The following is a 72,089-nucleotide window of genomic DNA, read 5'->3' as shown; positions in this document are numbered from 1 at the left end:
GATTTAGACATTCAGAGGGAGTTAGCGAGACCTGCTAGTGGGAGTAGCCTGCCCTTTGCTTTGGACACATTGACACAAGATCGATATGTTTAAAGTAGAGAAGTGCATGTTGCAATGAGGGTAGCACCCGGGACAACAGTGCCTCAGCTAGTTAATGTAATTAAACTTAGTTACCCATGGCAATATTTGAATTGTGACTACACTGAAAATAATTTTAGTTTCAGTGAGTGTACTGTTTGCTCCGTGTAAGCACACTTTAAACAAGCCCCCCCCCCCCCCCCCCCACCGCAGTAAAATGAGGATTGGTAGTGATGTTGCACTCCCATTGACTTTAATGGGAGAGACATTGGTACTCGCTGGAATCGCTCCGGAATGCCCCTTTTTAATATTCCAACTGACCATCGGGCTGCGATGCCGATTAGGCAGTCGATGCAGTTTCCCGACAGTCTGTTGATGTTTTGAGTATCGGCGCCTTAGAGAGAACAATGAAAAATTAACATTTTATAGCGTATCTCTCCTAACCCCCATAGGGAGCGTAATGTTTTGTGCTGGCTATGTTTAGGCAGATTTTAGCCATTACATACATTTAAACATTTAGCATAGGTAGGGATAAGACTAGCAAAATAATCTATTTCAAATGCTGAAATAAAGGTAAATTATCTATGAAAAATAAAAAATGTGGTAGAAATTAGGGTACATTGTCCCTTTAATGTTGTAGAAGAATGCTAAAAAGAAATGGGTTACCTTGGCTGAAGTTATTGAAGTTAGTTAATGGGGCAAGTTCCAGTGCAAATGCATGGTTAACACTGATATTGTCACGCAGATGTAGTCAGCATCCATAGTTGGGTAACCAAATCTATAGAGAAATATCAATAATAGTGTTTTAGTGTATTTCAAAGCAGAAAACAGGCCAAACAGAACAATGACAAGTAGCCATATCTATTTCTGCCATTTAAACTTTTACATCAAGATAGATTAATTAGTTATGACAAACAGACACAGGAAACGAGAAAGTTACAAGATGAAAAAACAGGCTAGAGAAAAATGCAGAGGGCAAAACAGAGTTATAAGATTAACCCTTCATTAAAAGAATGATTTTTTAATAGAAAAGTTATCGAAAATGTGTTTTCAGTTGCTAAGTAGTTTTTTTCATTGTCCAAACTGGACTTTTACACATCTTAAAGGATAGTTAAGCTTAGTTCTATTGAATTAACTCCTTTGGGTAAGAGAAATTCTTATTTGCATGTATGAGATTAACCAATTGTAATCTGAATCTATCCTGATCACTGGTAAACAACATGATCGCCATTCGTATATAGGCATCGTGGGCATACTGGGCATGTTTGCTTAAGTATTATATTGAAGCTTTTAATTTAAAAAAAAAACACAATTTTCTGGTTTTGTGAGATATACTTCGGAGCACTACGGGTTTCTATTAGAAGGAATTTTTTAATGCATCTAGACCTCTATGCAGATATGCAAATATTCCTTTAAAATGTAACCTGTGGTCATTTAAATGTGTCTTGCACATGTGCAACATAATAGAATTATTCCAAATTGTATTGCAATAGTTTTCAATATGTCATAAAGGCTGGTTCAGGGCTTTATCAAGTGCATTTAAGAGTTAAACTCAATAAAATGTTAAAAAGAGTTTTTTTAGGCTCATCGCAAAACTCATCGCAAAACACACTCACATAACCAAGAAAAAGAGGAAACATGCTATTATGATTGTGTCAAAGCGAAAACTAAACTTTTCCGCCTCAATACCCATCAAAAATATAGACAATACATTGTGATTAACCCCTTGGTTAGGAGTATGAACATTTCAAGCAGGTACTAATGAATCTTCAGCAATAGAATACCCCTTCTAGTGCACTTGGTACTGAAGTTGCCAGCCAATAATGGGCTAGATTACAAGAGGAGCTCTATTTTAATGTGCATCTGTAAAGGCGCAAAGTTGCACTTAAATAATCAGGCATTACAAGTGGCTGGTTAATGCTCCCGCAAGCTCGCAGAGGCACTTTGCACTAAGCGCAATTAACTAGAGGTCAGACCTCTGGTTAATTAAAAAAATGTGCTGCAAATGCCCCCCAAATAAAGTGTATAGTTCTTTTTTTAACTAAAAAATATAATCTTTATTTGTTTAGATAGAACTGCACAAAGCCGTTATAAGGGGTTAAAGTGAGGGGATGTGGGGTGTTAGAAAAAAATAGAACTAAAAAGTGCCTTTACATTGCGGTCTAAGGGGACTGTGTTTTCACTATTATATATATATGTATATGCTTATATACACATATAAACACATAAATATACATGTCTAACTACAGTGGGGCAAAAAAGTATTTAGTCAGCCACCAATTGTGCAAGTTCTCCCACTTAAGAAGATGAGAGAGGCCTGTAATTTTCGTCATAGGTATACCTCAACTGTGAGAGACAAAATGTGGAAACAAATCCAGACAATCACATTGTCTGATTTGGAAAGAATTTATTTGCAAATTATGGTGGAAAATAAGTATTTGGTCAATATCAAAAGTTCATCTCAATACTTTGTTATATATCCTTTGTTGGCAATGACAGAGGTCAAACGTTTTCTGTAGGTCTTCACAAGGTTGTCACACACTGTTGCTGGTATGTTGGCCCATTCCTGCATGCAGATCTCTGTCGCTGGGCAGCACGGACTTTCAACTCCCTCCAAAGGTTTTCTATGGTGTTGAGATCTGGAGACTGGCTAGGCCACTCCAGGACCTTGAAATGCTTCTTACGAAGCCACTCCTTCATTGCCCGGGTGGTGTGTTTGGGATCATTGTCATGCTGAAAGACCCAGCCACGTTTCATCTTCAATGCCCTTGCTGATGGAAGGAGATTTGCACTCAAAATCTCACAATACATGGCCCCATTCATTCTTTCATGTACACGGATCAGTCATCCTGTTCCCTTTGCAGAGAAAAAGCCCCAAAGCATGATGTTGTCACCCCCATGCTTCACTGTAGGTATGGTGTTCTTTGGTTGCAACTCAGCATTCTCTATCCTCCAAACACGACGAGTTGTGTTTCTACCAAACAGTTCTATTTTGGTTTCATCTGACCATATGACATTCTCCCAATCCGCTTCTGGATCATCCAAATGCTCTCTAGCATACTTCAGACGGGCCCGGACATGTACTGGCTTAAGCAGGGGGACACGTCTGGCACTGCAAGATCTGAGTCCCTGGCGGCGTAGTGTGTTACTGATGGTAGCCTTTGTTATGTTGGTCCCAGCTCTCTGCAGGTCATTCACTAGGTCCCCCCGTGTGGTTCTGGGATGTTTGCTCACCGTTCTTGTGATCATTTTGACCCCACGGGGTGAGATCTTGCATGGAGCCCCAGATCGAGGGAGATTATCCGTGGTCTTGTATGTCTTCCATTTTCTAATTATTGCTCCCACAGTTGATTTCTTCACACCAAGCTGCTTGCCTATTGCAGATTCAGTCTTCCCAGCCTGATTCAGGTCTACAATTTTGTTTCTGGTGTCCTTCGACAGCTCTTTGGTCTTCACCATAGTGGAGTTTGGAGTGTGACTGTTTGAGGTTGTGGACAAGTGTCTTTAATACTGATAACAAGTTGAAACAGGTGCCATTAATACAGGTAATGAGTGGAGGACAGAGGAGCCTCTTAAAGAAGAAGATACAGGTCTGTGAGAGCCAGAAATCTTGCTTGTTTGTAGGTGACCAAATACTTATTTTCCACCATCATATGCAAATAAATTCTTTCCAAATCAGACAATGTGATTGTCTGGATTTGTTTTCACATTTTGTCTCTCATAGTTGAGGTATAACTATGATGAAACTTACAGGACTCTCTCATCTTCTTAAGTGGGAGAACTTGCACAATTGGTGGCTGACTAAATATGTTTTTGCCCCACTGTATTCACGCGCTGCCCTACGCTGTATGACTTATCCCCTGTGCTGAACTAGGTTCTTTGTCATGTCTCACAGCATGAGAATGAGGCTCCCATTGGAGCCTATGGAAGTGCGCCTAACTTGTAATACCAGCGCACAAATATCGATTTTGCGAACACGCAATTTTGAACTCCACTCGTAATCTAGGACAATATGTAGTATATATAATATACCAGATATATATATTATATAGAATATGATGGATCATGCATTCCAGATGTCCATCTACCATAAGTGGAAACTGTGGTTTGGAACAAAACAACACAGAAGTTGTATAAATGGTATGAGGAGAGGAAAACACAGGAGGCAGAGCTAATTTATAGGCAACAGGGATGACCCAAAGTAGAATGCAAATATGTTCTACATAGAAAAGTCCCAAGTTATTGCTTAAACTGATTGTGGATACCAACAAATGTTACACTTGTTCACCTGAGTGATTGCATCTTTTTTCTGATTGTTATAAAAAGAGGCAAAGCATTCAGGGATTATCATTTCAGATTATTTGAAAATTGGATAAACAATGCAGTATAACAGTAAGCAAGACCAGTGAATGCTTAGTTGTATAGGTAAAGTCATTTGCAACAGGAATAGTAAGAGTCTTATGCCACTTTTGAATTTATTTGCAGTTCTAGAGACCATAAAATTGACTCTATTCAAAGGAGAACAACTAAAACGGTATACGGTCTACAAAAATCCAATTTACAAAGAAAGACTCATTGACCTAAATATGTATAGGTTAGAGGAGAGAAGGAAATATGATCTAAGCAAAAGTTTTAAGTATATTAAAGGTCTTAATAAAGTTGAAGCCTTGAACATTTTTCACAAAAAGAGCAAAAACAGGACAAGGGGCCATAATCACAAGTTGAAAGATAGAAGGTCATTTCAAGAAAGTCTAGTGAATTTCTTGTATAATATTCCCTTATGGATGGTAATGACAGACACTGTGGGGGGCTTCAAGAATGCCTTGTATAAGCACAAGGCTATCCAATGAAGTTAAGAAACATAACCTATTGTTCTTATCTGCAGCAAAATCTATGTTTGTATGTTTCTATCTGTAGCATTGTACATTTCCGTTCTATTTGGGACCCAGAACTTTAATAACTAAGGATAATAAGAAATACATTGATGAAGCATCTATAATAGTTAAAAACGCCACAGAACCATTGAGGATGCCTTTAATGAAGAGGGAGAAGGCCATTGTAGGATGACTGAGAGTTTTTCAGGATCCAAATCATATCCCTCCAGTGTAATAATGTAACAAATGAAGGTTATGCATGTCTGATCCAGATATATTTCTTAATTTTAGTATAGAGATTTTGTTCTCAGAGATGTTGAAGGACTAGTTTTACATAGACGTTCTGACATTGATTTGGAATTAGAGAACATCATTGTAATTATTATCTTAAGACATAATTATAGTACTATTTTGTAGAATTCTCTGTATAATGTGGGGGTTGATGTTAATGCATTTGATTAGTCTTTAGATGTGCAATCATTTAGCCATTAAGGGAGATGATTATTGTTTGATTAATGAACCTACACTGGCACCTGGCAGTGTAGAATCTTTATCTCTCATCTAAAGAACACATTGGAAATTAGTTTCTGTCATTAATTTTTAATTATTGATTATTTTGTAACTATTTGGCATGCATATGAACTGGGATGATTAGATTGCTTCTGTATAAATTTGTGTGTGGTGTTCAATTAAGGATATATACTGGTTTCTCAGGTTGAGTTTGTTTGATCTGGGATAGAGAGTGTCTTGGGGTATCTTTCCCTTTAAGCTATTTTGCTTGAGTCTCCAGCAAGTAGTCTTTGTAAAGACTGCCCTGGTTATACGCTCACAGACTTCTGTTGGACCCTTCAGGTCACCACCAATAACCACTGTATTGACTGACATACATTCAGATAGCCTGAATGTTACTTGTCAGTCAGACAAGTGAGTAGATGAGGACCAGAGCACGCGCTTGGCATTATCAGAGTGTCGGCAGGCTGTGGCTAGGCTATGGTGAGGTGGGACCAGAGTTGTTCCTCACAATCATCAAGGTACTATATTATAACAAGCTTAATCAAGTAATCATGAAAGATTTAAGTGTTGAAAGACAGAAGGGGCATTAAATAGTCAAAAGGTATCTCATAAATATACACAGTGGCCAAATCTGGTATTAAACATTATCTTTTTGTCATTCCCATCCTTAACCCTATATAGCTTGTAGACTCTTTTAAAGTCCTGCACTGGGAAAATAGAATGGAATAGTTTGGATTTTAGAATATTTGTATATTTGCATTTGTTAAATAGGACAAAGTGTAGACGACAATATCTTATGGCATTTAGACAATATTTATATGTCATACTTTGCAGCAATTGTGACAAATATTTCTGAATATAATGTTGTAAGTCATCACCAGTGCTATTTTTATCCAAATGTTATTTTATAGCAAACCATGAAAACAGCATTGCACCTATATAGTAAAAAATTGGAGATTTTTGCAATGAATTTATTATGAAACCAGATAATATATGATGGCATAAGATAAATATATACAAGTATATACACATATATTTGCAAAAAATCAGCCTATTTCTAAAAGCTTGCCATAGCTAACATATACCACCATCTAACTGGATACATTAGCAATATAGAATTTATCCCATTAAGGCAATTGAATATTTCAAGAACTGCCACCTCAGCTACCAGAGGCCCAGATAGAAGAGGTGTGTATTCCCAGTGGTCAACAGTTCAAGGCTCAGTAGCTTTCTCTAGGATCAAGGTGAGAAGGGAAGGTTTGTTCCAGCCAATAGCATACTCAAGACTGAATGAATGAGATTGACAGAAGGGACTGTCACTAGTGGATGGAGCTAGGTATCAGGTAAAGAGCTTGGCATACACTGCACCCCCTACAGAGGAACTTTACACCTTAGTTACCAAATGGAAGAAAAAAGATGATCTCTTACAGATCTTAGCTGATATCACAAAATAGAAAAAAATGGAAAGCGTTTGAGAGATAAATGACAATGCTAATTTCTTGTTGAATTGATAAAAGTTATAAAGTTTGCCCAATTATTAGAATAACTTATGGCATACGCTCTTATATATGTTTGTAAATTCACAAATGTGTGGATATGAACTGTGACATATTTCCCGAAAAGTAATCTATTCTCTTTGCATTTTGCTTCTTGTGGACTTGTGTTGTTGTTTGGAGTGTGTACTGTGGGTCCCTCAGCTTGCAAGCTCTATTTATACACAAGTACTGAATTCACTTTCGTTTCGCATATGAACTGACAGCCATGATAAAAAAAATGACCTTAGTAGATATCCCATGCTGTTTGGCTATATTAACAATGAACAATGATACTGATGGTAGCATCTGCAGAGGTACAAATGTTACTTTTTAGAGAAACTACTCACTACAACTATTTTGTTTATTGAAGGTAAATCTACAATAAAGGCTTTCTAGTGTGACTAAAGTTGTTTTGAGATAGAAAGGGACCATAACAGAAATACTGAAAGTGTATTGATGGACTCTTCATGACAGCACATACAGGATAGACATGAATGATCTCTTGTACTTCTGTAGCCATTCAAGATCTCAAGCAATTCTTGCAATTCCAAGAAATCACCTAATATACCTTCCTAAAGCCTAAAACTTGCACAATATATATATATAGAGGAGGAAAATAGCTGTGTGGAGGACTGAAATGCATTGAGCGATAAATAACAAGTCTGTCGTCCAAGGTAAATCACATGCCTATGTCAGAGGGGGCTGCAACGCGCAGCAAGACGCCTCCATCACCTATTCATACAGCACAGTTATAGCTGGCGGAGTTTCTAAGTACCCGATACTTGGGAATTTGCCCTGTTGGTCCTCGTGAGAAGTTGTGTCTCACAGTATACGGTATCAAACTTATTTTTATATTTTGCTTGTAAGAGGATTTGTTATAAGCTACTAGGATATTTATGGTAAATGAAATTATAAGAAAAAGGTTGTAATTGTATCAGAGGTGCTATCCCACATCGGGTGATGCAGACTTAACCCCTCTGAAGTTATTATGTGCCAAAATGAGAGTTATGGTAGAGACACAAAGTCAGTTTTAACTCAATTTAGGCAGCAAAGTATTATAAGATAGGTGAGTAATGGATCAGGCATACAATGACATTTACTTGTAACAGCAATTGATTAATACGGCAAGAGCCCAGCATACAACCTGACACCTAGTTCCCTCTTTAATAGGAAGTCCCTTGCTGCTGAGATTAGGAAGGCTGTTGAGGCTTGTGAGAAAGGAGAGTTTAGGCGTTCAGCGTAACTCCGTGCTGTGAGATGAAGCGGTAGTTCCCTGAGAGCCGAGACCGGCAATAGCTGATGACGTCACTGGGTAAGAGACAGGCAGCGTCTCTCACGCTGCAGCAGAGAACTGACAGGAAGATTCAGTAGAGCGTCAGGTACAAGGAGGTAAGACTTGGAGCCGGATTGGCTGTGATTTCACTATGGTTAGTGGAACAATAATCCAGCAAAAGGAAAGGTAATTGGGAAGGTTAAATAGGTTAGAGAGGATTTAAGGGGGCCAATAGGAAGAGGCAAAGGAGGATCTGACAGATCCCCCCCCCAAAGAACCCACAGCAAGGGTTCAAGGACTAGGGCGATCCGGATTCCGGCGATGAAATAAAGTAACACAGCGAGGTGCTGATACAGAGGAGGCAGGTTCCCAAGAATCCTCAGTATGATCATAGCCCTTCCAATGGATCAAGTATTCCAAGTGTCCTCTACGGCGTCTGGAGTCGAGAATAGACTGGACCTCGTATTCTACATCCTGGGAGATATCATGTGAGACGGCATTAGATGGTAATTGACCATTATGACATGGTTTGATCAGGGAGACATGGAAAGTGGAGTGAATCCTGTATGATTCGGGGAGTCTAAGGGTGACTGTTGCTGGGTTTCTAATAGCCAGAATTGGGAATGGACCAATGTAGAGTTTACTCAACTTCCGAGATGGGGTGTGCAAGCGAAGGTTTTTGGTAGATAACCAGACTAGCTGACCAACCTGGTACTGGGGTTGCGGTGTGTGTCGCAAATCATAGAACTTTTTATGAGATGCTTGAGCATGCTTGATGTTGTCCCGGGCAACCGCAAAGGTTTCTGAAATATCATTGACAGTATTGTTAACTGTCGGATTTGGTGATGGCAGGTAAGGTAGGTAGTCAATTCTGGGATGTATTCCATGGTTGATAAAAAACGGACTGAAACCAGTTGATGAATTAGTGGCATTATTGTAGGCAAATTCTGCCAATGCGAGATGGTCAGCCCAGGATTCCTGTCGATTGGAACAGAAACAGCGGAGATACTGTTCCAACCACTGATTCGTGCGTTCAGCTTGCCCATTGGTCTGAGGGTGATAAGAAGTAGTGAGTTTTTGAGTTATATTCAAAGTCCTACAAAGAAGTCTCCAAAAGCGGGATGTAAATTGTGATCCCCTGTCGGTTAAAATGACCAAAGGTAGGCCATGTAAGCGAACTATCTCTTTGATGAACATGTCACTTGTTTGTTGTGCGGTGGGTGTGCCAACCGCCGGTAAGAAATGGGCCATTTTTGACAGGAGATCGACTACTACAAGTATGGAGGTGTAAGAGGAAGATTTTGGAAGGTCGACGATGAAATCCATTGCAAGATGGGACCAAGGGGTCTCTGGAACTGGGTAAGGCTGTAAAAGGCCTACTGGGAAAGTATGTGATGGTTTGGTAGTGGCACAAGTGGTACAATGAGTGATGTAGTCGTGTACAGATGTGGCCATAGCTTGCCACCAGTAGTGCCGTTTAAGGAGATTCAAAGTTTTCCATTCTCCAAGGTGTCCTGTAAGAGGGGAGTCATGATGAGCATGGAGGAGAGTGGTCCTGTAGGTAGGTGGAATATAAAGTTGATCGGCATGGAAGAGAAGACCATTAAGTTTCTTATGAAGCAGATGAATAGGTTTCGTGGGATCCTCAAGCTGAGATTTCTGGAAGGCTGGATCTGAGTTAACAATCATACCTAAGAATTTTGAGCTAGGGATGATAGAGGTTGGGTTGTCAGTCAAAGGTGGTCTAATGTCTCTTCTGGATAAAGCGTCAGCCTTGCCATTGCGGATCCCAGGGCGGTACATGATGACAAAGTCAAAGCGGGAGAAGTATAAGTTCCACCGAAGTTGTCTGGCAGACAACGTCCTGTTTTGTTGCAAATATTGCAAATTTTTGTGGTCTGTTATAATGATAATGGGGAACTTGGCACCTTCCAAGAGGTGTCTCCACTGGTCAAAAGCAGATTTTATTGCTAAGAGTTCTTTCTCCCCAACGGGATAATTTCGTTCAGCTGGAAGCATGAGCCTGGATAAATAAGCGACAGGATGCATAGAATCAGTGAGCGATTGTTTTTGTGAAAGCACTGCCCCCAGAGCGTAATCTGAAGCATCTACCTCAACTATATATTGTAATTCTGCATCAGGGAATGTAAGTATTGGTGCAGTGGTGAAGTCAGTTTTTAATTTCTCAAAAACCTTCTGACAGTCTGAAGTCCAGTGGAATGGTTGAGATTGTTTTGTTAGGTCAGTAAGAGGTCTGGCAGTATGGGCGAAGCTTTTAATAAATTTACGATAAAAATTCGCAAAGCCGAGGAATCTTTGCACCTCTTTTCTGGTTTTTGGGGTTGGCCACTGAATGATGGCTTGGATTTTAGAATCATCCATCTTAATGCCTTTATTAGAAATGACATAGCCTAAAAATGTGACTTGTGTGCTATTAAATTCACATTTTTCTAATTTCGCATACAATCTGTGTTCACGGAGTCGTGCTAGAACAGTTCTTACATGCGTGATATGGTCTTGTTGATTGTCAGAAAATATAAGTATATCATCTAGATATACAACGATGAAATTATCTAGTATGTCTTTAAATATATAATTTATGAAGCACTGAAATGTAGCTGGAGCATTACACAACCCGAAAGGCATGACTGTATATTCATACAGGCCATAACGAGTTCTGAAAGCTGTTAACCATTCATCTCCAGCCCTCATTCGTATGAGATTATAAGCCCCCCGTAGGTCCAGCTTTGTGAAGACCTTTGCAGTACGTAATCTCTCAATAAGCTCAGGAATGAGCGGTAAGGGGTAGCGATTTTTCTTAGTTCTCTTATTAAGCTCCCTATAATCAATGATAGGCCTAAGTGACTGGTCTTTATTCTTTACAAAAAAGATACCAGCCCCAGCTGGAGAGGTGGAGGGTCTTATAAAACCCTTTGCGAGATTTTCTTGCAAGTACAGTTTTAAATGATCTAGTTCGGGTTTAGAGAGTGGATATATGTGACCTACAGGTATGGTTGCGCCTGGCAATAAGTCGATAGGACAGTCATATGGCCTATGTGGTGGGAGTGTTTGTGCATCAACCTTATTGAAAACATCTTGAAAATCAAAATAATCGTCAGGTATTGTGATGGTGGTTGAAAGTAAAATGTTATTAATAGGGTAGCATGTCTGTAAACAATATGAAGAAGATAGATTAACAGTCATTTGTTCCCAATCAAAAACAGGTTTATGTATTTGTAACCAGGTGAGCCCAAGGATAATAGGAAAAAGGGGACTTGGTATAACGTCAAAGCTAATTGACTCCCTGTGACCAGTGTTAGAGTGCATAAGTAGAGGTATGGTTTCTAAAGTTATGGGACCTGTTGAAAGAGATGAGCCATCCACCAAATTAATAGAGACAGGAGACTGTTTTGCTTGTGTAGGTATTTTATTACTATTTACAAGATCAAAATCTATATAGTTCCCTGATGCACCAGTATCGATAACTGCGTCAATCCTTATAGTGTGTTGATCCCACTGTAAGGTAAGAGGTATGGATATATGAGGTGGTGTTAACTTTGTAAATGATAGAGTTAGAGTATTAGTGGTATTCTTACCTAATTTCGTCTTCTTTAACAGAGGACAGGCATTCACATCATGCTCTGGGGCAGCGCAGTACATGCACAACCTATGTGCTCTTCTTCTTCCTTTTTCCTCTGTTGAGAGGGGGCCTCTAATAAAGCCGATATCCATGGGAGTTTCAGTCTCCTTAGGAAGAGTTGAGGAAGGATTGTAGCGTCTGTAAGAAGCTGGTGGGTTGTTTGCCCTTTCTTGTTTACGTTCGCGCAACCTTCTATCAATAGTGGTACAGTGGATGAACAAATCTTCCAATCTCTCTGGGACACCAGTGCGAGACAGTTCATCCTTGATGTCCTCAGAGAGCCCAGCTCTAAATTGGTGTTTAAGTGATGGTTCATTCCACTTAGAATCAATTGCATATATTTTAAACTGTGAGATGTAATTCTCAACAGGTTGTCTGCCTTGTCGCAGGGCCCTAAGAGAGGTTTCTGCGGACTCCTGTTTAAATGGATCATCATACAGTAATGAAAAAGCTGTTAAGAATTCCTGTATGGAATTTAATATGGGATTTTGTGTTTCAAACAGGCTGTCTGCCCATGCACGAGGCTCACCCCTCAAATAAGAAATTGTTGTTAATACCTTTATTCTGTCATTATTATATGTTCTTGGTTTAAGTTCAAACAGTAAGAGACAAGCATTTCTAAACTCTTTGAATGTAGCTCTATTACCAGTAAATTTGTCTGGTAATGATACCTGAGGCTCAGGGAGTACTTCTGTATGTGCAGGTTTAGCTGTATAGAACTCTCTAAAGCAATCTTTCAGTACCTGGTTTTCAGTTTGTACCTCCCTGAGTGTTTGAGTGATAGTATCCATACGTTGTGTTAGAGAGGTGACCTGGTTTGCTAACTCATTCACATCCATAATTGCTTATAACCTCTATTTTTTCGGCTGGATTATTATATCAAACTTATTTTTATATTTTGCTTGTAAGAGGATTTGTTATAAGCTACTAGGATATTTATGGTAAATGAAATTATAAGAAAAAGGTTGTAATTGTATCAGAGGTGCTATCCCACATAGGGTGATGCAGACTTAACCCCTCTGAAGTTATTATGTGCCAAAATGAGAGTTATGGTAGAGACACAAAGTCAGTTTTAACTCAATTTAGGCAGCAAAGTATTATAAGATAGGTGAGTAATGGATCAGGCATACAATGACATTTACTTGTAACAGCAATTGATTAATACGGCAAGAGCCCAGCATACAACCTGACACCTAGTTCCCTCTTTAATAGGAAGTCCCTTGCTGCTGAGATTAGGAAGGCTGTTGAGGCTTGTGAGAAAGGAGAGTTTAGGCGTTCAGCGTAACTCCGTGCTGTGAGATGAAGCGGTAGTTCCCTGAGAGCCGAGACCGGCAATAGCTGATGACGTCACTGGGTAAGAGACAGGCAGCGTCTCTCACGCTGCAGCAGAGAACTGACAGGAAGATTCAGTAGAGCGTCAGGTACAAGGAGGTAAGACTTGGAGCCGGATTGGCTGTGATTTCACTATGGTTAGTGGAACAATAATCCAGCAAAAGGAAAGGTAATTGGGAAGGTTAAAAAGGTTAGAGAGGATTTAAGGGGGCCAATAGGAAGAGGCAAAGGAGGATCTGACATACGGATAACGCTACATCGGCGGAGAAACATCCCACTTGCTGTCCGCCATGATGCTGCTCACTGCGCTGCATGAGGAGATCACACAATTGCTACAGGCACATTTCATGAGGCTGGAGATCTCTATGGTGGAGGCTTTTAAGAATGCCTATAACTTGGAAGCCCCATACATGCCTCACACAACCACAACTATGGTACCTGATGAGCCGGTGATTTGTAAGATGGACAGCACTGCCCACGAGGCGACTTATCACAGCGGGGAAGATCCTGATGGCCATAACAGCTTGGTATCCACTGTTGAGGAAGCCTCTTGGTCCACTAACGGAACAGAGTCTGGGACCCACTTTACCCCACATCCTGACTTGGCCCCACTACAAGGGCATCACACTGTGCGCAACCAGCTTCTACGGATCTTTGGGGAGCCGGTGGATCTTGCTGCTGAGCAGGGCGACCTGAATTATGGCGACAGTATACTTATTGGAGCGACACCCTGGAAATCGGTTAGCCAGCCCTGCAGTGCAATAGATATAGAAGGATGCTCTCATGAACTGGACACTTTCCCCTTGAGACCTGTATGCTACCTGGCCTATCTCTACCACAGAGCATCCACTTTATATGCCTCAGTAGCGGGTGTGGGTAGCCTTGGGAGCAGGAGTGAAAATTTGTCTTGCCTGGCAGGAAGGTTTTTAACTTACTTTGAAGCAGGCTAATATGGATATCTAAATTGGAGCCATATTGGGTCTCTCCGATAACGTCTTACAGAGACTTGGACGATACATTATTGTTCTGACCTATATATAAAAGTACATTATTTTAGTTTGGTGAGTTATAATGGTGTTTCTTTTGACTATTAAACTTTTTGGTGGTTCCTTGAAAATACGGGATGTGAAGGCTGTGGGGGTAAGATGTTTACATATCTGTTATTTGTTCATTCACACAGTCCCACAACAGCTGAGCTATCTATTCAGACACAAGTCATCTTGCACAATAGAGGTTCAATCTTAAATTCTGTAGGTTATATAGTCTGCCACAAATATTGCTCATTTCCTACAACAAAGCTTAATTAGCCTCACAATGTCCCTACCTCTGGGTTTGTTCTTAGTTTAAGTTTACAGCTTGTGGGTTTGTCTACTATAATTTCTGTGTATGGTGTTTTGTGTATATATGTATTTCTTTGACAAACAATCAGCAATGACTTATTTATTACATAGTGCTAAACTCAATAGCTTCCCTCTTATAATAATGCTAAACTCAATCGCTTCCCTCTTATAATAATGTTCTCATTGAACAAAGTTTTATTGTGCTGTGGTATACATGAGTTAATTATAATGCACCACACTTCGTAATTTAGCCTTAAACTTGTATCTTTTTGATGGATGATGTAGTTACCACTTGCTACCACTGGAGGGGAGTAGAGATTCGCTTTTACTCTAATTATAGCATATACACGTAAGTTTGGCTTAGATCTCATCACTTGGGACTGCTTCAAAATTCATGATTCTGTATATATTGAGATACCCACTATAGATTATTTACTTCTATTCATGCAGGTCACACTCATGTAGTTATATATTTTTCTCTACTGCCTCCTATTGACTAAATGCTCTAATTTTACATAAGTCTGCTTTCAAAATCATTATCTGCAAGTTTAAAGTTATAGCTTTTCCATGTCTCTTGTTTCAAAGGCCAAGTTCACTGTGTCATTTTGTGTGTGGTTAAGTGAATTACATACTGTACTAGTTTCCTCAACGTATAATTAACTGTTTGTCTCACTAACATATACAGGGGATGCTTGTGTACTTGCTGAATACTGGAGGCTTTACAATGGAGATTATATATTGCACCTGTTTATTGGAACTTCATATTTAATGCTGCAGGGCATAGAGCCCATGTTCTGTGGCAGACCTATTCACTAATTTTAATTTATGCAACTACGCCCTGGACAGTTGGGGATTATCACCTAGCAACCAGTCGTTCCCCATAAAATGATGTACTTAGTTTAGAGATAACTGATTTGGACCTAACAGATGTTCACTGCCCCTTGCACAACCTTATTGTCTTGTAAAAACCCCAGTGAAGCGCACATGTTAATTAAAGCTATAACTGCATCAAGAATGCTCTATCTAGATATCCTGACCTTGCTGCAGTTTTGATAATATAGGGATTATATTCATTTCTATATTACAGCATATGGAGTTTAGTTTACATGGCACTAAGTAACTGTGGAGATTTAGCCATATAATTATATGTTTGTGTGATACCTTTGGCAGTCAACGTTGAAGATAGACACCACTTATTTTTGAATTATGATGTAGCATTATCTGCTTATAACCTTATTACTTCGCATGGTTAATATAGGCCCATACATGTATAGGAATATAGGCTATACTCATGAGTATATTGAGTTAAGAATTTTGACATTCTCCATTACCCCTTTAACAGCCGTAATATAGGTTTATGACTTTGTTGTTTCATATGGTCACTATGGACATATTTAGATACAGGTAAGGGTGTTAGCGACATGAGCATATTGAGCGGGATTCATGCCACCTCCCATCCCATATCTAACAAACACACCATTTGTCTATATCCTCCCTACCTTTCATGGTTATTATAGCCTATATACAGTATATATGGACCAGAATGTGTGCTAAGACCACAAGTATTTCAAGCAAAGGTCACGACACTCTTCCACCTCTCCTTCACAAATGTTTCCCTTAACAGTGAACCGCGTTGCCTAATATATATATTTCAAAGTATCCGTAAAGTTTCTTGGCGTAGGCTGGTCCTGCGTCATTCATATCAGGCATTGCCCTCTCTTGCATTGCGCCCTAAGACGTGATCTGCTATCCACACCAAATTAAAATCAGTCCAGTGTGTAGTCAGTTTATCTCTACTTTTCCCCTAGTAACTCATACGCTTATGAGACTTTATACAGGAATTAGTGTATATCTCTGTGTGATGTCATATAGGGATAGGCTGTTCTACAATGTCACAGTTTAAAGAAAAGAGGAAGTATGAAAAAAAAAAATTCTAAGCCTTTATGTAACCAATCAATAAGTTTTCATATGGAGATATGACTTTTACTGCATGCGATCTACCACACTTCAATGACCACCTCCCCCCCCCCCCATATAATATGCTTCCTAGATAAGGAGGACTAATTATACGGCTTCTCTAGCCTATGCCGCACCCCTTATGATTTTCCTAACAGTAACTCTTTACCTACAACAGTCTACCAACATTAATAACCCCTACCTATAAGATGAGTTTACAATTTTGCATCTAATAATTCACTCTTGCTATCATTTCAAATACCAATTGCTAAATTACTCTAAGCTTACAGGTCCAAGAGTGACCATTCAAATTGCTAATGTTAGCTCATGTAAAAAAGAAAAAGAGTTTCCATTTTTTTTTTATTTTCTATAAGATTATTCATATTGAGAATTTTATCTTCTATCTATATAGAAGTTGTCACATTGAAATGTACCATTTATGTTTGTTTTAATGCTATGATGTTTCATATAAGTTGTATTGTTTTCGCACAACCTCAATAAAAATTAAAAAAAAAAAAAAAGAAACACAGGGCATCAAGCTCCATACAGAAAGTGCAGGGCAAATAGCCCGGAGCGTAGCTAAGGGTTAAGGCCTGGAGGAGTGAGTGCTGCTGTGTGTGTGTATTAGTTACAATGTTGCATTGTGTTGGGAGGGGTTTACTAACCTTATAAGAAGGATGTGCAGGGATTCTACTTCCTCTTTGTTCCTGTGGACTCCCAGAAGATCTTTCAGCTTAGCAGTTTGCAGCATTTTCCAATGGAAGGCGAATCTGGAGAATGGGAAGAAATGGAGTTAGAGGACGTGGATTGGGTCGCACCATCCTTATCTGGAACTGTCACGGTGGGTCTGGGCCATGGGTCTGGGCTGTGTCTGCCCGTTTCTCCCTTGGGGGGGTAGCCCAGTGTTGTTCTCTTCTCCTGCACGGGAGAATTTAGAGGGGGATGGTGGCCCCGGTCCGGCTTATCAGCCGGTCGGGTCGGAGTGTAGGCCCCCAGGGGAGGTAGGTCCTGAGGGGCAAGTAGGAGCGCTAGGCGGTTCAGTTTTAGGGCCTAGGGGGTCCCAGGGGAGCTCCGGTTTCGGCTCCGGGGGTCCCGGTAATATACCCGGGGGTTCCGGTGGTGGCCTTAGGCAGGGGCCTGTAGTAGCAGGGCCCAGCGTGGCTTTAGGGGGTGGTGCACCTCTGGGGAGAGTGTTTTGGCGCGGGTAGTGGGAGCAGTGCGGCCTTGCCTGCGGCAGTGGTCCTCTCCGGGGAATCGGTGGCGGCGGCGGCCCTCCTGCAGTCCTTGGCGTCGGTCCTCGCGGGTGCTTCGTCGGGTCCGGCGGTACTTCAGGCCCAGGCTTCGTCGGTGCTGTGCAGGCCTCCGGTTCGTCGTCCCTCGTGGCATCTAAAATGGCCGCTGTGTCGACTTCCGGCGGCATCGCGCGTCCTTACGTCACTTCCGGTGACGTCATTTCCGCTCGCGGCAATCGCAATCCAGACAGCGAGCAGAGCGGATCGTTCCCCCCAGGCTCCGAAGGTAGGAAGGGAGCACCTCGGGGGGGGGCACGCTCTTGGGGGCAAGCTCGACAGGGCATGGCGGGCCAAAGCGAGGGGCAGAAGTGAGGAGTCATGGGGCAACTGTGAATGTGGCAGCGGGGCAGCAGGGCCCCGCGCACAAGAGCCGCGGCTGGACCCAGTAATAAGGGAGGGGATGCCAAAAGGGCACCCTCCTCGTGCTCGCGGCCTACGTTAGGAGGGGACAAAGCTAAGGTGGCCCCCGCACGTGCCGCGGCCCAAAGTAAAGGAAAGGCCCCCGCGGCCAAGACCGCAAATAAGGGGGCCATCATGGCACACAGCTCAAGGGGCGATACCGCAGTAGCGGAGCCCCAGGCGCAAGGCCTGCAGGGTATAATGACGCCCAGCAGGACCTCACCAGCACGATCAGAGCAAATAGCCACAAGGGGGGCTGTAAAAAGAGGGCATGCTAGTATTAGCGTTTGCCCTGGGGAAGGTTTAGAGAGCCCCGGGAGGGGGCAGGCGAGACATGCTAGGGGATCGAAGTCTCAGGGTCGGAGTGGAACCGTGAGATTTCAAGAGGATTCGGCTAGCGGGTTGGCCACCAGTACGGATGAATTTGAGGAAAGGGGGGATAGGGAAGAGATGGCTGGCTCTTCCTGAGGTACTCCCCTTTTGGCTTCTATTTTGCGGGTACCCAGGACATCCTCATCCGGCAGGGACATGGCGACTCAGAGTTCAGGAGCTCTCGTGCCTAGAGGAGTCAGCAGTGCTTCTGGACAAGGCCAAGCTACATCGGGTGCTTAGTCTGGTGAGATGCAACTTGGTTTACCTAGGGGGCGGTGTAATTCTTCCAGCTCTAGTGGGTCAGGTTCGGGATCTGAGATAGATGGGTCCCTGGGTTTGCACACAAAAGGGCATAGGAGGATGTATAGAATGTTGAGAAAGATGAGTAGGGGCAATCACGGGGATGGCAATGCCAGTAGTGGGGCGCAGTCATCTCAACTCTTACGGGTTGCTGGGGGGTCACCACAGGCGGTGAACAGAAAGGCAGCAGTACACGGGGATACTTATTCGTGCCAGGTACACAGTTTGCATGCACACCTTAAATATAAGACTGTGAAACGTATCCAGGACGGTAAGTATGTAAATATGTTTGAGCTGTCTACAGAGGCTTTTAAGTTTAAGGAAATGGCGGAGGATGGTACGGGCCCTAAGAAATTTAGGCGGCCTGATACCCTTGAGGAGTGGCATCGGTGTTTCCAGGTCTATGCCACTTGCTACTTGGAGAGGTTTCCCGATCAGGGGACTGCCATCTTTAAGTAAGTTGACACCATCAATGCAATACACAGAAAGTTTGCCGATGGTGCGTGGAGAGAGTACGATATGTTATATCGGAAAAAGAAGGTGGGCAACCCACTGCTTGATTTTGGTACGATGGATTTGTACCTCTGGGCGCATCTTGATGCGGAAAGGAGGACGCAAGGGGGCGCCATACCCCCGGGGGTAGGCAGACTTTGCGCTTTTGACGGCGGCAAGGGGGTGTATGCTGGCGGTATCAGGACAAAGCGTGCGAGCGGGGCACATCGTGCAAGTTCAAGCACGTCTGCAAGTTCTGCAGTGGTCAACACCCCGGAGCTAATTGCTCCAAAAAGCGAGATACCCAAACTGATCGGTTTGGGGGCAAAGGAGGCGCTGGGACTAAGGGCGGATTCACCACTTAGGGTCCAGGTCATTGGTAAGTGGCTGCGTAGGTACCCGGATAGGGCGGCTGCTCAGCTTTTGGATAGCGGATTGCGTGAGGGCTTTGTGATCCCGGTAGTTGGCCGGGTGTTGGGAGCCCGAGACAGGAAAAACCTGAAATCGGCTTCCCAATACCCTGAGGCAGTCAGGGAGAAGCTGGGCAAAGAAGTGGCCTTGGGTAGGGTTGCAGGCCCTTTCAGGGAATTGCCCCTACCAGATTTAGTTGTCTCCCCGCTAGGGGTGGTCCCCAAGAAGGAGACGGTTAAGTTCAGGCTCATACAACACCTCTCTTATCCGAAAGGGCGGTCGGTGAACGACGCTATTCCGGAGGAATTGAGCTCGGTCCGTTATCAGTCGTTTGAAGACGCTCTGGCTCTGGTTAGAGAACCGGGCCCGGGAGCATTGCATGGCGAAATTAGACATAGAATCCACGTTTAGGCTTCTCCCGATTCACCCATCATCCTTTGGGCTGATGGGGTGTTGGTTTGAAGGGGGTTATTATGTTGACCGTTGTCCGCCCATGGGCTGTTCGATATCCTGCACGTACTTCGAAGCATTCAGTACTTTCCTGCACTGGGCGGTGGTCTCGGTGGCTGGGAGTGATAGAGTTGCGCACTACTTGGATGACTTTCTCCTGGTAGGGGCAGCCAACTCGCAAGAATGTGCCTCTTTAATGAAAGTCATGAGGTTCATGATGGCCAGGTTTGGGGTTCCTCTGGCAGAGGATAAGACGAAGGGGCCGTGCACGTGCTTGACGTTCCTAGGCATCGAGATTGATTCGGTGGCAGGTGAATGTAGGTTGCCTAAAGAGAAGGTCGCCACGATGTTGGTGGCTGTACGGGCCATGGTTGCAACACAGACATGTTCGCTGCGGGAGCTGCAATCGCTCCTTGGCCTCCTTAACTTTGCGGGGAGAGTTATCCCGTGGGGTAGGGTGTTTAGCAAGCGGCTAGAGCGGTGTTTGGGCGGAGGTAGGGCTCCGGCATTGTGCATTCGCATCACGAGGGACCTCGTGGCGGATTTGCAGGTCTGGGAGAGGTTTCTCCAGGACTTTAACGGCGTCTGCATGTGGCGAGGGGATCCGATATCTAACCAAGCACTACATCTGTTCACGGACGCTGCAGGAGCATCCGTGTATGGGGCTTACTTTGAAGGGGCTTGGAGTGCGGAGCCCTGGCCGACCGAGTGGGCGACCAGAGGGCTTACACGCAATCTTTGCTTTCTGGAATTGTTTCCTATACTGGTTGCAGTGGAATCGTGGGGTCACCTGTTTAGTAACAGGGCTGTGATTTTCTGGACGGATAATCTCGGCGTGGTGTTTGCGGTTAACAGGTTTTCTGCTTCATCGCCTGTGGTCGTGCATTATTTGCGACACCTGGTGTTGAGATGTTTTCAACTGAACATTGATTTTAGGGCCCGGCATGTGCCAGGGGTGCAGAATATAGTTGCGGATGCACTGTCTCGCTTCCAGTGGGGGGTATTTAGGGCTGCGGCGCCTGCCGCAGCTCTTAACGGTCTTTCTTGCCCTCTCTTTTTGTGGCAGATGGCGAGGGACTACAGCAACTGATCCCGTTGTTGCGGGCTTCGTTGGCACCCAGCACATGGTCGGCATATGTAAGGTACTGGAGTGAATGGGTAGGTTTTTGTGACCTTCGTGAGTTCCCTTCCTGTGAGGGTGAACAGGGGTTTCTGTTGCGCTGGCTGGCGGAGCTGAGAGGTAAGCGAGCAAAAAAGGGGGCGGTGGTCGCGAGGCTATCGGCTGTGGCGTTTTTCTGCAGGCTATACGCCTTTAAAGACGAGTCGCGCTCCTTTCTTGTTAAACAGCTGTTGAGGGGGTGGGGCCGTCTGGAAGTTCCACGACGGGACACAAGGGAGCCCATTACGACAGAACAGCTGGTAAAATTACTGGACGTACTGCAAGAAGTATGTTTCTCACCTTTCGAGGCTCACCTCTTTGGGGCGGCCTTTGGCTTGGCGTTTCATGTCGCATTAAGGGTGGGTGAGTTGGTACCGCGAGCCAGAACGGCGGCAACAGGGGGGGTCATGCACAGTCATGTTAGGCTGGTGGATGACTCCGTGTTATTGTTCATTCCCAGGTCCAAAACGGACCAGGAGGGCCGGGGAGCTTGGCTTTCCCTGCCAGGGCAGCAGGGTGTTGCCTGTTGCCCTGTGCGGCTAGTGTCATCCTACCTGGAGGTACGGCCAGGAGGCTCCTCCAGGCTTCTGATACATGCTACTGGAGACCCGCTGACCAGATACCAGTTTGGAAAGGTCTTGGATAGGGCAGCGCAAAAGGCTGGTCTAGACGGGTCTCGGATTGCTCCACACTCATTTCGGGTGGGGGCAGCGACGACTGCAGCAGAGCTGGGTTGGTCCTCGGATCGGATCCGCTCATTGGGGCGGTGGAGGTCGCAGTGGTATAAGTCTTACGTTAGGCCGCTGTATGTTTGAGACCGGGGATCAAGGGTCATGTATGCAAGAGTTGGGGGGCTTGCGGGGGTGATACCAGAAGGTTATGGGCCAAGGTTGTGTGGATCTGGTCTACTGCAAGCGGGCTAACTCTTGTTTTCTTTGTTTTCAGAAATACGTCCAGGTCCTGTACGAGTGTGGATCGTCGGCCATTCATATCTGCACTGGGCCGCAATTAGAGCTGCAGCCATGCCAGGAGGACAGCAGCTAGGATTTCATTCGTCCAGGGCTGTGTTACGTTGGCTAGGGCGCAGAGGCTTGGCTTGGTCAGATCTGCCTGCATTGCTCCAGACCGCAGCGAAAAGGTGGGAGAAACCCCACATTCTGATAATTCATGCTGGCGGCAATGATGTGGGGGCCATTCCCACATTGGATCTAATCCGGGCAATGCAGTCAGACCTGAGGCAGTTCAAACTCTGGTTTCCAGGTGTGAGAATCGGGTGGTCGAATGTGATCCCTAGATTAAGATGGAGGCACATGGTGTGTCATAAGGCAGCTTTCCAGGTCAGGAAAAAGATCAATAGGGACCTGAGGAAGCAGGTAGTTGAACTTGAGGGTTTTGTGGTAGAGCACGGGAACATCTCGGCAGCCCATAAGGGTTTGTATAGGCAGGATGGGGTTCATTTAGAACCGGCAGGAGTAGATTTGTTCTTGCAGAACATCAGGCAGGAGTTACTCCTAAGAGTATAGGGTGGCGGCAAGAGTCAGGACCATTGAATATGCAGGTCAGTCTCTTGTGGCGGGTGGTCAGGATCACGGCTGCAGACTGGAAGGAGGTTTGAGTAATGGCCATTGCGGTCAGGGTGAGGTCACAGGCTCGGTATGCTTGGCCGTGCTCGGGCTGATTATTGTTGGGCCGGAAAAACCCCTAATTATGAAAGCTGCGTGAGTATCTCCGCCTTGTGGTCTGCAGCAGTGTCCCTTGGCCATTTTCTAGAAGGGGTTATCCATAGTTAGATGTAGGCCCCGATTGCCGCCACCCGTGGATAAGTTACCTGCCAGTTCCACGGCTGGTACCAATAAATGCGACCCACGGGTCTTTCACCCACAGAACTGTGTTGTGTTGTTATTTATTAGTTATTAAGTTATATTAAGTGTTAAGTTAAGTTAAGTTAAGTTACAAGCAGACACTCAGGAGATGTAGGGCATTTAATCCCTTAAGAAAGTGCAGGGCAAATAGCCCGGAGCGTATCTAAGGGTTAAGGCCTGGAGGAGTGAGTGCTGCTGTGTGTGTGTATTAGTTACAATGTTGCATTGTGTTGGGAGGGGTTTACTAACCTTATAAGAAGGATATGCAGGGATTCTACTTCCTCTTTGTTCCTGTGGACTCCCAGAAGATCTTTCCCCACCCTCCCAGCCCTGTTATGCACTGTTGTTGAATTTGTTATGCACTGTTGTTTTGCTTTGTTATCCACCTTGATGGATTCGTTATGCATTACGGATTGGCACTTGTAATGCATTATTGATTCGATGATAGGCATTACTGATTGGCACTGGTAATGCTCTATTGATTCGGTTAAAGAGATAACAGGCGGCAATCGGTTTGTCATTAGGTCTCTATTCGAGACTAGGTGTCTGAGGCCGGAAGAGGGTTACTCGAACTACTTCCCTAAGACCAAGGACGGTAATTTTGAACTCCCCAGTTATTGACATGCTGTTCGTCAAGTCAAGGCTGGACCTACAGGTTTGGAGTTAATAATGCTTGTACCCTACTCTGGCGGGTGGTCAGGATCACGGCTGCAGACTGGAAGGAGGTTTGAGTAATGGCCATTGCGGTCAGGGTGACGTCACAGGCTTGGTATGCTTGGGCGTGCTCGGGCTGATTATTGTTGGGCCGGAAAAACCCCTAATTATGAAAGCTGCGTGAGTATCTCCGCCTTGTGGTCTGCAGCAGTGTCCCTTGGCCATTTTCTAGAAGGGGTTATCCATAGCTAGATGTAGGCCCCGATTGCCGCCATCCGTGGATAAGTTACCTGCCAGTTCCACGGCTGGTACCAATAAATGCGACCCACGGGTCTTTCACCCACAGAACTGTGTTGTGTTGTTATTTATTAGTTATTAAGTTATATTAAGTGTTAAGTTAAGTTAAGTTAAGTTACAAGCAGACACTCAGGAGATGTAGGACATTTAATCCCTTAGGAGCTTGATACATATGCCCCCTAAACTACAAGCCAGGCCAAAATGCCACTTTTTATTCCACCCACCACCTAACCATGACACACCCACTATCCCACTGCCTCTATTTTTTAGCCACTGTAAAACACATTACTGTGTATTTATTTAATAATTTATCTAAGACCTGGCAAGTGCGCTCCTACTTTCTGTATATTATTGTTTTTTTTAATGCCCCCCGGGGAGTGTTACCAAGTAAAAGTGAGTGCAGTGCCCTACACACAGTTTATATATATATATATATACCGATATTTTAAACCATGGCAAAGTCCTTTTAATTCTTAAAAATGTATACATTTCCTGGTACAGGGCTAGATTACAAGTCTTGTGGCAAATCTAAACATGCTATTAGCAAAAACTCTGCTAGCGATAACGTTTTTACATTTCTCGGGATCTGCTGGTATTAAAAGTTGAAACAAAATATGTTTTTTTGCTAGCTGTAGCCCGAGAATTGCAAACATCACTAGCAGAGTATTGGCGTGCATGTGTTCTCTCATAGAAATGAATGGAGAAAAAAAGTTGAAAGAAATTACCCTACTAGCGAAACCTACATATATAGTTAACAAAAATCTAACACCCTACCATAAGCCCCTAGTCTAATAACCCCTAATCCCCCATCCCCCACATTGCCAACCCTAAACTGTTAACTCCTAAACCACCATCCACCCACATTACAAACTATCTAAATAAAACTATTAACCCTTAATCCACCATTCCCCAACATCGCAAACCCTAAATAAACTGTTAAGTCCTAAACTGCCATCCCCACAACGCAAAGTACCTAAACACAATATTAACCCCTAAACCTCCACCCCCTACATCGCAAACCCTAAATAAACTGTTAACACCTAAACCGCCATCCACCCACATTACAAACTATCTAAATAAAACTATTAACCCCTAATCCGCCACTCCCCAACATCGCAAACCCTAAATAAAACTGTTTACCCCTAAACTGTCATCCCCACAACGCAACGTACCTAAATAAACTATTAACCCCTAAACCGCCATACCCCACAATGCAAATACCGAAATAAACTATTAACCCATAAACCGCCATCCCCCACAATACAAAGTACCTAAACACAATATTAACCCCTAAACCGCCACCCCCTACATCGCAAACCCTAAATAAACTGTTAACACCTAAACCGCCAACCCCCAACAACACAAAGTACCTAAATAAACTAATAACCCCTAAACCATCTTCCCCCCACAATCAAAGTAATAAAATAAAAAAATAAACCCCCTAACCTAACACAACCTAACTTAACCCCAATTTAAATATCCCTAAATTAAATAAAAACTTTACTAACTACCTTTAAAAACTTACATTACTTAAAAAAACATTCCAAAAAATAAAAAAAACAACATTATCAAAAAAATACCTTTTTAAAAAAAAAAAAACTACCATTAAAAAAAATAAAAAACACCCTATAAAATATATATGTATATATATATATATATATATATATATATATATATATATATATATATATATATGTGTGTGTGTGTGTGTGTATATATATAACTGTTAGGGTGAATAGACTGATATAATTTAGGAAAGTTTTCCTCTGTGAAAAGCACAACTGGGCAAAAATGAGCCACTAAACTGTTGTTTGTTCCTGGCAGACTGCTTCTCTTTCTGTTAATATATATTTAAACAGAACATAGATAGATAGATAGATAGATAGATAGATAGATAGATAGATAGATAGATAGATAGATAGATCTAAGAAAATTTCAGGAAAGACCAACAAGAGCAGCTGAACTTTATTTGGGGTTAATCAGAGGCACTTTATATGATGGCAGGTGGATGCTGACTCCTATTTAACATGATTTTGAATGTGATTGCTTAATTCTGAACACAGCTACATCCCCAGTTATAAGAGGGTGTGCACACTTATGCAACCATATTATTTTATTTTTATTTCCCTTTACCTAAAATATTTCAGTTTGTTTTGCAATTGAGTTGTACAGTTTATAGGTCACATTAAAGGTGGAAAAAGTTCTGAAATGATTTATCTTTGTCTCATTTTTTTACATCACAGAAACCTGCCATTTTAACAGGGGTGTGTAGACTTTTTATATTCACTGTATATGTCTAAAGTATATGAATGTATCTCAATGTTAAAGCCCTTTGCACTTTTACCTGAGACCTCATATGTTTGAGTCCTTATAACTTTTTTGTGTAATTTTTTTTAAATAGTTTTTATCAAATACTTGTATTATGAGTGTAACTGTACTTTTAAATGTTTATGGCCCGGATTACAAGTTGTGCGGTATGGCTTTACCGCTTAAAAAATGGCCTTTGCGTACGGAATGGTCAGCTTCTTGATATTACAAGTCACGCAGTATTTCTGTACCGCAATCATTATGGCCTATACCATAACGAACCATTCCGCATTCAAAGACCTGTAGTTATGGATTTTGGGAAACAAAAAATATTAAAAAAAAATAAATAATAATAATTATTATTATTAGGTATTTATAAAGCGCCAGCAGATTACACAGCGCTAATATGTTACAAAGTACACTAACACCAATAAAATTCACTATTAACCCTTAAACTGCCATTCCCCCACATCGCAACTAATAAAATAAAGTATTAACCCCTAAACTGCTGTCTCCCCACATTGCCAACACTAAACTAAACCTATTAACCCCTAAACTGCCATCCCCCCACATTGATAACACTAAAATAAACCTATTATCCCCTAATCTGCCGTCCCCTCACATCGACAACACTAAAATAAACATATTAAACAATAATCCGCCATCCCCCCCACATTGACAACACTAAAATAAACATATTAACCCCTAAACCGCCACCCCCCCACAACGCAAACTGTTAACGTAATAACTAAGCCCTGTAACCTAACACCCTCTAACAACCCCAATTAAAATACACTTTCATAAAATACAAAAATACTAGCTACATTAAAAATTAATAAAAAATTACAAAAAATATAAAACATAAATTACGAAAAACAAACCTAACATTACCCAAAATAAAAAATATAACATTACATAAAATAAAAACCTAACACTACATTAAAAAAACTAACAAAAAAATCCTTTTTGTAATTTATGTTTTTTATTTGTTGTTAGTTTTTAATGTAGTTAGTATTTTTTTATTTTTTAAAAGTATAGGAGTGTTAGGTTAGGGGGCTTAGTTATTAGGTTAATACTTTGCGTTGTGTGGGGAAGGTGGTTTAGGGGTTAATAGGTTTATTTTAGTGTTGGCCATGTGGGGGGCAGCAGTTTAGGGGTTAATAGCTTTAATTAGTGTTGGCGATGTGGGGGGATGGTGGTTTAGAGGTTAGTACTTTTAATTAGTGTTGGCGATGTGGGGGGATAGCGTTTTAGGTTTAATAATTTTATTATTATTTAGGGTTAATGGGTTTATTTTAGTAATTCCGATGTGAGGGGATGGCGGTTTAGAGGTTAATAAGTTTATTTAGTGTTGGTGATGTGGGGGATGATGGTTTAGGGGTTAATAAGTTAATTAGTATGGGGGGGGACGGCTGTTTAGGGGTTATTGGACTAGTAGTTTATGTTAGGGTGTTAGGTTTTTTTTTTTTCCTCCATTTTTTTCTTCATTGATTTCTATGGGGGAATATGTGCACAAGCACACCATTTTAATGGCGGCGCTATGGAAATAGTGGTATGGATCCATTTTGCACGGAGTGTACGCAACGGGTTTACCGAACAACTTGTAATCTAAGTATATGCAAGGTTTGTGACACTTTTTTTGTTTTGTGAAACAGAAAACCATAGCTCTGAGGATGTACTATTCTGACGCACTTTAACTTCAATTGTACTCAAGAAATCGCACTTCAACTTGTAATACACTCGATGCACGCAGACACTTAAAACCTGCCCCTTAATAGGTTAATTTAGAAAATGTATTATTAAACAGCCAGATAGTTTTCTTATGTGCAAATTATAGTAAACTTGTTTACAACATCTGCTGTCAGGATAATTATGAGTTCCATTGTTTATTACAGACACAGGTGATCTTGTTTTATTTAAAACACTGCTAGAGGGATACTACAAAAGTGATGCAACTTTGCCTTTTATTGCAATTGTTTTATATTTCTTCAGCAAGTATAGAGATTGTGATTTCTTCTTATGCAGGGAGATGTTTGCTTTGATGCACTTCCAGATTCAAATGTCCTGACGTAGTAAAACACAGGGATTGTTTGAAATTATTGCCTGCGTTTTAAACGGGGATCAACATCAAACTTAAAGTTTAATTTTTGAGGGTGCACAGCACTATCAACATCACTGGACAGTTCTAGCATTAGTGCACAATCTGGTATTAGTCCATGGTAAAACTGATTAACAAGAGAATGTTTAGCATGGAGGAAATCCCTTTAGCGTGCCCTTTGCTTGGATATTGCGACAGTGCTAATCTGCTCTCATATACGTTATAGGGGCAGTCTACTTGAAAATTTATATTGTGTAAAAAAAAGATTGAAAATCCCATTAATACTCATTCCCAAGTTTTGCATAACCAACACTATTATATTGATATACTTTGTATTTTTGTGATTACCTTGTATCTTAGCCTCTGCAGATTGCCCCCTTATCCCAGTGCTTTTTACAGACTTGCCAATTAGTGCTGACTCATGCAAAACTCTACTGGAGTGAGCACAATGGTATCTATATGGCACACATGAACTAGCATTGTCTAGCTGTGAAAAGCTAATAAAATGCACTGAAATAAGAGGCAGCCTTCAAGGGCTTAGAAATCAGTTTCTGAACTTACCTAGGTTTAGCCTTCAACAAAGAATAACAAGAGAACAAAGCACATCTGATGATAAAAGTAAATTAGAAAGTTGTTTAAAATTGTATGCCCTATCTGAATCATGAAAGTTTAATTTTGACTTTACTGTCCCTTTAAAGTTTATGAATTGCGCTTGAGCACAGCACATAATAGCTCTAAAAAACTTAGTGAGACTTGAAACCTGAAGTATAACTCATGTAAAACATATTTAAATAAAGCATTACACTATCACTATATATAATATATTTGTGCACTAGTGATGTCGCGAACCCAAAATTTGGGTTCGCGAACAGAGAACACGAACTTCCCCAAAAGTTTGCGAACGGGCGAACCAGGCGAACCGCCATTGACTTCAATGGGCAGGCAAATTTTAAAACCCACAGGGACTCTTTCTGGCCACAATAGTGATGGAAAAGTTGTTTCAAGGGTACTAACACCTGGACTGTGGCATGCCGGAGGGGGATCCATGGCAAAACTCCCATGCAAAATTACATAGTTGATGCAGAGTCTGCTTTTAACCCATAAAGGGCCTAAATCACCTAACATTCCTAAATTGTTTGGAATAACGTGCTTTAAAACATCAGGTATGATGTTGTATCGATCAGGTAGTGTAAGGGTTACGCCCGCTTCACAGTGACAGACCAAACTCCCCGTTTAAAGGGACAGTCTACACCAGAATTTTTATTGTTTTAAAAGATAGATAATCCCTTTATTACCCATTTCCCAGTTTTGCATAACTAACACATTTATAATAATATACTTTTAACCTCTGTGATTATCTTGTATCTAAGCCTCTGCAAACTGCCCCTTTTTCAGTTCTTTTGACAGACTGGCAGTCTAGCTAATCAGTGCCTGTTCCCAGATAACTTCTCGTGCACGAGCACAGTGTTATCTATATGGAATACGTGAATTAGCACCCTCTAGTGTTGAAAAACTGTTAAAATGCAATCTGAAAGAGGTGGGCTTCAAGATCTAAGAAATTAGCATATGAACCTCCTAGGTTAAGCTTTCAACTAAGAATACCAAGAGAACAAAGCAAAATTGGTGATAAAAGTAAATTGGAAAATTGTTTAAAATGACATGCTCTATCTGAATCATGAAAGTTTATTTTGGCCTAGACTGTCCCTTTAACACACCGCAAACAACCGCAAACAGTCCATTTGCACAACCGCAAACTCCCAATTTGCACAAGGTTTGATACCAAGCTAGCCATGTCCCGTTCCTTGTCCTCACTGATGTCATTGAAGGTCTCTTCTTCCACCCAGCCACGTACAACACCAAGGGTCCCCGAAAGGTGACAACAAGCCTCCTGGGACGCCTGCTGTGTTTGGTCTTCCACCTCCTCAAAGCCACCTTCCTCCTCTGACTCCTCTTCTTCAGACTCCTCTCTCTGCGTTGCCTCTCTCTGCGTTATTATAAGGTGTATTAAGTAGTACTATTCCTATCAGTTTAATCCCTGTTACGTCCCCTATTAGGGGACGTGTATATGGCATCGATTTTAGGAACCGGGAGATGGAAAAAGATGCTTGGTCGGTCCTCCTACTTCAAATTGGGGGCACTGCGCGTGCAATGTAATGTGCCACCAGATAGGAGTGGTGTGTTAAGTAGTACTATTCCTATCAGTTTAATCCCTGTTATGTGCCTTTTTTGGTTTGGTTTTTGAAGCCACAGTGCAGCACCAGAGGCCAGAAAAATTAGGCATGTACACATGCCTGAAAAATGAGGTATTGTTGCAGCCGCTGCTGTAGCAGCGGACAGAAAAATTGATGTTTGTTTCCATGGCAGAAAGTGCCCTAAAACATTGCGGTTTGAACCCTAGTTGGTGGCGGATAAGTCTTGCAAGTCATCCAGCATTCAGAGACAAAATACAGCAGCGTGTGGACCATTTTTAGCCCAAGGCAGCTCATCTCATCAGGCCTTTTTTAGTCGAATGTATTGCCCACTGTCAGTCCCTTCAGGATCCATCCTCATTCATCTTAATAAAGGTGAGGTAATCTAGACTTTTTTGACCTAGGCGACTTCTCTTCTCAGTGACAATACCTCCTGCTGCACTGAAGGTCCTTTCTGACAGGACACTTGAAGCGGGGCAGGCCAGAAGTTCTATCGCAAGTTGGGATAGCTCAGGCCACAGGTCAAGCCTGCACACCCAGTAGTCAAGGGGTTAATCGCTCCTCAGAGTGTTGATATCTGCAGTGAAGGCGAGGTAGTCTGCTACCTGTCAGTCGAGTCATTCTCTGAGGGTGGACCCCGAAGGGCTGTGGCGATGCGTAGGGCTTAAAAAGCTCTGCATGTCCTCCATCAAATACACATCTGTGAGCATGGTCGTGGGAGGAGGATAACTTTCACCTCTTCCCCTGTTAGATTTTTTTTTTGGAACTGCTGCATCCTTTCCGACTTGTGGGAATTTTCATAACATTTCAGGCACAACAGCATGAAAGACCCCATTTGCACAAGGTTGGATGCCGAGCTACTCATGTCCCGTTCCTCATCCTCAGTGATCTCACTGAAGGTATCTTCTTCCTCCCAGCCACGTACAACACCACGGGTACCAGATAGGTGACAACGAGCACCCTGGGATGCCTGTTGTGGTTGGTCTTCCTCCACCTCCTCAAAGCCACATTCCTCCTCTGACTCCTCTTCCTCACAATCCTCTTCCAGCATTGACGCTGGTCCAGCAAGCGATGCTGATAAGGCTGTTTCTGGTGGTGATGGACACCACAACTCTTCCTCTTCCTCTTCACGCTCATCTATGGCCTGATCCAGCACTCTTCGCAGGGCACGCTCCAGGAAGAAAACAAATGGTATGATGTCACTGATGGTGCCTTCGGTGCGACTAACTAGGTTTGTCACCTCCTCAAAAGGAAGCATGAGACTACAGGCATTGCGCATGAGTGTCCAGTAATGTGAAAAAAAAATTCCCAGCTCTGCAAAGGCTGTCCTAGCACCCCGGTTATACAAATAGTCATTAACAGCTTTTTCTTGTTGGATCAGGCGGTCGAACATTAGGAGTGTTGAATTCCAATGTGTCGGGCTGTCGCAAATCAAGCGCCTCACTGGCATGTTGTTTCGCCGCTGGATATCTGAAAAGTACGCCATGGCTGTGTAGGATAGTAACACCTGAAATGGCCACACACCTTCCTGGCCTGCTTCAGGACATCCTGTAAGCCTGGGTACTTATGCACAAAGCGTTGTACGATCAGATTACACACATGTGCCATGCACGGCACATGTGTCAACTTGCCCAAATTCAATGCCGCCACCAAATTTCTTCCTTTGTCACTAACCCCTTTGCTGACCTCCAGTTGGTGTGGAGTCAGCCACTGATCCACTTGTGCATTCAGGGCAGAGAGGAGTGCTGGTCCGGTGTGACTCTCTGCATTCAGGCAAGTCAACCCCAAGACGGCATGACACTGCCATATCCGGGATGTGGAATAGTACCTGGGGAGCTGGGGGGGTGCTGTTGATGTGGAGCAAGATGCAGCAGCAGAAGAGGACTCAGCTGAGGAGGTTATTGAAGAGGATGGAGTAGGAGGAGTAGAGGAGGTGGCTGCTGGCCTGCCTGCAAGTCGTGTCGGTGTCACCAACTCCTCTGCAGAGCCACGCATTCCATGCTTGGCAGCCGTCAACAGGTTGTCAGCTGTCAGATGCCGGGCAAGGGGGTGACTTTGTGACATTGGCTTCATACGCTCAAACATGTCCTTGACAGACACCTGACTGTGGGCAGATGAGCAGGAACTGCTCAAGGCGAGACACGGAGTGGCGGATGGTTGAGAGGGGGCAAGGAGGACAGCAGTGGTTGACGTGGCTGAAGATGCTGGACCAGGAGGAGGATGGCGGCTTTGAGTTTGTGTGCTGCTTGTACTCATGTGTTGATCTCATAGGCGTTTGTGATGTGCGATCATGTGCCTTCGCAAAGCAGTTGTACCTAGGTGGGTGTTGGACTTCCCACGACTCAGTTTCTTTTGGCACAGGTTGCAAATGGCATCGCTGTTGTCAGAGGAAGACACACAAAAAAATGTCACACTGCTGAGCTCTGCAATGACGGCATTCTGGTGGTGGCAACAGCATGCGTTGATTGGCGTGCTGTCTGGCGGACCCCGGGTGCCAATGCATGCTGTCTGACTGTGCCACCAGCTCCTTGTGATGACCTCCCTCTCCTTCCAACTCGTCTCCTCCTCCTCTCTGACTCCCCATCTGAACTTTCCCCCTCTTCTTCTTCTCTTCTAGCGGGCACCCACGTGACATCAACGGACGCATCGTCATAATCAACTGCTTCACTTGTATCGGACAATTCAGCAAAGGAAGCAGCAGCGGGTACAACATCATCATCATCACACCGTACGTACATGTGTGTAATGCTGCCTGACTGAGACATATCCCTGTTATCTACATCCTCTGGCAATAATGGTTGCGCATCACTATCACTCATTTCTTCCAACTGATGTGTAAATAACTCCTCTGACAGATCAAGTGAAGCGGCTGTGGTGCTAGTGTTTGTGGTGGCGGCAGGCGGGCGAGTGGTAACTTGAGAGGTGTCCGAAGCTAAGATGGAGGAGGATGAGGATGGTGTGCCAAGGTTCCGAGCGGAAGCTGTAGAAGATTGGGTGTCCTGTGTTAGCCAGTCAACTATGTCCTCAGAAATGTTCGAGTTCGGGGTACGTGGCCTCTGAACACTGGGCATTATTCTAGGGCCAAAGGGAATCAAAGCACCACGAACATGACGGCCCCTGCGGGGTGGCCTGCCTCTGCCTGTCATTTTTTTTTCGATTGGTGGTACTATGCGTGCAAGCTACTGTGACAACAGATATGAGTGGCACTGTGCACTGGCAGCTGTTGGCAGAGTAGACGCTGTAGGCCTGATACACACGCTTGCAGACAACTTACTGCTATTCAATCTATTACAGTCAAAATTGTATTTTTTTTTTAAATGTACACTACTGTTACACCAGATATGAGTTGCACTGGGGTGACACTGTGCCCTGGCAGGCACTGAAACGCACACGTGTGAAGGAAACTGACTGCTATTATTTAACACAGTCCAAAAAGTGTTGTTTTTTTTAAATCTATACTACTGTTACACCAGATATGAGTTGCACTGGGGTGACACTGTGCCCTGGCAGGCACTGAAACGCACACGTGTGAAGGAAACTGACTGCTATTATTTAACACAGTCAAAAAAGTTTTTTTTCTTTAAATCTACACTACTGTTACACCAGATATCAGTGGCACTGGGGTGACACTGTGCCCTGGCAGGCACTGAAACGCACACGTGTGAAGGAAACTGACTGCTATTATTTAACACAGTTAAAAAAGTGTTTTTTTTTTTTTAAATCTACACTACTGTTACATCAGATATGAGTTGCACTGGGGTGTCACTGTGCCCTGGCAGGCAGGCAGGCAGGCAGGCAATGAAACGCACACGTGTGAAGGAAACTGACTGCTATTATTTAACACAGTCAAAAAGTGCTTTTTTTTTTTAAATCTACACTACTGTTACACCAGATATGAGTTACACTGGGGTGACACTGTGCCCTGGCAGGCAGGCCCTGAAACGCACACGTGTGAAGGAAACTGACTGTTATTATTTAACACAGTCAAAAAAGTTTTTTTTTTTTTTTAAATCTAAACTACTGTTACACCAGATATGAGTTGCACTGGGTTGACACTGTGCCCTGGCAGGCAGGCCCTGAAACGTACACGTGTGAAGGAAACTGACTGCTATTATTTAACACATTCAAAAAAGTGTTGTTTTTTTTAAATCTACACTACTGTGATCCCCTAATTAGGCACTCTTAACCCTTAAACCAAAAACCCCCCTTTTAAATAAAAGACTAACACAATTGCTTGGTGTTGAAAAGGCCGCAGCCAATTTATTATAAACATGTAATAGATAAATAACAATTAACCACTTGAAACCGTATTGGTTGCCAAGTAACAAACATTAGTGCTTGCACCGTAGGGGCTCAATAACTTATGAAAACTTTATCAAGTCAACATATTGCTAACCTCTCCTGAAACCACAGGAGGTACACATATTACATCTTAAAGTTCTAAACATCAAAAACACAGCCAAAAAGAACTCCCCTGCCGTAAACAAAAAACAGGGAAGGGAGGGCGGGTGCTGCTCCTGCTCCTAACAGGTCCGGAAGTAAGATGAACCTGACTTCCTGCCTCATCCAGCTTACCCTACCAAAGCTCCGCCCCCAAAACCACCAATCTACCTATCCCTGCTTTTGGCCTGTCATGGGGTCAAAAGCCCCTCCTTCCTATTCCCTACATCCGGGGCTCCCTTGACCCCATAATTAGGCACTCTTAACCCTTAAACCAAAAACCCCCCTTTTAAATAAAAGACTAACACAATCGCTTGGGGTTGAAAAGGCCGCAGCCAATTTATTATAAACATGTAATAGATAAATAACAATTAACCACTTGAAACCGTATTGGTTACCAAGTAACAAACATTAGTGCTTGCCCCGTAGGGGCTCAATAACTCTTGAAAACTTTATCAAGTCAACATATTGCTAACCTCTCCTGAAACCACAGGAGGTACCCATATTACATCTTAAAGTTCTAAACATCAAAAACACCGCCACTGGCCCGGACACTGTCCGAGCCCCGCCAAAAACCCAAGGCCTTTTCAACCCCTTCCTTCAAATTAAAATTGAAAAACTGCATACCTACATCATTAAGGTGAACCCCATCCCCTAAGAAAAAACATTTACCCGCTTCACCCTCGAACTCGACATGCCGTATAGACACCCCCCCCTTTGCCTAACAAAACTACTCAACACCCTGTTAATCTTCCTCCTAGATGTATCCAACCGCTTACTATCCCATGCTGCCTTCCACACCACCCTAGGCTCCAACTCTGACCAAACCACCAACAGCTGAGGAAATAAGTCCCATAAACGCAACAAATCCCTTTTCATCTTTGACACCAGATCTCTCTGTGCCGTGTAAAATAAATCATTACCTCCAGCATGAATTACCAAAATACCTGGAGGGCAAAACAACCTGGAATAATCAACTACTTGCAACAATACCTGATCCCACTTCAACCCCCTAACCCCAAACCACCTCATCACCACCTCCTCTGCAGGCAAACCCAGCTGGCAACCATCGTTCTTCGCTGCAGCGGCCCGTCGTGCCCAGTAGATGTAAGAGTGAATGATAAACCAACACTCCACTGGACCTAAAACAAAACACAACTTATAGGGCGCACATAAGACTTAAACCTTCCTGATGACCACCTCCCAATTCCTTGTATCATTTCATCACTCATTCCTAACATTCTCGCCTCAGTAGCAGCGCCAATACGGAATGAATGGGAACTAAATTCCCCGGCAGGGAAACCCACTAATGTCAACGCCTTCCGGAACACTGCCACGAACTGGAATTTCGACAATGACGAACCCCCAGCATGGATCAATAACGACGCATCACCAGCTGGCCTAATCTGCAAAAATTCCCTCACAGCCCCGACTGGGCAGCAAAGGCCCCCAATAAACTGCAGCCATATTAAACAGCCTCTTCCCATCTGATCGGTCTTTGACCGCCTGAGCCAGATGACAATCTGCCGCCCATCGGTGACCACATCACCCACTTGGATCCCACCCCTGTCCAATCTATTAGGAGCCACGACTTCTGAGACCCGAAAGGCTGCAAAAAAGGCTAACACAAAAGCCGAACGGAACAAAGCAACTTTGAACGAATCCGCGCAGACCGAGGGTAGAACCACTACTACCTTCTGTAGGAAAGAAAAAATTACTGGTTGCCTACTGTCCACACCCAGGGGGCCCCTACACAAACTGCGTCCAACCATCCTAACCACAAACGATTTTGTGATATCTTGGAAGCCCAATAACTGAAATAGAAAAGCCAAAGCCGCTAAACGCCTCAGAATGACTGCTTTTGAAACCCGGGACTCGCTCCAACCCCCCATCCACTCAACCAGGGCCCGGGACCACTCAACTTCCGAAAAGGAATACCCACCTGCTCCCAAGAAGAATTGCCAATCACCCCATACCTGTCCATATGCCCTCCAAGTACTCTTGGCTAAAGCCGACCTCACCAAATCATTAACCTGGGAATACCACCTTCCACAAACCCGCCGGACAGCGATCCCCTTCCACAGCAGCTTCTGGGTCCAAAGCCCGGAAACGGTCCCACTGTAAACGTGAGAGAGCATCGGCAATGTCATTAGATGCACCAGGGACATGTAAAGCCCTAAAACACACGTTCAACCTCAGACACTAAAAAACAAACAGGCGTAACAAAGAAACTACAGGAGGGGAAGAGGCCGACAAATTGTTAACAGACATGACCACCCCCATATTATCCGAGTGGAAGATCACCTTCTTGTCCCTCAACACTGGTGCCCATCATTTTAACGACACTAACAAAGGGAACAGCTCCAGGAAAACCAAATTTTTATTTAAACCAGCCTTGATCCATGCCTCGGGCCACACATCAGCACACCATCTACCACCCAAATAAGCTCCAAAACCATGGGAGCCGGAAGCATCAGTGAAAAGGTTCAACTCAGACCCCGACACTACCTTCTGAATGATAGACTTGCCATTGTACTCCTGTAGAAAAATGAGCCACACCTTCAGGTCTTCCCTGATCAAACTGGTCACTCGATTGTGATGGTAAGGCTCTGTCGCCCCGGCAGTCGCCAGGGACAACCGCCTGCAAAAAACCCGACCGACAGGGAAGATTCTGCATGCAAAATTTAGTATACCTACTATGTACTGCATCTCACGCAACGTCAGCTTATTACGACACACAGCCATCTGTAAGACTTGGACTAAATAAACTACTTTATCCCTAGGTAGGCTACACTCCATTAAATCCGAATCAATCTGTATCCCTAAGAAGCACAGGACCGACGTCGGGCCTTCTGACTTCCCGGAAGCTATCGGGATACCAAAATCCCTCGCAACATGCATAAAGGTTGACAACAGCCTGCCGCATATCTCGGACTAAGGAGGGCCGACGAATAAGAAATCGTCCAAGTAATGGACTATCGATTTCAAGCCTGATAAACGCTTGACCACCCATTCAATAAAGCAACTAAAAGACTCAAAATAGGAGCAAGAAATAGAGCATCCCATTGGTAAGCAAAGGTCAACAAAAAATACATCATCAAAGGTGCAACCCAACAAATGATGGCACTTAGGATGGACAGGTAGCAAACGGAATGCCGACTCTACGTCCACCTTTGCGCCCCCTTGCCGGCAATCCGGACCAAGCAAACCGCTGAGTCAAAAGAAGCATAGGAGACCGCTGACAATTCAGGGTCGATGCCATCATTCACGGATGATCCTTTCGGGTAGGACAAGTGGTGGATCATCCGGAAATGGCCTTGGCCTTTTTTAGGCATGACCCCTAGAGGAGAAATCCACAAATCTGACATGGGCAAATCAGTAAAAGGACCCGCCATGCGGCCCAAAGCCACCTCCTTAGCCAATTTATCAGGAAAAATTTCCGGGTGAGCCCTGGCTGATTTCAAGTTACCCAAGAAACGGTGGCCCTCCCCCGGCAAAAACGGTATCCAAAAACGCGAGCTGAAACCAGTAAGCAACAGCTTGGCCGCACCTGTCTTGCCCCGAAACTTAGCGTATTGCCTTAGCCAAGGCACCATCTTTTCTATGTTCACTGGTGACTTGGCCCTGTATAGCCATTTCACCTGGGCGTGCGCCCGCCCGCCCTCTCTTAAAACATTTGGCGTAGGAGTGCACTCCACCACACCCTGAACACTCATGTTTGTATTTACACGAGAGACCAAAACGGCATTGACTCTCGTTATATTGGAAGCACAACCCCTTCCTACCAGAGACAGCGGTATTGGCACCAGCACCACCGGCAATGGCTGCCCCCCCAACTCAAAAGGACTGCCTCGACCGTAAGGGGGTCATGATCTCAAGCCAGATACCCATACCTCTATCGTCCCAACGCATGGCGGGCCGCACAGCAAGCCGCTGGTTAAACTGTTCATCAGACCGCCACCATGCTAACCCGCCATACGTACGGTATGCAGAGGAAATCTCATCGTAATAACAAAATAGAGCCGATCCCTTCTCCAGGAACCTCTCCGTAATGACACTAGCCAAGATACAAAATGACCTGGACCAATTACTCAAGGTTTTCGGCAACCTTCGATATCTCTTTTTTTCTCTCATCCTCCTCTTTCTTACCCAAATCCCCTTTTGGGTCATCCTTAAAGTCTACAAACTGATCAACCAGGAGCAGGGAAAAGATTTCCAAAAACTCCCACTTCCAGATCTTTTCCTTAACTTCCCATTGCAAGTGTAACCCCAAAGGACTAATAGAACAAAGGCAAGGACACTGAAAAGCCTCCTCGGAGACCCTGAGTCCACCCACTACACTAACCGACCCTATGGCAGGAGTACTACCCGACGAGCCTGCCGTCAACAAAACTTTTGTCTGAGACTCTACCTCCGCTGAGGCCGGAGAGGCCCAAGCTCCCCCGGCCCCTTCACCCCCCGAAGGAATATCATTCTTCTCCACACTCGCAATCAAGTCTTTCAAACCTTGCAATAAAGTTTGCTGTTTATCTATACCCCTGCCCGGCCCAATGGGCGTCCCCGCACCCAGCACCTCACCTGCTTCGCAAGGCGCTGTCACAGGTCCTGAAGCAGAAGCCGTAGATACCACTGGAGGCGACACCTTTGGCCTGGCCGTACAATGGCAATCGTCTCTGCCAACCGAACGCCTCCTTCTTAAAGGCGACCTCCTCTTGGTATCGGCACACCGCCTCCGTTCTCTGCTCCTGCCGCGAGGGGATCTGTCCAAGCCAGCCCATGTAGGTGATGAACGTGCTTCTGCGTCACTTCTTCTTCTAGGCAGCGGCGAACAAGACCTACCCCGTCTGTAACCAGCATCCCGTGATGGAGCCGCTGACCGGCTGTTCCTATCCTCCTGAAACGACAGATTAGATGCTAGCACCACCTGCCTTCTGCAGCCTAGCCCACCTGCCGGAATCTCCCGGCCAGTGGCGGCCGAAACACCCAGCTGCCTAAAACTCTGCTGCCCCCCATGCCTGGTCAATTGCGGTGATAAACAACGTAACAGCTGTGCCAAAGTACCCAACTCTCCTACCTGGCCAGCGCCGTAACTCCAGATGATGGGCCCTCGTCCGGGTCTTCCTCCTCAAAATCGCTTAAAATGTCCTCCAAGTTGATGGAGTCACCATCGTGCTCCCTGACGCTGCCGCAACGGGTCAGCCCATCTTCAGCCACCACCGGACCACTATTAGCAATCACTGGCTCCACTACTAAGAAAAAGAAATTATTAGCACAAAAAACACAACCACCACCCCCCACACACACAACAAAAAGGAGGGGGAAAATGGGAGAAGGAGAGAGGGGGGGGGGGGAGAGAGGAAGAACAAGGAGGGGGGGGAGAGGGGGGAGGGAAGGAAAAAACAAATAAAATAGAACTCATATATTTATTTATTTTTAATATTTTTCTTTACTTTTTTTTTTTTTTTTAAATAACTTAGGTCAAGTGAATGAGGAGGCCAGGGATAGTACATACGACGCAGCTAACAGGCTAATAAAAGGCAACATTAAATGATTATGAAATAAACACCTTAAAAATAAAACTATGCCTACTGAGGAAAGGGGGGGCAAATATAATTGAACATATAAAAAACAACTATGACACCAGAGACAAACCATGGACCCCCATAAATTTTAAGAGGTGAAAAACAAAACAAGGGAAAAACAGCAACCTAAAAAACAAGAAAATAAATATTACACAAATTAATTAAAAGTATGCATTCCTTATACTGCAGCGACACCTGCTGGACAAAGAAAAAATTACCGCAAACATAAACAAAATAAACTGCATAACCATTTTTTTTTTTTTATTATTATTATTATTATTATTATAATTGAATCAAAACAAACAGGAAAAAAGGCAATGGAACAAAGGAGGATTGAACATTAAGGCGAGAGATTAATGAAACGAAGAAAAGGCTCATAACAAATAAAAACATAGACCCTAAGGCAAAACCTCAAAAAACACTAGCCTTATTTTAAATAAGAGACCTAACAAAAAAGGCATATAAAAAATACACCCCCCCTCCAACCTCACACCAAAAGCTGAACCCCCCCCCACCAAGAAAAGCGTGCGCAACCGCCACAGGCCTCCCTTCAACGAAAATGGCTACCGCCACACGCCTGGACCACTACCAAACTAACTTCCCCTCTTGAGGACTACCCCTGCTAACAAGGAGCCTTACCCTGATCCTGAACGGCCGATGCCGCCAGAGTATGATTACCAGACCCTCCTGGCTGCGCAGCATTCCCATGGCCGCCATCCGCCATCAGCAATGACGTCACAGGTCCTGTCCTCGACGCACCAACTCTCTCCAACAACTCACCACCAACCACATGGCCTGCATCCAGGCCCGACTTCGATGCTGCCTTCCTTGGCCGACCAGTTGCCCTTCGAGGACCCCCACCCTGGGCTCCACGGGACCGCCGAGCAGTTACTTCAGGGCTCAGCTGAACCGGGGCCTTGGATCTCCTCACCGGCCTTTCCTTCTGCCCAGCACCAGTGCCCGCTTCTGGAAGGGCACCAGCCTCTTTAAGTTGCTCCAGCAACCAACCCAGACCACGCTCTTTTGAAAGAGCCACCGCCGCCGCCAAAAGCTCTGTCAGGTTCTCCATACTTGTACAGTGTTAGCTGCTCCTGCTCCTAACAGGTCCGGAAGTAAGATGAACCTGACTTCCTGCCTCATCCAGCTTACCCTACCAAAGCTCCGCCCCCAAAGCTACCAAACTACCTATCCCTGCTTCTGGCCGGTCATGGGGTCAAAATCCCCTCCTTCCTATTCCCTACATCCGGGGCTGCCTTTACACCAGATATGAGTTGCTGGGGTGACACTGTGCCCTGGCAGGCATGCCCTGAAACGCAAACGTGTGGAGGAAACTGACTGCTATTTTTTAACACAGTCAAAAAAGTGTTGTTTTTTTTAAATCTACACTACTGTTACACCAGATATGAGTTGCACTGGGGTGACATTGTGCCCTGGCAGGCAGGCCCTGAAACGCACACGTGTGAAGGAAACTGACTGCTATTATTTAACACAGTCCAAAAAGTGTTGTTTTTTTTAAATCTACACTACTGTTACACCAGATATGAGTTGCACTGGGGTGACACTGTGCCCTGGCAGGCAGGCACTGAAACGCACACGTGTGAAGGAAACTGACTGCTATTATTTAACACAGTCAAAAAAGTGTTGTTTTTTTAAATCTACACTACTGTTACACCAGATATGAGTTGCACTGGGATGACATTGTGCCCTGGCAGGCAGGCCCTGAAACGCACACGTGTGGAGGAAACTGACTGCTATTATTTAACACAGTCAAAAAAGTGTTGTTTTTTTTAAATCTACACTACTGTTACACCAGATATGAGTTGCACTGGGGTGACATTGTGCCCTGGCAGGCAGGCCCTGAAACGCACACGTGTGAAGGAAACTGACTGCTATTATTTAACACAGTCCAAAAAGTTTTTTTTTTTTAAATCTACACTACTGTTACACCAGATATGAGTTGCACTGGGGTGACACTGTGCCCTGGCAGGCAGGCCCTGAAACGCACACGTGTGAAGGAAACTGACTGCTATTATTTAACACAGTCAAAAAAGTGTTTTTTTTTTTTTAAATCTACACTACTGTTACACCAGATATGAGTTGCACTGGGGTGACACTGTGCCCTGGCAGGCAGGCTCTGAAATGCACACATCTGAAGGAAACTGACTGCTATTATTTAACACAATCAAAAAGTGTTTTTTTTTTTAAATCTACACTACTGTTACACCAGATATGAGTTGCACTGGGGTGACACTGTGCCCTGGCAGGCAGGCCCTGAAACGCACACGTGTGAAGGAAACTGACTGCTATTATTTAACACAGTCAAAAAAGTGTTTTATTTTTAAATCTACACTACTGTTACACCAGATATGAGTTGCACTGGGGTGACACTGTGCCCTGGCAGGCAGGCACTGAAACACACAAACGTGTGAAGGAAACTGACTGCTATTATTTAGCACAGTCAAAATATTTTTTTTTTTTTTTTTAAATCTACATGACCCCACATTCCCAATTCCTCCATTCCTTCACTTAAATAAAAACCAACAAATTCTTTGGGGAGAAAAGGCCGCAGCTTGTTTATTAACAATTAACAAAACATTAACTTTTGTTTACTCAACCTTTAACAACCATTTTATTTCTTTTTTAATACACCAAGTGCTTGCTTTATTCACCTCTCATTTAGCCCCCACCCTTACAGGGCAGGGCGTCCACCATCACTTTATTTTCAGTTATCCATCAAGTACTAACCACTATCCATCAAGCGTAAGCCTCAATGGACCATAGCAAGCACCCCCGCCACCACTCGCCTTCAGCGAGTACCGCCACACAAAGCCAAGGCCTTTTCAATCCCCTCCTTCAGTGTAAAATTGAACAAATGCAAACCCACCTCGTTCAGGTGCACCCCATCTTTTAGGTAAAAACACTCACCTGACTCGCCCTCAAATTCAACAGGGCGGAGCCCAAAACCCCCTAGTTTTTTAACGAACCCGCTAACCATCCTGTTCACCTTCGCCTCCAGTTTCTTAACATCCCATGCTGAACGCCACACCAATCTACTTTCAGTTTCAGACCAAACTATGATTAGGCCTGGGAATAACTCCCGTAACCTCCTAAAACCCCTTTTTATCGCCTCTACCAGATCCTTTTGGGGCATACAGCCCAAATCATTCCCACCGGCGTGAACCACTAATACCTGAGGAGGACCAAACATCTAAACATCAAAAACACCGCCAAAAAGAACTCCCCTGCCGTAAACAAAAAATAGGGAAGGGAGGGCGGGAGCTGCTCCTGCTCCTAATAGGTCCGGAAGTAAGATGAACCTGACTTCCTGCCTCATCCAGCTTACCCTACCAAAGCTACCAAAGCTCCGCCCCCAAAGCTACCAATCTACCTATCCCTGCTTCTGGCCTTTCATGGGGTCAAAAGACCCTCCTTCCTATTCCCTACATCCGGGGCTGCCTTGACCCCATAATTAGGCACTCTTAACCCTTAAACCAAAAAAAACCCTTTTAAATTAAAGACTAACACAAAAAAAACATTTACCCGCTTCACCCTCGAACTCGACATGCCCATATAGACACCCCCCCCTTTGCCTAACAAATCTACTCAACACCCTGTTAATCTTCCTCCTAGATGTATCCAACCGCTTACTATCCCATGCTACTATCCACACCACCATAGGCTCCAACTCTGACCAAACCACCAACAGCTGAGGAAATAAGTCCCACAAACGCAACAAATCCCTTTTCATCTTTGACACCAGATCTCTCTGTGCCGTGTAACCTAAATCATTACCTCCAGCATGGATTACCAAAATACCTGGAGGGCGAAACAAACTGGAATAATCAACTACTTGCAACAATACCTGATCCCACTTCAACCCAATAACCCCAAACCACCTCATCACCACCTCCTCTACAGGCAAACCCAGCTGGCAACCATCGTTCTTCGCTGCAGCGGCCCGTCGTGCCCAGTAGATGTAAGAGTGGCCGATAAAACAACACTCCACTGGACCTAAAACAAAACACAACTTATATGGCTAAGTACTGGCGCACATAAGACTTAAACCTTCCTGATGACCACCTCCCAATTCCTTGCATCATTTCATCACTCATTCCTAACATTCTCGCCTCAGTAGCAGCGCCAATACGGAATGAATGGGAACTAAATTCCCCGGCAGGGAAACCCACTAATGTCAACGCCTTCCGGAACACTGCCACGAACTGGAATTTCAACAATGACGAACCCCCAGCATGGATCAATAACGGAGCATCACCAGCTGGCCTAATCTGCAAAAATTCCCTCACAGCCCCGACTGGGCAGCAAAGGCCCCCAATAAACTGCAGCCATATTAAACGGCCTCTTCCCATCTGATCGGTCTTTGACCGCCTGAGCCAGATGACAATCTGCCGCCCATCGGTGACCACATCACCCACTTGGATCCCACCCCTGTCCAATCTATTAGGAGCCACGACTTCTGAGACCCGAAAGGCTGCGAAAAAGGCTAACACAAAAGCCGAACGGAACAAAGCAACTTTGAACGAATCCGCACAGACCGAGGGTAGAATCCTTACTACCTTCTGTAGGAAAGAAAAAATTACTGGTCACCTACTGTCCACACCCAGGGGGCCCCTACACAAACTGCGTCCAACCATCCTAACCACAAACGATTTTGTGATATCCTGGAAGCCCAATAACTGAAATAGAAAAGCCAAAGCCGCTAAACGCCTCAGAACGACTGCTTTTGAAACCCGGGACTCGCACCAACCCCCCATCCACTCAACCAGGGCCCGGGACCACTCAACTTCCGAAAAGGAATACCCACCTGCTCCCAAGAAGAATTGCCAATCACCCCATACCTGTCCATATGCCCTCCAAGTACTCTTGGCTAAAGCCGACCTCATCAAACTCATCAACCTGGGAATACCACCTTCCACAAACCTGCCGGACAGTGATCCCCTTCCACAGCAGCTTCTGGGGCCAAAGCCCGGAAACGGTCCCACCGTAAACGTGAGAGAGCATCGGCAATGTCATTAGATGCACCAGGGACATGTAAAGCCCTAAAACACACGTTCAACCTCAGACACTCCAAAACAAACAGGCGTAACAAAGAAACTACAGGAGGGGAAGAGGCCGACAAATTGTTAACAGACATGACCACCCCCATATTATCCGAGTGGAAGATCACCTTCTTGTCCCTCAACACTGGTGCCCATAATTTTAACGATACTAACAAAGGGAACAGCTCCAGGAAAACCAAATTTTTATTTAAACCAGCCTTGATCCACGCCTCGGGCCACACATCAGCACACCATCTACCACCCAAATAAGCTCCAAAACCATGGGAGCCAGAAGCATCAGTGAAAAGGTTCATCTCAGACCCCGACACTACCTTCTGAATGATAGACTTGCCATTGTACTCCTGTAGAAAAATGAGCCACACCTTCAGGTCTTCCCTGATCAAACTGGTCACTCGAATGTGATGGTAAGGCTCTGTCGCCCCGGCAGTCGCCAGGGACAACCGCCTGCAAAAAACCCGACCGACAGGGATGATTCTGCATGCAAAATTTAGTATACCTACTATGTACTGCATCTCACGCAACGTCAGCTTATTACGACACACAGCCATCTGTAAGACTTGGACTAAATAAACTACTTTATCCCTAGGTAGGCTACACTCCATTAAATCCGAATCAATCTGTATCCCTAAGAAGCACAGGACCGACGTCGGGCCTTCTGACTTCTCGGAAGCTATCGGGATACCAAAATCCCTCGCAACATGCATAAAGGTTGACAACAGCCTGCCGCATATCTCGGACTAAGGAGGGCCGATGAATAAGAAATCGTCCAAGTAATGGACTATCGATTTCAAGCCTGATAAACGCTTGACCACCCATACAATAAAGCAACTAAAAGACTCAAAATAGGAGCAATAAATAGAGCATCCCATTGGTAAGCAAAGGTCAACAAAAAAGGTATCATCAAAGGTGCAACCCAAAAAGTGATGGCACTTAGGATGGAAAGGTAGCAAACGGAATGCCGACTCTACGTCCACCTTTGCTAAACGCGCCCCCATTCTGGCAATCCGGACCAAGCAAACCGCTGAGTCAAAAGAAGCATAGGAGACCGCTGACAATTCAGGGTCAATGCCATCATTCACGGATGATCCTTTCGGGTAGGACAAGTGGTGGATCATCCGGAAATGGCCTTGGCCTTTTTTAGGCACGACCCCTAGAGGAGAAATCCACAAATCTGACATGGGCAAATCAGTAAAAGGACCCGCCATGCGGCCCAAAGCCACCTCCTTAGCCAATTTATCCTGAATAATTTCCGGGTGAGCCCTGGCTGATTTCAAGTTACCCAAGAAACGGTGGCCCTCCCCCGGCAAAAACGGTATCCAAAAACCCGAGCTGAAACCAGTAAGCAACAGCTCGGCCACACCGGCCTTGCCCCGAAACTTAGCGTATTGCCTTAGCCAAGGCACCATCTTTTCTATGTTCACTGGTGTCTTGACCCTGTATAGCCATTTCACCTGGGCGTGCGCCCGCCCGCCCTCTCTTAAAACATTTGGCGTAGGAGTGCACTCCACCACACCCTGAACACTCATGTTTGTATTTACACGAGAGAACAAAACGGCATTGACTCTCGTTATATTGGAAGCACAACCCCTTCCTACCAGAGACAGCGGTATTGGCACCAGCGCCGCCGGCAATGGCGGCCCCCCCAACTCAAAAGGACTGCCCCGACCGTAAGGGGGTCATGATCTCAAGCCAGATACCCATATCTCTATCGTCCCAACGCATGGCGGGCCGCACAGCAAGCCGCTGGCGAAACTGTTCATCATACCGCCACCATGCTAACCCGCCATACGTACGGTATGCCGAGGAAATCTCATCGTAATAACAAAAGAGAGCCGATCCCTTCTCCAGGAACCTCTCCGTAATGACACTAGCCAAGATACAAAACGACCTGGACTAATTACTCAAGGTTTTCGGCAACCTCCGATATCTCTTTTTTCTCTCATCCTCCTCTTTCTTACCCAAATCCCCTTTTGGGTCATCCTTAAAGTCTACAAACTGATCAACCGGGAGCAGGGAAAAGATTTCCAAAAACTCCCGCTTCCAGATCTTTTCCTTAACTTCCCATTGCAAGTGTAACCCCAAAGGACCAATAGAACAAAGGCAAGGACGCTGAAAAGCCTCCTCGGAGACCCTGAGTCTACCCACTACACTAACCGACCCTACTGCAGGACTACCACCCGATGAGCCTGCCGTCAACAAAACTTTTGGCTGAGACTCTACCTCCGCTGAGGCCGGAGAGGCCCAAGCTCCCCCGGCCCCTTGACCACCCGAAGGAATATCATTCTTCTCCACACTCGCAATCAAGTCTTTCAAACCTTGCAATAAAGTTTGCTGTTTATTTATACCCCTGCCCGGCCCAATGGGCGTCCCCACACCCTGCACCTCACCTGCTTCGCAAGGCGCTGTCACAGGTCCTGAAGCAGAAGCCGTAGATACCACTGGAGGCGACACCCTTGGCCTGGCCGTACGACGGCAATCGTCTCTGCCAACCGAACGCCTCCTTCTTAAAGGTGCCCTCCTCTTGGTATCGGCACACCACCTCCATTCTCTACTCCTGCCGCGAGGGGATCTGTCCAAGCCAGCCCATGTAGGTGATGAACTTGCCTCTGCGTCACTTCTTCTTCTAGGCAGCGGCGAACGAGACCTACCCCGTCTGTAACCAGCATCCCGTGATGGAGCCGCTGCCCGGCTGTTCCTATCCTCCTGAAACGACAGATTAGATGCTAGCACCACCTGCCTTCTGCAGCCTAGCCCACCTGCCGGCATCTCCCGGCCAGTGGCGGCCGAAACACCCAGCTGCCTAAAACTCTGCTGCCCCCCATGCCTGGTCAATTGCGGTGATAAACAACGTAACAGCTGTGCCAAAGTATCCAACTCTCCTACCTGGCCAGATGCCGTAACTCCAGATGATGGGCCCTCGCCCGGGTCTTCCTCCTCAAAATCACTTAAAATGTCCTCCAAGTTGATGGAGTCACCATCGTGCTCCCTGACGCTGCCGCGACGGGTCAGCCCATCTTCAGCCACCACCGGACCACTATTAGCAATCACCGGCTCCACTACTAAGAAAAAGAAATTATTAGCACAAAAAACACAACCACCACCCCCCCCCACACACAACAAAAAGGAGGGGAAAAATGGGAGAAGGAGAGAGAGGTTGGGGGAGAGAGGAAGAACAAGGAGGGGGGGAGAGGGAAAAAAAAAACAAATAAAATAGAACTCATATATTTATTTATTTTTAATATTTTTCTTTACTTTTTTTTTTTTTTTTTAAATGACTTAGGTCAAGTGAATGAGGAGGCCAGGGATAGCACATACAACGCAGCTAACAGGCTAATAAAAGGCAACATTAAATGATTATGAAATAAACACCTTAAAAATAAAACTATGCCTACTGAGGAAAGGGGGGGCAAATATAATTGAACATATAAAAAACAACTATGACACCAGAGACAAACCATGGACCCCCATAAATTTTAAGAGGTAAAAAACAAAACAAGGGAAAAACAGCAATCTAAAAAACAAGAAAAGAAATATTACGCAAATGAATTCAAATTATCCATTCCTTATACTGCAGCGACACCTGCTGGACAAAGAAAACATTACCGCAAATATAAGATAAACAAAATAAACTGCATAACCATTTTTTGTTTTTATTATTATTAAAATTGAATCAAAACAAACAGGAAAAAAGGCAATGGAACAAAGGAGGATTGAAAATTAAGGAGAGAGATTAATGAAACGAAGAAAAGGCTCATAACAAATAAAAACATAGACCCTAAGACAAAACCTCAAAAAACACTAGCCTTATTTTAAATAAGAGACCTAACAAAAAAGGCATATAAAAAATACACCCCCCTCCAACCTCACACCAAAAGCTGAACCCCCCCACCACCTCCAACCTCACACCAAAAGCTGAACCCCCCCCACCAAGAAAAGCGTGCGCAACCGCCACAGGCCTCCCCTCAACGAAAATGGCTACCGCCACACGCCTGGACCACTACCAAACTAACTTCCCCTCATGAGGACTACCCCTGCTAACAAGGAGCCTTACCCTGACCCTGAACGGCCGATGCCGCCAGAGTATGATTACCAGACCCTCCTGGCTGCGCAGCATTCCCATGGCCGCCATCCGTAATCAGCAATGACGTCACGGGTCCTGTCCTCGACGCACCAACTCTCTCCAACAACTCACCACCAACCACATGGCCTGCATCCAGGCCCGACTTCGATGCTGCCTTCCTTGGCCGACCAGTTGCCCTTCGAGGACCCCCACCCTGGGCTCCACGGGACCGCCGAGCAGTTACTTCAGGGCTCAGCTGAACCGGGGCCTTGGATCTCCTCACCGGCCTCTCCTTCTCACCAGTGCCCGCTTCTGGAAGGGCACCAGCCTCTTTAAGTTGCTCCAGCAACCAACCCAGACCACGCTCTTTTGAAAGAGCCACCGCCGCCGCCAAAAGCTCTGTCAGGTTCTCCATACCGGTACAGTGTTAGCTGCTCCTGCTCCTAACAGGTCCGGAAGTAAGATGAACCTGACTTCCTGCCTCATCCAGCTTACCCTACCAAAGCTCCGCCCCCAAAGCTACCAAACTACCTACCCCTGCTTCTGGCCGGTCATGGGGTCAAAAGCCCCTCCTTCCTATTCCCTACATCCGGGGCGGCCTTTACACCAGATATGAGTTGCACTGGGGTGACACTGTGCCCTGGCAGGCATGCCCTGAAACGCAAACGTGTGGAGGAAACTGACTGCTATTATTTAACACAGTCCAAAAAGTGTTGTTTTTTTTAAATCTACACTACTGTTACACCAGATATGAGTTGCGCTGGGGTGACACTGTGCCCTGGCAGGCAGGCCCTGAAATGAACACGTGTGAAGGAAACTGACTGCTATTTTTTAATACAGTCAAAAAAGTGTTGTTTTTTTTAAATCTACACTACTGTTACACCAGATATGAGTTGCACTGGGGTGACACTGTGCCCTGGCAGGCAGGCTCTGAAATGCACACATCTGAAGGAAACTGACTGCTATTATTTAACACAGTCAAAAAAGTGTTTTTTTTTTTTAAATCTACACTACTGTTACACCGGATATGAGTTGCACTGGGGTGACACTGTGCCCTGTCAGACAGGCCCTGAAACGCACACGTGTGAAGGAAACTGACTGCTATTATTTAACACAGTCAAAAAAGTTTTTTTTTTTTTTAAATCTACACTACTGTTACACCAGATATGAGTTGCACTGCGGTGACACTGTGCCCTGGCAGGCAGGCCCTGAAACGCAAACGTGTGGAGGAAACTGACTGCTATTATTTAACACAGTCAAAAAAGTTTTTTTTCAATCCCCTCCTTCAGTGTAAAATTGAACAAATGCAAACCCACCTCGTTCAGGTGCACCCCATCTTTTAGGTAAAAACACTTACCCGACTCACCCTCAAATTCAACATGGCGGAGCCCAAAACCCCCTAGTTTTTTAACGAACCCGCTAACCATCCTGTTCACCTTCGCCTCCAGTTTCTTAACATCCCATGCTTAACGCCACACCAATCTACTTTCAATTTCAGACCAAACCTTGATTAGGCCCGGGAATAACTCCCGTAACCTCCTAAAACCCCTTTTTATCGCCTCTACCAGATCCTTTTGTGGCATACAGCCCAAATCATTCCCATCCGCGTGAACCACTAATACCTGAGGAGGACCAAAACGTCTGGCGTGTTCGACCACTGTTCTCACTACCTGGTCCCATTTCATACCCCTTATCCCGAACCACCTCACAATAACCCAGCTGCCACTTTTCGAGCCCAAAAAACATAGGAATGCCCTACAATCCAACATCTCGCTGGACCTGCCAAATAAAGAAATCAAGCCTCATCAGATAACCCCGCCGAGGGCACAAACCCGGTCTCACATACCCCTTGAATCTCTCTAATCTCCACCTGCCAATCCCCTTAATAACCTCCTTGCCTAGACCCAAGCCTGCTGCTTCCGTCGCTGCCCCAATTCTGAATGAATGAGTCCCAAAATCCATCCCTCGTAACCCCAACAACGCCAATCCTTTTCTCAATACTGCTGTAAACTGAAATCTAGATAGTTAAGATCCGTCTGCATGTACCAACAACGGCCCTGTCGAGTGGTTGGCTGCTCTTAAATACTCCCTCACCACTCCCACTAGGCATCACCTCCCCCCGATCTCCCGCAACCACACCATAAAGCCTCTTCCTTTTTGGTCCTTCTTAGACCTCCGTACCCAGATCTCAATCCCCCCATCCTTCAAAACTACCTCCTGCCTCCCTATGCCATTTTGATCCCCCCGGTTCTTCCCCATCAACTCCGACATCCTGAATGCCCCAAAAAAGGCTAAGACAAAAGCAGTTTTAAACAACACCATTTCCCGCTGTGACGCACACACCTCTCCCAATTTCTCTACCAAACCTTCCAGAATGGCAAAAGTTATCGGTCTACAGCCGTCCGGCTGGCCCTGCCCCTACACAAACCTCTGACTGCCATCCATACCACGAACACCTTAGTCCAATCCTCACCCCCTAACATTTGAAACAAGAATGCCAAAGCCGCCATCCTCTTGCGACACTAGGCAGTGGATATCCTCTCCCTTCCCCAACACTGAATCCACTGCAACAACCACTCCAATTCACCTCCGCCTGTCCCTTGCCTATTCTCTTGTTCCACTAACTCCCCCCACAGATGCCACACTCGGGCGTACGCCCTCCATGTGCTCGGGGCTACCGCCCCTCTCACCAGATTCACAGCTCTTGATAATCCAGCTGCCACAAGTCCCCCGGACATTCGACACCTTCCCTGTCCGCCTCTGGGGCCGCCTCCCAGAACCTGTCCCACTGGAATCGGGACAGAGAATCAACAATTACATTATACCGCCCCGGGACATGCACTGCCCTAAACGAAACATTGCACCCCAAACACTCCAAAACAAAAAGTCGAAGCAGCCGTATCACCGCCGGCAAATTCGCCGTCAGATGGTTAATGGCCCATACCACACCCAAATTATCAGAGTGAAAGCAAACCTTCTTGTTGCTTAACCTGTCTGGCCAGATTCTCAAAGCTACCACCAATGGAAACAGCTCCAAAAATGTTAAGTTCTTGATCAACCCGATATTTTTCCACTCGGGCGGCCATTCTGCCATGCACCAGTGCCCGTTCAGGTATGCCTCTAAGCCCTGAGCCCCCGATGCATTGGTGAATAGGCACAGCTGGTCAGCCGACCAACCGGTTTCTTGGATCAACAACCTGCCGTTAAAATCTTCCAAGAAGATTTTCCACACCTTCAAATCCTCTTTTACCTCTTTGCTCAGCCTAATGTGGAAACCCGGGCTGGTAACTCCCACTGTCGCCAGTGACAGCCTGTGACAAAAAACCCGCCCAATGGGGATAATCCAACCCGCAAAATTCAATTTCCCCAAAAGCGATTGCACGTCGCGCAACACTACTTTCTTGCTTCCCAACACCCTGTCGATCAATGCCAACAGGTCCCTGATCTTATCCATAGGGAGTCTACACTCCATCCTTACCGAATCTATCTCAATGCCCAGGAAACTCAAACTAGTGGCCGGACCCTCAGACTTCTCTGCTGCCACCGGGATACCAAAATCCTGGGTAACCTCACCAAAAGTCTTGACCAACAACTCGCAAACCTCCGAACCCGCCGTGCCGACGAACAAAAAATCGTCCAGATTGTGAACTACAGAAAACCTTCGGGCCCTCCTCTTCACTACCCATTTCAAGAAGGAACTGAACCTTTCAAAATATGAACATGAAATCGAGCAACCCATTGGGAGGCAGAGGTCCACAAAATAGAGCTCATCAAATTTACACCCCTAAAGATGATGGCATTTTGGGTGGACTGGTAATAGGCGAAAAGCGGATTCCACATCCGCCTTTGCCATTAGCGCCCCCTTTCCTGCTGCTCTCACCACCGACACTGCCTTATCGAAAGATGCGTACTTGACAGAAACTAACTCCGGGTCGATGCCATCATTGACTGACAATCCCTTTGGGTAGGACAAATGATGGATCATCCAGAATTGTCCCGGGGCCTTCTTAGGGACTACCCCCAGTGGTGATACCCTTAGGTTTGGCAACGGCAGGTCTGGAAATGGACCCGCCATCCTGCCCAAGCTTACTTCTTTCCATAACTTCTCCCTCAAAATCCCCAGGTATTCCCTACCCGATTTCAAATTACCCACTACTCGTGACCCCACCTGTTCCTTAAAAGGAATGACAAACCCCGTACTGAAACCTGTCAAAATCAATTCCGCGTCCCCCACATGCCCCCGTTCACGGGCGTACTCCTTTAACCACGGAACCATCTTTTCTATTCTCCCCTGCCCGAGTTCCGGCTCTCCCTTTCTTAAAACACTTTGCTCTGGAGTGTACGCCCCCACATACAGAACATTCATGCTTGTACTTGCACGAGGCTCCAAACCTACACTGGCCCTCGTTGTACTGAAAACAGAGGCCTTTCTTAATGGCCGCCCCCATTCCACTACTTGCTCCACTACTCCCGCTCGCTTGCCCATAGCCACGAAAGGAATGGTGACCCTGTAAAGGGGTCATCATCTCCAACCATATTCCCATGTCCCTGTCATCCCACTGCATCTCGGGGCGCACCGCCATCCGCTGCCGGAAACCCTCATCATACCTCCACCACGCCATGCCCCCATAAGTTCTGTACACATTCAAAATCGAAATAACAAAACAAATGCGAACCCTGCTCCGGGAATTTCTCGATCACCACGCTGGCCAATATACAAAAGGCCTGAGACCAATTCCCAAAAGTCTTAGGAATTTTTCTCCATCTCTTTTTCCGTTCCTCCTCCTCCTTTTTCCCTTTTTCTTTCTCATCCTCCTTGACTTCCAATACATGCTCTAGAGGGAGCAGGGAAAAGATCTCCACAAACTCCCTCCTCACTATCTTCTCCCGCAAGTCACTCGTCAAGTGGATACCCAGCGGACCCACCGAGCATAAGCAAGGCCTCCTAAGGGCCCCTTCCGGAACCCGAGTAATCTCGCCTCCCCCTGCAGCCGTCCCCGCGGCTGTCCCCCCTGTACCACTTGTCTGTGGGACCGTCAAGCCGCTCCTACTGTACTCCCCCTACCATCTGGCTTCTCCAGTGCTAACAATAGCCCTTTAAACCTGCCACGATAGTCTCTCTTTCACCACCCAATACACTCAACACCGGTGCCCCCCGGCCATCACCTCACCTGCTGGCTGCTGTCCCGACACTGGGTCACTTCTTTGTTCCGTCACCGGCTCCCTCCTGTGATCTCTGCCGTCCTCTTGACCTCTGCTGCTGTCCAGCCATCTGTGCACCGTGCTTCGCCTTGCTGGGGAACGTCTCCTGCCGTGCCTGCTCCGTTCGGGTTCTCTCTCCACTCTGTCCCATGATGCGTTTGCTCCTACGAGGCTGTCTCAGCGGGGACCTGGATCTCTGGCATCCGCCGGACCCCCCATTTCTATCATTGGACGAGCCACCGCTCACTCTCCTGCTCTCTAACCCTGCTGGCTGTGAAGGAGACACACAATTAAGGCCAACCCCTCCCATTTCCCTACCCCCCCGCCACACTCTCCATCAGCCCCTGTCCCTCTTCCCCCTGCTCTCCATGGTGGAGACAACAATTCCAGAAGCTGTGCCAGAGCAGCTACCCCCCCTACCTGGCCAGCCATTTCAGCTCCTGATGATGTACCCTCCAACGGATCCTCCTCCTCATCAAAGTTGCCGCAGGCCTCCAGGACCAGCTGCAACTCCGTACTCTGCTCCTGCTGTGCCGCTTCTTCCGCCCTCCTGGCTTCCGAAGCCTCCAAACCCCTCCTGACCACCTCCACAGATCCTGAAAAGGAAAAAACTATGAAATACCCCTTTTGTAGACCATCCTCCGCCATATCCCCTATTCCCTAGAACCACACACTCACCTGCTGTAGCAAAACATTGCTCACCCCCTTTTTATTTTGCCCTGCAAACCCCTATACCTTAACCTTCACAGCTTTCAAAACTCAGTCCACGCCATAGCTCCCAATATATATATATATATATATATATTTTTTTTTTAAAACCCCCTATCCCCTGCAGACCCACCCACGCGCTGCCCTTCTGCACAGCAATCCCTGCCTACTCTCAACCCAGGACAAGCATACCCCACCACCTGCTAGTTGCCACCCCCACATCCCTTACAGCCTAACGCAGCTCCCGGCCGCCCAGCAATCCCTGTATCATACGTGCCCTTTTTTTTTTTTGCCTCCTTTCCCTTACGCCTCCTCCTGCTGTCACTCCCCCCCCTTTTTTTTTTTTTGCTACCTCACTGCCCATACCTAGCGCAAGCCTAGGCCTGTTGTTAACTCTCACCCCTATGCCCCTACCCCCATTGGGGACCCCTCTACCCGCTGATCACTCCGGCCTGCGCACCCACCTCATACAGTCCCCTTCAACCCAGCTAACTGGGCTACAAGGCCATATTTGCGGCCTGCCCCCCCTTTCTCCCATTCCCCTTCCAAGCCTCATGGGGTACTAGAGGCCTACCCCCTTTTCCATACCCCGGCGGCCTATGTACGGCCCGCTATACAATACCCCAGGGCCTAACTACTGCCCTCCGCCCGCTTCTTAACGGCCTCAACTACGGCCCGCTTACTAAAAAGGCCTCAACTACGTCCTTCTAACGTAAAGGCCTCAACTACGGCCCGCTTACCTAACGGTCTCAATTACAGCCTGTCCCGCAAAATTTTTCTCCCCGCACTACAGGGAGTGCAGAATTATTAGGCAAGTTGTATTTTTGAGGATTCATTTTATTATTGAACAACAACCATGTTCTCAATGAACCCAAAAAACTCATTAATATCAAAGCTGAATAGTTTTGGAAGTAGTTTTTAGTTTGTTTTTAGTTATAGCTATTTTAGGGGGATATCTGTGTGTGCAGGTGACTATTACTGTGCATAATTATTAGGCAACAACAAATATATACCCATTTCAATTATTTATTTTTACCAGTGAAACCAATATAACATCTCAACATTCACAAATATACATTTCTGACATTCAAAAACAAAACAAAAACAAATCAGTGACCAATATAGCCACCTTTCTTTGCAAGGACACTCAAAAGCCTGCCATCCATGGATTCTGTCAGTGTTTTGATCTGTTCACCATCAACATTGCGTGCAGCAGCAACCACAGCCTCCCAGACACTGTTCAGAGAGGTGTACTGTTTTCCCTCCTTGTAAATCTCACATTTGATGATGGACCACAGGTTCTCAATGGGGTTCAGATCAGGTGAACAAGGAGGCCATGTCATTAGATTTTCTTCTTTTATACCCTTTCTTGCCAGCCACGCTGTGGAGTACTTGGACGCGTGTGATGGAGCATTGTCCTGCATGAAAATCATGTTTTTCTTGAAGGATGCAGACTTCTTCCTGTACCACTGTTTGAAGAAGGTGTCTTCCAGAAACTGGCAGTAGGACTGGGAGTTGAGCTTGACTCCATCCTCAACCCGAAAAGGCCCCACAAGCTCATCTTTGATGATACTAGCCAAAACCAGTACTCCACCTCCACCTTGCTGGCGTCTGAGTCGGACTGGAGCTCTCTGCCCTTTACCAATCCAGCCACGGGTCCATCCATCTGGCCCATCAAGACTCACTCTCATTTCATCAGTCCATAAAACCTTAGAAAAATCAGTCTTGAGATATTTCTTGGCCCAGTCTTGACGTTTCAGCTTGTGTGTCTTGTTCAGTGGTGGTCGTCTTTCAGCCTTTCTTACCTTGGCCATGTCTCTGAGTATTGCACACCTTGTGCTTTTGGGCACTCCAGTGATGTTGCAGCTCTGAAATATGGCCAAACTGGTGGCAAGTGGCATCTTGGCAGCTGCACGCTTGACTTTTCTCAGTTCATGGGCAGTTATTTTGCGCCTTGGTTTTTCCACACGCTTATTGCGACCTTGTTGACTATTTTGAATGAAACGCTTTATTGTTCGATGATCACGCTTCAGAAGCTTTGCAATTTTAAGAGCGCTGCATCCCTCTGCAAGATATCTCACTATTTTTGACTTTTCTGAGCCTGTCAAGTCCTTCTTTTAACCCATTTTGCCAAAGGAAAGGAAGTTGACTAATAATTATGCACACCTGATATAGGGTGTTGATGTCATTAGACCACACCCCTTCTCATTACAGAGATGCACATCACCTAATATGCTTAATTGGTAGTAGGCTTTCGAGCCTATACAGCTTGGAGTAAGACAACATGCATAAAGAGGATGATGTGGTCAAAATACTAATTTGCCTAATAATTCTGCACTCCCTGTATGTAGGCCTCATCCCCGGCCTCCCGCCTCACCCCCCCCGACCCGCATCCAGCCTGTTATAGCCCCCAGGCTCCCGCCCCCCCCCCACCCTGACGGGCTTCATTCTTGCCCCCACACACATGTGAGCCTCCACTCTTCGATACCTCAGCCTTCCTTACCTGAACTGCCGCCGCTCCTCCTGGCTCTCGCAGGCCCCTCCGACCCCGACCTGCGCCTGGCTCTTCACGACGTCGCCCGTCTATGACGTCATCCGCCGGCGCCGTCACAGGCCGCAACTCCGCCGCTGCTCCGGACCTTCTGCTCCTCCCGGCCTCCGATCTTGCTGCTGACTGACCGCCAGGCCTGCTGCCGCCTGTCTCCGGACTGAGCCGCTCTGGAGGCCTCGACCTCCTGGACGGCCGTGATCCGCTCACAGCCGCTCACAGCCTGTCCCGGATCCACTGCTCGCTGTTCCTCCTGGCAGCCACCAACAGCTCCTGAAGAAGACCCTCCATGCTGGCCAACAACAACCTGCCGTGCTGCTCCCGAAGATGGCTTCTTGATGTCCTCCAGCAGGAGAGGGTATATAACCCCTCCCAACCAACTCCACCCCTTCAGCGGAACCTTCCATTCTGAAGGTAAGTAGGGGTCACTGCACCTTTATTCTATTCTTGTCAAACGGGCTTCCTCTACTGTTACACCAGATATGAGTTGCACTGGGGTGACACTGTGTCCTGGCAGACAGGCCCTAAAACTCACACGTGTGAAGGAAACTGACTGCTATTATTTAACACAGTCAAAAAAGTGTTGTTGTTTTTTTTAAATCTACACTACTGTTACACCAGATATGAGTTGCACTGGGGTGACACTGTGCCCTGGCAGGCAGGCCCTGAAACGCACACGTGTGAAGGAAACTGACTGCTATTATTTAACACAGTCAAACAAGTGTTGTTTTTTTTAAATCTACACTACTGTTACACCAGATATGAGTTGCACTTGGGTGACACTGTGCCCTGGCAGGCAGGCCCTGAAACACACATGTGTGAAGGAAACTGACTGCTATTATTTAACACAGTTAAAAAAGTGTTTTTTTTTTTTAAATCTACACTACTGTTTACACCAGATATGAGTTGTGGCACTGGGCAAGTGGGCACCGTATACGCCGTGAGCCTGACACACACGCTGGCAGGCAGGCAACTGCAATTAGATTACACAGGGAAAAAAAAAAAAAGCAGACTGATGTTCTAGCCCTAAAAAGGGCTTTTTGGGGTGCTGTCCTTACAGCAGAGATCAGATGAGTCCTTCAGGACTGTAGTGGACACTGAATAAACTAGCCTAGCTATCAATTTCCCTATTAAATCAGCAGCAGCTACACTGTCCCTCCTCTCACTAAGAATGCAGCTTCCAAATGAATCTAAAATGGATGCTGTCCAGGAGGTAGGAGGGTCTGGGAGGGAGTGTTTGCTGATGATTGTCTGGAATGTGTCTTCTGACTGTGAGATACAGGGTCAAAGTATTACTCAATGATGACGAATAGGGGGCAGATCGAACATCGCATATGTTCGCCCGCCGCAGCGAACATGCTATGTTCACCGGGAACTATTCGCCGGCAAACTATTCGCGACATCACTAATGTGCACACATACTTACTTATATACACATATGTACATACACACACATACCTATACAATGTGGATGATGCAATTAATTTATGTTTATATTATATTTTCCATCATTTACACATATGTTTGAGTTTTATTTGTGGATTTCAGTTCTGCTTTTAATTCTGATTTACTTTTTGTTAAAGTGAATGTAAACTTTGAGGAATATGTGCCCGATTTTTATTAATCCTATTAAAAACAGGGTTACCCTTTATTTATCAAATGTTTAAATTTTAGCTGTTTTGTTAAAATACTTACCTTTTCTTCTTGCAAAGCCGGAGCAGCGCTTCCCCCACCCATCGCTCATCTATTCATAGGTCAGAAATGAAGACTCCGGCTTCCTCCGGATTCCTCATTGTTGACGTAAGAAGAGACAAGCGATGGGCGGAGCAAGTGTTGCTCCAGCTTTGCAAGAAGAAAAGATATGTATTTTAACAAATGTGCCCCTGTTTTTAATAGGATTTTTAAAAACCGGGCACACATTCCTCAAAGTTTATATTCACTTTAAATTAAAACAACTTAATTTGCCCTTTTCCATATGCCAATGGCTCTATAGCTTTATAACTAATAAGAAACATTTTGTTAAAGGGAATTGGCTGATTTACGACCCTATATTTCTCAATACTGGTGTCTCACAGGGTGTGTTCTTTCTGTCTTGCTCTATTCCTTATATACCAACGATGGTACTTATTTGATATTCAAAGTTCCACTTTTTGCTTGCGTTGGGTTTTCGCTCGCACTCTTTTTACTTACAACTTATAATACTTGGACAACCCTACACGCGCAAAATGCCTCTGCCTAGTGAAGTTAACAGAAAAGCATGAGTGCTAAATAGCTCTCCACGCATAATCTAGCACAAAGTGTTTAAATTTCTTTTCTTTTTTTAGGTCAGACTTCAAGCAATGATTTGTCTGAATATCCAGATATGAAGTACAGTGACTGATAAACCGTGTCTCTGAGATATTGTGTTATGAGATGTTGCCCATTAAGAATAGCTGTATGTGAAGGAGTGGAAAGAGACAAAGGTAAGTTATCACATAATCACCTTTATGCCTAATTGTAAGTAGCAATGTGTTGTAGAACGTTTCTGTGCTACAAATGGCTGCACGGCATTACGCCTCAATGTTTTACATGACTGTATTATATAGAAAGATCTAATTTCTTATAAAGAAAGTTTCTGAGTACAATATATATTAATAATAAAATAAGAAATGGTATTGTGAGAGAAATACTGTTTTAAAATAAATTTTTATTATACAAAAAATTTAGCTTTCAGAAGTAATAAAAAAAATGAAATTAATATAAAATCCATTATACACACACAGAGTTAAATTGAATTAATTAAACTTGCTTATCATAACAATTGTTTACATACCACTCGAATTTCAGCAAACAAATACAATTCTTTGAGATGCTCTAAAACCACCTGTCAGAATCACCTGCCCACTGTTTTTAATTAGGTGTATTTATAGTGTTTTTATTAGATGACATCATCAACTATTGTTTTCATTGTATATGTAGTTTTAGCATCAACATAATGGCAAAAAATCTTATTTAACTTTTTTCTAGCATCAACAGTTTTGTACATCAACAACATAGCCTTGAAAATCTGTTATACAAGAGTTAGACTGTAATGCTTGTGGGATATTCCTCTATCAGACCAAACTTGGCCAGTAGTCTTCTTATCACAGCGTTAAGTGGAATGATAGGAAATATCCCAGAGCAGAGAGAGTTTGTAAAATGAGGTAAGCGGTATTCACAGTAGGCAGTCCTTAGTAACAGGAAGGCAATCCAGCAGTAAAGCATTTCAGGGGTAAACCAATAAAAGGACCAGGGACAGGCAGGAGTAAGCAACAAAAGGAAATCACGGAGCACAACAGTTCAGGAGTTAAGTAGGCAGAGTGGTCAGACAGGTAGAGTTCAGCAACAGTATAGCAATCCAGTAGTTCAGGGGTTAAGCAGGAAGAGTTGTCAGAAAGGCAGAGTTTAGCAACAGTATAGCAATCCAGAAGTTAAGGGGGCCTAGTTATCAAGCCGTCAACCTCAAATACGCTGGAATTCCGCATCGTATTTGTGGCGATGCTGATACGCCTTAGTTATCAAAGGCTCGAGACCGGCAAAAGTAGAATTTTGTGACATAAGCATCGATCCGCCGGACTCAGTCCGACACAGATCGATTCTTACGTCACTCCAGATGTTCCGCACACAAGTGCGGCACATTCTCACTACTTTTGCTAGTTATCAAAAAACTAGCAGGTACGCTCTGCACTTTTACGGCCCAGCGTACCTGGTTTTCAATCCGCCACCCCTGGAGGCGGCGGATCCCATAGGAATCAATGGGAGTCTGACCATAGCGAAAGTACAAGTTCGCTGCTGACAGACATCCCATTGATTTCTATGGGAGCTGTCTACACCTAATACCCTAACATGTACCCCGAGTCTAAACACCACTAATCTGTCCCCCCTACACCGCCGCAACTAAATAAAGTTATTACTCCCTAAACCGCCGCTCCCGGAGCCCACCGCAACTATAATAAATGTATTAACCCCTAAACCACCGCTCCCTGAACCCGCCGCAACCTATATTAAATGTATTAACCCCTATCCTGCCCCCCCCTACACCGTCGCCACCTATAATAAATTTATTAACCCCTATCCTGCCCCCCACTACGCCGCCGCCACTGTAATAACATTATTAACCCCTAAACCTAAGTCTAACCCTAACCCTAACGCCCCCCTAACTTAAATATTAATTAAATAAATCTAAATAAATTAACTCTTATTAACTAAATGAATCCTATTTAAAACTAAATACTTACCTTTAAAATAAACCCTAATATAGCTACAATATAAATAATAATTATATTCTAGCTATCTTAGGATTTATATTTATTTTACAGGTACCTTTCAATTTATTTTAACTAGGTACAATAGCTATTAAATAGTTCTTAACTATTTAATAGCTTACCTAGCTAAAATAAAGAGAAATGTACCTGTTAAATAAATCCTAACCTAAGTTACAATTACACCTAACACTACACTATACTTTAATAAATTATTCCTATTTAAAACTAAATACTTACCTGTAAAATAAACCCTAACATAGCTACAATGTAATTAATAATTATATTGTAGCTATCTTAGGATTTATATTTATTTTACAGGTAACTTTGTATTTATTTTAGCTAGTTAGAATAGTTATTAAATAGTTATTAACTATTTAATAACTACCTAGCTAAAAGAAATACAAAATTACCTGTAAAATAAATCCTAACTTAAGTTACAATTAAACCTAATACTACACTATCATTAAATTAATTAAATAAACTACCTACAAATAACTACAATTAAATACAATTACATAAACTAACTAAAGTACAAAAAATAAAAAAAAGCTAAGTTACAAAAAATAAAAAAATAAGTTACATGTTAAAAATATTACAACAATTTTAAGCTACTTACACCTAATCTAAGCCCCCTAATAAAATAACAAACCCCCCGAAAATAAAAAAAATGCCCTACCCTATTCTAAATTAAATAAATTTCAAAGCTCTTTTACCTTACCAGCCCTTAAAAGGGCCATTTGTGGGGGCATGCCCCAAAGAAAACAGCTCTTTTGCCTGTAAAAGAAAAATACAACCCCCCCCAACATTAAAACCCACCACCCACATACCCCTAATCTAACCCAAACCCCCCTTACAAAAACGTAACACTAATCCCCTGAAGATCATTCTACCTTTAGTTGTCTTCACTCAGCCGAGCCACCGATGGAACTGAAGAGGACATCCGGAGCGGCAGAAGTGATCCTCCAAGCGGCGCTGAAGAAATCTTCCATCCGATGAAGTCATCATCCAGGCGGCGCTGCAGAAAAGTCTTCGATCCGGCCGATGTCATCTTCAAAGAGGCGCTGAAGAGGTCTTCTATCCGGGCGAAGTCATCTTCCAAGCCGGGTTTTGAATCTTCCTTCCGCCGACGCGGAACCACCTTCTTCACCGACGGACAACGACGAATGACGGCTTCTTTAAGGGACGTCATCCAAGATGGCGTCCCTTCAATTCCGATTGGCTGATAGGATTCTATCAGCCAATCGGAATTAAGGTAGGAAAAATCTGATTGGCTGATGGAATCAGCCAATCAGATTGAGCTCACATTCTTTTGGCTGTTTCGATCAGCCAATAGAATGCGAGCTCAATCTAATTGGCTGATTGGATCAGCCAATCGGATTGAACTTGAATCTGATTGGCTGATTCCATCAGCCAATCAGAATTTTCCTACCTTAATTCCGATTGGCTGATAGAATCCTATCAGCCAATCGGAATTGAGGGGACGCCATCTTGGATGACGTCCCTTAAAGGAGCCGTCATTCGTCGTAGTCCGTCGGTGAAGAAGGTGGTTCCGCGTCGGCGGAAGGAAGATTCAAGACCCGGCTTGGAAGATGACTTCGCCCGGATAGAAGACCTCTTCAGCGCCTCTTTGAAGATGACATCGGCCGGATCGAAGACTTTTCTTCAGCGCCGCCTGGATGATGACTTCATCGGATGGAAGATTTCTTCAGCGCCACTTGGAGGATTAACTTCTTCCGCTCCGGATGTCCTCTTTAGTTCCATCGGTGGCTCGGCTGAGTGAAGACAACTAAAGGTAGGATGATCTTCAGGGGATTAGTGTTAGGTTTTTGTAAGGGGGGTTTTGGTTAGATTAGGGGTATGTGGGTGGTGGGTTTTAATGTTGGGGGGGGGTTTGTATTTTTCTTTTACAGGCAAAAGAGCTGTTTTCTTTGGGGCATGCCCCCACAAATGGCCCTTTTAAGGGCTGGTAAGGTAAAAGAGCTTTGAAATTTATTTAATTTAGAATAGGGTAGGGCATTTTTTTATTTCCGGGGGGTTTGTTATTTTATTAGGGGGCTTAGATTAGGTGTAAGTAGCTTAAAATTGTTGTAATATTTTTAACATGTTTGTAACTTATTTTTTTATTTTTTGTAACTTAGCTTTTTTTATTTTTTGTACTTTAGTTAGTTTATGTAATTGTATTTAATTGTAGTTATTTGTAGGTAGTTTATTTAATTAATTTAATGATAGTGTAGTATTAGGTTTAATTGTAACTTAAGTTAGGATTTATTTTACAGGTAATTTTGTATTTCTTTTAGCTAGGTAGTTATTAAATAGTTAATAACTATTTAATAACTATTCTAACTAGCTAAAATAAATACAAAGTTACCTGTAAAATAAATATAAATCCTAAGATAGCTACAATATAATTATTAATTATAATTAATTTAATAGCTATTGTACCTGGTTAAAATAAATTGAAAGGTACCTGTAAAATAAAAATAAATCCTTAGATAGCTAGAATATAATTATTATTTATATTGTAGCTATATTAGGGTTTATTTTAAAGGTAAGTATTTAGTTTTAAATAGGATTCATTTAGTTAATAAGAGTTAATTTATTTAGATTTATTTAATTAGTATTTAAGTTAGGGGGGCGTTAGGGTTAGGGTTAGACTTAGGTTTAGGGGTTAATAATTTTATTACAGTGGCGGCGGTGTAGTGGGGGGCAGATTAGGGGTTAATAAATTCATTATAGGTGGGGACGGTGTAGGGGGGGCAGATTAGGGGTTATTAAATTTATTATAGGTGGCGACGGTGTAGGGGGGGCAGGATAGGGGTTAATAGGTTTAATATAGGTTGCGGCGGGTTCAAGGAGCGGCGGTTTAGGGGTTAAACTATTTATTTAGTTGCGGAGAGGTGCGGGATCAGCAGGATAGGGGTTAATAATTTTATAATAGAGGGCGACGGTGTAGGGGGGGCAGGATAGGGGTTACTAGGTATAATGTAGGTGGCAGCGGTGTCCGGGAGCGGCGGTTTAGGGGTTAATACATTTATAAGAGTTGCGGCAGGGTCTAGGAGCGGCGGTTTAGGGGTTAATACATTTATAAGAGTTGCGGCAGGGTCTAGGAGCGGCGGTTTAGGGGTTAGTAACTTTATTGAGTTGCGGGAGGCTCCGGGGGCGCCGGTATAGGGGGTAGAACAGTGTAGTTTAGTGTGAGTGCTTAGTTACAGGCTAGCAATAAAGCTGGGAAAAAGCCGAAGGGCAGCGAGATCGGATGAGTGATAACTCTCACAGTCCGCTGCTCATCGCCCCACTGCTTTTTGACAGCTTTATTTGATAACTTAGGCGTATTTTTTCAGGTCCGCGGCGGCGATGTGAGGCAAGCTTAGGCGGGCGTATTGGGCCGGCGAAGCGAGAAAAGTAGACGGCTTGATAACTACCCCCCAAGGGGTTAAGCAGGCAGAGTGGTCAGACAAGCAGAGTTCAGCAACAGTATAACAATCCGGCATAAAGTATAATAACACCCAGGAGCATACTAAGTAACTCCTATACTTGGGCAGTGATAGGTAGAAAGTGAGCAACTTACATAGGCACAGGATTCGTGCCACAGTAGATCCTGACCAGGTTCCGAGGGGAAGAGACCTGCAGCGATGGGGTCACGACCGCATGCACAAAGGAGCCGACTCTTCTCTGGCAATGGCAAGAGCAGCAAGCACCAAAGAGCGTCGTGACATAGCCCCCTTCTCAAGGGTTCCCTATGGGAACCAGAATCGGCTTCAAAGGATGAGCAGCATGGAATCTGAAGACCAAAGATGGAGCATGCACATCACGGGCAGGAACCCAGGAATGATCTGCCACAGAGTAACCCTTCCAATGTACAAGATACTGTAGTTGTCTGTGTTTGTATCTGGAGTCCAGGATCTTAGCAACTTCATATTCAGGGTCACCATGGACCAGGAGCAGACGAGGAGGAGCTCAGAGCCAAGTATATCTATTCTTGATGTAGGGCTTGAGTAGTGAGATGTGGAAGACTGGGTGTATGCACAGGAGACAGTCTTTCAGGATTTTGTAAGGACCAATAAACCTAGGCCCTAATTTGTTGCTGGGTTGACGTAGACAAATATGTCGAGTAGAGACCCAAACATGTTCACCCACAGAAAAAGGCTTGTACAGAAGCTCTATTATGATCAGCAAACCTCTTGTATCTGGAGACAGCTGAACATGACTGAGAGCGAATACGTTGCCAATGAGTGGTGAGATTAGTAATGTGTCAGTCTGCAGCAGGAACCCCTGTGGACTGAGCAGAAAGAGGAAAGTCATGAGGTTTGTAACCTGCTGTGGCTTGAAATGGAGAACATCATAGAGAAGAGTGCCAATGAGTGTTCCTTGCCAGCTCAGCTAGGGGTAGCATCTCAGACCAGTTGGTATGGAGAGAATTATCAAAGGTTCTAAGATAGGCTTTGAGATCTTGATTCACTCTCTCAGTCAGGCCATTAGTCTGAGGATGGTAACCATAAGACAAGGAAACAGTGGTTCCAATCAACTTGCAAAATGCTCTCCAAAAAGTAGAGATGAATTGTGGACCTCTGTCGGAATCAATATTCATGGGAATGCCATGAAGTCATACCACATGCAACAGAAAAAGAGATGATAATTCTTGGGCAGATTGCAGTTTCTTTAAGGGTACAAAATGAGCCTGGAAAATCGATCAACCACAACCCAGACAACCGTATGATGGTCAGAAGGAGGAAGGTCCACAATGAAGTTCATTGTTATGTGTGTCCAAGACTGTTTAGGAATGAACAATGGTTGGAGTAAGCCAGAAGGTAAGGATCGGGGAGTTTTATTAGCAGCATAAGTTGTGCAGGCTTTCACATAATCCTGAGCGTTAGACTTCATGATAGGCCACCATACATGTTAAAAAAGAAGCTTAAAATCCTTGTCAAACCAGAATGTCCAGAGAGTTTACTATCATGAGCCCAGGATAGCACAGGGGTGCTTAGGTTCAAAGGTACAAAGAAGATATCAGGAGCCGTGGGGGATTCTAGACTGGGCAAGTTGCAGTATTTGAAGATGAGCGATGTTCAGTTGAGCAAACACACAGGAGGGGGGTATGATGTGTTCAATAGGAGCTTCATAGAAATCACTAGACTTGGGGAAACTGACAGGAGAGGGCGTCAGCCTTCTTGTTTTTGCTCCTAGGAAGAAAAGAGACCACAAAGTTAAAACGGGAAAAGGACAAGGCCCACCTGGCCTGTCAATGATTGAGTCAATGAGCAGTCTCTAGGTCCGTCAGATTCTTGTGGTCAGTGAGAATCTGTATAGGATTGGCGGTACCCTCTAGCCAATGATGTCATTCAGTCAGGGCCATCTAAATGGTTAAGAGTTCCCAATTACCCATGTCGTAATACCTCTCTGCAGGAGTAAAGCATGTAGAGAAAAAGGCTACCGGGTGCAACTTGGAGGTTGAAGGATCCCTTTGGGTTAAAACTGCTTCAGCTCCTATCTCGGAGGCATTAACCTCTAAAGTGAACTGTATGTCAGGACCAGGATGGCAGAGCACAGGAGCAGAACAAAATGACTTTTTCAGACTAGAGAAGGCATCTACGGTTTCAGGATGCCAATTTCTACAGTCTTTGTTCCGTTTTGTCAACTCAGTGGAGTGACTATTTGGGAAACGTTCTTTATAAACTTGCGGTAATAATTGGAGAACCCCAAGAATCTCTGTAGTTCCTTTAATGAAGTGGGTTGAGACCATTCCAGAACTGCGGTGAGCTTAGAAGGATCCATGGCAAAACTCACATTTTTCCAGTTTGGCTACCAGAGAATTGTCTCTAAGATGTAGAAATACCTGTCTCACGTGTTCATGATACTCCTCAAGGGTGGAGGAGAAAATAAGGATATCATCCAAGTAGACAATAACAGTGTGATTGAGGAGGTCACAGAAGATATCATTTACAAATGCCTGGAAGACTGCAAGGGCATTACACAACCCAAAGGGCATTACGACGTATTTGTAATGCCCTGATCTCATGTTAAAGGCAGTCTTTTATTCATGTCCTGGGAATATACTAATAAGATTGTATGTCCCACGTAGATCCAACTTAGTGAAGTAGCAAGCATCTTAGAGCGAATCATAAAGTTCAGTGATTAAGGGAATAGGATAGTGATTCTTGACGGTGAGGTTGTTAATGGCTCTGTAGTCGATACAGGGTCTGAGCACACCATCCTTCTTACTGACAAAAAAGAAGTCAGCCCCGGCAGGAGAAGAGGAAGGGTGAATAAAACCTTTGGCTAGGTTCTTTTGAATATAGTCCTCCATGGCCTTGGTTTCAGCTTTGGAGAGTGGATAAGTTCTCCCTTTAAGAAGTGGGGTTCCAGTCGTAAGGACGGTGGGGTGGCAGCACATCAGCTGCTTTCTTTTAAAACACAACTGTAAAATCTGTGTATATTGAGGGAAGGCTGGAAGGAGTCTGTAGACTGGCTATGGGGATGAGGTTCAGAGAAGTAACCTTAGCCACAAAGCAAAGTGTGGAAAACAGCACCAACAGATATGTGGCTTGTGGGGCACGGAACCCAGGATCTGCCTTATCCTGCAAATACTTCAAGTAGCAAAAAAGATTTGTTCCAGCCACCAATAGTTAAAAAACCTTTATTTCTTCATATACGGTCTTTTGACAAACATATCGTATGTTTGTCAAAAGACCCTATATGAAGAAATAAAGGTTTTTTAACTATTGGTGGCTGGAACAAATCTTTTTTGCTACTTGAAGTAACCTTAGCCAGGCAGGAGTGGAAGAAGGATGTACCCCAGAAGGCCAACTGACTCTCAGTCCAGTCAAATTGCAGGTTGTGTATAAGAAGCCGAGGAAGACCAAGGATTACAGGCTGTGCTGGGGAATGAATGACATCAAACTGCAACTGTTCGGTATGAAGGACTCCCACAGTTAGGGTTAGGGATGCCATCCAGAATAGTTATTTTGAGACAATGTATTTTCTACAGAAGAGGCAACCCTGCCTGAATCATAAAATGATGATCCAGAAACTTTCCAGCTGCCACTGAATCAATGAAGGCTTGAGCATGGACAGAATTCTGAAGGAAGGTAAGGGTAACAGGTACCAGCATCTGAGAAGAGTGAGGGAATTTAGTCGTGACCATGCTTAGAGGTAACCCAGTATTATCCTCTAAGCGTTGGCTTTTCCCAGACGAATAGCACAATTCTTTAGTTGGTGGGAGTTAGAACCACAATAAAAGCATAGTCTCAATCTCCTTCTTCTCTGTCTTTCAAACTCTGTGGGTTTAAAGAAGGAGAGATCCATGGGTTCCTCTACTGAGTTAACTGGACGGGCTGAAGGGGTAGAGGATAGTGTAGAGACCGGAGGAGTAGGAGGACGAGATGGAAGGATTCTACGAGATCTGTCTGTCTCAGCTTGTCTATCCTGACTGATAAAAAGTGTTATGAATTCATCCAGGGAAGAAGGAACATCACGATAAGTAAGCTCACCCTTGATGCTCTCATGCAAGCCTCTCCTAAAGGCCGCCTTGAGGGCACTGCTGTCCCAACTGGTCTCAAGTGCCAAGGTGCGAACCTCGATGGCGTACTGTGCCACAGTTTTATTGCTCTGGCGGAGATCCAAAAGAGAGTACTCAGCTGCAGAAGTGCGGCCAGGAGTCCTGAATACAGGGGATAATGCAGAAATGAAGGCATCAGCATCGTTCAGGAGTTGAGCGCTCTGTTGCATTTCAAAGAAATGATAAAAGTGACCTTTGATTATTGAGACTGGAAGTTGTGAGGATCATTGCGAAAGTGCAGCCTGCACTGGTTGAGAAAAGTAGTAACATCATACATGTCAGACAAGGGTATTCGAGGTATACTTCCAGGATCTGGGAAAGGAGGTGCAGCACTAGTAGCAGGAACTGGCTGAGTAACAACAGGAGTAGCGTTCTTCTCTGCAACCAGCGAGGAAAGCATAGAGGAAATTTCTTCTAGTTTGGTATCCATATTCTGCAGGGTTATGGCATGGATTCCAAGCATCTGTCCCTGAAGGGAGACTGCTCTTACTACCTCATTTGGGTCCATGGCCCAAGTATAATGTAATCCTTGTGGGATATTCCTCTATCAGACCAAACTTGGCCAGTAGTCTTCTTATCCCAGCATCAAGTGGAATGATAGGAAATATCCTAGAGCAGAGAGAGTTTGTAAAAGGAGGTAAGCAGTACTCACAATAGTCAGGGTAGTCCTTAGCGGTAACAGGAAGGCAATCCAGCAGTAAAGCTTTTCAGGGGTAAACCAATAGAAGGACCAGGGACAGGCAGGAGTCAGCAATAAAAAGGAAATCCAGGAGCACAACAGTTCAGGGGTTAAGCAGGCAGAATTGTTAGGCAGGCAGAGTTCAATAACAGTATAGCAATCCAGTAGTTCAGGGGTTAAGCAGGCAGAGTGGTCAGACAGGCAGAGTTCAGCAACAGTATAGCAATCCAGAAATTCAGAGGTTAAGCAGGCAGAGTGGTCAGACAAGCAGAGTTCAGCAACAGTATAGCAACACCCAGGAGCACACTAAGTAACACCTACACTTGGCCAGTGATAGAAAGCGAGCAACTTACATAGGCGCAAGATTCATGCCACAGGAGATCCTGACCAGCTTCAGAGGGAAAGAGATGTGCAGTGATGACGTCACCACACGCTCACAGTAGCCAGCCAGAGCAGTAAGCACTGCGTCCCTGGCAACAGCCAGAGCAACATGACATAGACATACAAACGTAATTATTGCAGTGAACGTCCATTTTAGGATTTGCTAAAACAAGTTTGAATAAACCTCCATTTTAGTTTTAGTACAGAAAATCATATAACATCACTTGTTAGTATTTTAATTCCACTAAATATATTTATAAATGTTATGTGTTGCAGTAGAACTTTAATTAAACATGCATATGAATATTGTAGGATAACTTTATTTAAAGTACACATATGAAAAATTATAAAAATCCTTTATTGCAGAATATAGAATGATTCAGTGGTTGTGGGAATAATTCTAAAGAATGTATTTCTGATTGCATAGTTTCATAGACACACATTTTCATAGCAATTCAAACAGTTTTTATTCAGACAGATAATGTAAGAAACCTTTATTGCAATGTTCAAATATGAACGTTTTCTCAGTAGATAAGGGAAGTTCAAGCAATATGTCAGTCAAATCCTGCCACACCCCCTTCAATACATTTGTGTAAAAAGATAAGAAAGTGCCCAGCTCTCCGTTGTCACAGAAAAAGAAAAGTGTCATTAGTGTCCTGGATGCAGCAGAGTAACATACATGAAATCAGAGTGTCTGTAGTAATAAAAAAAAAAAGGACTAAGTCAAAATGAACAAGCAAAACAGATTCA

The sequence above is a fragment of the Bombina bombina genome, chromosome 3, assembly GCF_027579735.1.
Source record: "Bombina bombina isolate aBomBom1 chromosome 3, aBomBom1.pri, whole genome shotgun sequence".
Classification (NCBI taxonomy): Eukaryota; Metazoa; Chordata; class Amphibia; order Anura; family Bombinatoridae; genus Bombina; species Bombina bombina.
The sequence above is the reverse complement of the archived record's forward strand: the minus strand, read 5'-3'. Positions refer to the sequence as shown.